Below are 72,089 nucleotides of genomic sequence, written 5' to 3' on the forward strand. Positions count from 1 at the left end.
AACCCGAAAGCATGGTGCCTCTGGCAACACTTCATGGTGGAGGCATAAAAACCTTCAAACCAAAATCCTTCAGCCATCTCCGTCTCCGACGTTTACACCACTCACACCAGAATGACTCTGTGTCTGTCAGGATTGACCAACAGTGGACATGGGAGCCAATCCCTGTAGCAGAATTACAGAGAATCCTCGGCTAAACAAACCCCTCAACAGAGCAGATCACTTTGTATCACACCAAACATGTGAATCAAGTGACCCATGGCTCTCAACACACTACAAAACAGTTTCGCTGTCAACTAAATTCTTGTGGATTGGTGACATTGGTAGATATTGTATTTCATCCTCATCTTTACTTGAAGTATTACTGAAGTACCCACTGTCTGGGCAGTAAGGGACATAGTCCGCAGAGAAAGAGAAGTCAGTCAAATTGGACTTGGTTGGTACTTGATAGTCTGCTCCAGTGCCCGCTGCACTATGTTCAAGGGAGTGTTTTCCTCCAAGACTATCATGACCCCTCCACTGGACATACCCTTCTTGCAGAGTGACTGTCTTACCCACACTACTATCTGAACCCTGCACTCTGAGTTTTCCTTCATCCAGCTTACTAATGCCAGCAACTTGGCTGCTGTCAATTTCACTGTCACTTCCCTTGATTTGCAAATCTCCCCCGAGTTTGTTACTGTGGAGGTCTTTGATAGAGTTGTCACCTCCTGTCTCCCTGGCCATCTCTGAGGGCGTGCCTCCAGTTGTATCTTCCAGGGCCCTAACCCCTGCACTGCCACTCCCTCTTTCTGAAAGCCTGTCTTCACACATTGTGACTACTCCCTCCGTCTCCGTCTCAGAGTCGTCGGAGAAGGCCAGGTTGGTGTAGTGTAAGCACTCTTCCGAGTCCGTCCCTGTCTTTATGATCTCCCTGGAAATGAGTCCAGATTCACTGATGTACCCCGAGGATGAGCTGGATGACACAATGGACTCGTTTCTGGGGCGCTTCATCTCATCAACGTCCTCCTTTGGCATGTCCTTCACCGTGTCTCCCAACGAAGGTCCGCCGTCTTCTACCAATGTGCCTTCCTTGTACACCAGAGACCCCAGCAAAGGCATGGTATCTTCACCACTGCTGAACTTGGCATCCAAGTCTGCCTTGAGGGTTGATGGATGAGGCGAGGGTAGTATGGAGAGAGAGGGTACAGATGAGTCTGGGGATTCATCTGGATTGGTTTCCTGCAGATTGTCTTTACCGTCATTGATGTTACCTTCCGTGCACCAAGGAACTGGCATTGGAAATGGCATAGGTGTCTTGGAACAAGGCACTGCACATCCTGCCCTGACGTAACTTGACACAGACTTGGAGAAATCCTGAGAGGACCCTTGAGGAGATACAGGAGATGAAGGCAAAGAGAACAGCAAATCCTGCCCAGAGACATAATCACTGATCTCCCTCGTATTTGATTCTAGCACTAAGGGTGGGATTAAGGGACGGGACAATGGTTGCTGTTCAGATTTTTCTTCACCCTCAGGATCTGCACTGCTGTTTTTGTGCAAGTCAGCGGCTCTCAAGCCCTTGGACAGGTTTGCAATGCTTGGTAAGGACTCTGTTGTTAGAGAAGCAGAGATGAAAGGTGAGGAGGATGGAGCCAGGTTTTCCATCTCTGCAGCATCATCTTTGGACAAATTATCCACAGCTTGTCTGGCTGTAAGGATGGACAGCTTGTTGGTGACAAGGCTATCCTCACTCACATATCCCAGAGAAGAGGACAGAGATGGCTCTGGTGTGGGAGCGGACTGACGACTCGCATCACATCTCGCTGCAACTTCTGCACATGCCATAGACCCTGGCACATACCCATTATCTAAAGTCACACCTACCAAGGCAGGGCCTGTCTTGGCAAGCCCTGGGCTCATGGAAGCACCCAGCACAGAGTAGGCCATCTCCGATGTTTCAAAATTACCAACAGCTGCTTGCTTTGGAGACACTATTATCAGTCTGTCATCCAGCTCTCCGTTGAAGTCGTCTGCCATTGTGAAACCTTCTTTCCCACTTCCTACGCCGTTGTGTGGATACTGAAATGAACTTTGAAGGGTGTCAGAGATGTTGGGCAACCTTTCTTTTCTCATGTCATTCTTGATACTGTCTATCCCTGATGTGGACATACCGGCATCAAAACCATCATTGTCATCATCATCATAGAGGCCATGGACAATAGCTTTAGTATTCTCTGAGCCCAGCAACCCTTTCTCAGCGATGGGTGGAAGCAGGGTGACACCATCACAGCTTGACGAAGACGAAGCCAACTGACAGCCCTGGTGGCCTCTCTTGGACCCAGCATCCCGAGGTGCACAGAGCTTGCGGTGATCTTTGTTAGTTGCGCACTGCATGGGGAACACTTCGTCCACAATCAATGGTGACAGCTCATCATTTGGTGAGGAAGGAACACCGCTGTCAACGCTGAGCGATCGTGTCAGAATATCCTTACTACTGAGCTCAGCGTCACTGGATGTCACTTTGTGAATTGTTAGGGTAGGACCCCTAGAGAAGTCCTGGAAGTCTTTAGCCACTGTTGCCACCTCAGGGTTCTGTAATTGACTATTTCCAGGGATGACATCAAATGTTTCCTTCTCTGCCTCCCTTCCCATCCAAAATGGATGCGAGCTCTGCAGAAAAAATGTGTTGGATAGAAGGGTAAATATGACATTACATAATTAGAGTCCAAACCATTAGAGTAGCATAAGAATTAAATGAGAAATTCCTCACACGAGATGTGTACATGTATTGATCAAAAGAAGATAGAGACTGAGACAAGGTCATTTAGGTTCTTGACACAAAAACATCAAGGTGCTCTCATCATCACTTGAAAAAAAGAAGCAAGATTTATGCACACATTCATGCATGGGGTACTATCGTAACATGAATCAAGAAAGACAAAGAAAAGGAAAGAAAAACAGAAAGAATTTGATTTGAACTCTGTGCTCGAATACTCACCACATTTCTGTTCTTGACAATGTCCTTGTAAGCAGGCTCGGGCCACGACTTTCCAAGCTTGGCTTGGACCTGGTAGAGGCACATCGCCAGAATGAGAAGGAGAAATACCCCAGGGAAGATCAGCCATAAGAATGGTCTCAGGTTGGCTAGAGATGTGAAAAGAAAGTCAGCATGAGTCAGAGGACGTGCTCTCAAATCCTCAAGGACTTTCACAGAGCTCTTTTATCATCAAGTCAGCATATGTGTGAGGAAACAAAGAATTCACAAGAGTTTGAGAGACAATGCATTTACGCATCTTTCAATTTAAAACGAATTAGATATATATCCACCCAACTGAGCTTTGAATCAGGAGCCAGATCTTGTTTCATGTTGCCTGGAATGACTTACATTTAAACATAGCATGTAATTATCATAATTATGGTCACTATGCACTCTTACCTATTATGGTGATAAGGAATTTTCTGTCATTTCCCGTTTCATTGAAACAAACTCCAAACAAATTCCCCTCTCATAATAAGCTAAGAGTATATAACTTCTTTTTCATTAATGCTCAAAACTCACTTATTCAATCAACAGTAACTTTTTTTTTTCTCTGCTGCATATACATATCACAATGTTTGTAATCACATTCTGTGTCGTAACTGTCAGATGGATGGGAGGATTGTAATCTTATCCATGGACATTACAAGTGGCATTGGACCCATGACCTTATGAGTGGAAGTCCAACATCGTAACCAGCATGCCATCCTATTTCCTCATGTAATAATGTTCTCTTTTTCACAGAAACTGGTTAAATCAAGTGCCAGCCACCTGTAACAGTTTGGGAAAGATCCATCTAATGATTTGCGTGATCAGATGTACAACCCTAACAGTATCAATAATCCTTGAAAATATTGGAGGCTGTTTTGTAGTACATATAGTATTATATCTCATACGTACTGTACTTCTTGCCAAGTTTTGTGTGATCAAGGACAACATGATCTACAGTTAATGTTTCATGGGGAAAAACATCCCTAACAATCACTACTAAATGTGACAATTGCAGGCCTGATATTAAAACACTCTCAAATCTGCCCAAAACTTTGCTGCTTCCCTGTAACAATCTAGTCACCAACAGCTTGCTGTACTCACTGGGTATTGGCTCACATGCTTTGTAGGAAGTAGAGGCAGGTGCACCAAGCAGCGCTTTCCCATTGTGGATGTTGACCGCTAGGACCCGGAAGTCAAAGTTGGTGCCTTGCTCTCCGGCCTGACTACAGTCCAGTGTGAGCTCAGCACTGGTCCGCGACACATTTACTGTCTTCCACTCATCAATGTCATCGCCAGACTGGGTGCCTACCAGCATTGACACCCAGTACTGCGTTACGCTGGGGTGAGTGGATGTCTCCTCAAGGGCTTGCATGCGGTGCGAAACCTGGTAGTAGGTGATTGGTCCGTTCGGATGGGATGGTGACTTCCAACTAAGCCTCACTCCGCCGTATCTAGTGCTGGAGATGGGCAGGAACTCTGGCTGTTCAGGGACTATTCGGAAGCAGCAAGAACATGGAAGGTACTTTAACAATTCTTTCCTGACCTTGATCACAACAGTAAAGACATCAGCTGTCTGAATCATTATGAACTATCAATATCCTTTGATGACTCTGGACAGTTAAATACTTGAGGAATTCAACATAACTTTGTTGCTCACTATAGAATTGGTCTGTCAATTGACACAACATATTCCTAAAAACTGTAATTAATTCCTGCAATGTATTATACTCTTCGTTGACTTCATAGCCAATACACACATCAATCTCTTGATCATTCATAAACAGCTGGTGTATACAATGTATGTCAAGATTAAAGGGTAGGTACAGTTCTGGTCTGAGGTGAGGATTTAGCTTTTAACATTTTGCGAGATATTCAGAAACCACTCTATGAGATGTCAAAGAGACTGCGATTCTAAGGGGTATCAAAAGTTTATTTGATGAAAATCGGTTTTGAAATGACTGAGATATCCAAAAACAAGGTGAAACAAAGAGATCCTGATAAAAGGCGTGGCCTGTAGTCTTTTTCTTTATTATCACCTTTTTTGGATATCTCACCCATTTGAAAACCAATTTTCATCAAATAAACGTTGAATCCTTCTTAAAATTACATGCTCTTTCATATTTCATAAGAGGCTTCTCAGTATCTCACTTAGGAATGTTCAAAACATTAATCCCCACCTAAACCAGTACTGTATAGTCTCTTTAATACCAAACCACAAATGATCTTCAGGTGTAAGTCCATATGCAAGGCAGATTGGCAAACTCTGATGTGGAATAAACTACCTTGGTATTCTGGCAGTGATGATCTTTGCCACTCAGAGCTATAAAACTATAAGTGCTATAGGAAATAGTCTATTCTACATATTATATCTAGTACAATTAAGGGCTTTTTACACTTGCAAATTTTTGCTTAGTCCCGTACCAACGGTGGGGCTAAGGGGGGGCCTTAGCCCCACCGTTGGTACCGGACTTTCCTTAGCCCACTTTCTGTTTACACTCGTTTTTGCCAAAGTGGGCTAGCCCCACTGATAGTCCCGTACTATCTGGCCCTGCAAAATAGCAGGGTTAGCACCGCAATTGCGGTGCCAAGCAAACGAGTGTAAACAGAACGAAAATAAAAATAATCCGGGGCTAAGCGACGGAAACGAAGTCCGACCCCCACCGACCAATCAGAAACGAGATAATTAAGTACTGCTGGTGTGTGCGTGTACGTGTACAGTGCACAGGTAATCATGAATAATGCATGTGGTTTGGAAAGTACCGCACTAAGAAATATGAGTGTAAAAAGGTAAATTTTCTCCTTAGCCCCGGACAAGAGCTTAGTACGGGACTTTTTGGCGAGTGTAAAAAGCTGAAAAAATTGGTACGGGACTAACGATAGTCCTGGGTCAGAGAAAGTACGGGGTTAAGAAACACAAGTGTAAAAAGGGCTTTAAAGAGATATTTTCATTGGTCAATTTTGGTCTGTGATGACTGGCAAATACATTGGTACTGCTTTCAAGTGTGTAATACAATGGTAAGACCAACCATATTCCATCTCATCAACTCCTAAAGGCCAGGTATCAATCCTCATCCCCTCCCATTTGAAAAGTCACCCGTCTTCTCACCTCCTATGTCAGTGACGTGGATGACTTTATCTGATAACTCCCCTCCTTCAGTGGTCCATGCCTGTACTTGAAGTGAGTAATTTGCATGACCGTACAGTCCCTCCACTGTATAGCTGAGGTTCTCCCCCGCCATGTATTCATGCTTGTCCAATGCCACATCCCCCTCAAGGAAGACCTTGTAGTACTGGATGACACCATTCTTGATCTGCGGGGCGGACCATGCTATTCCAATGCTTGTGGAAGTTACAGTGGTGACCCTGACGTCCACTGGCTTACTAGGCCCTAGAGATGGTAATTGACCAATTAAAACAAATACAGACATTTATGGTAAAGAAAAATCACAAAAAACTGTCACATTTTTGTCTTTTCATGTTACGTACATTCCCCACTAAGTCTAGAATTGGTATAAAACACCGTGTTCAAAAGAAGTTAAGTGTTGTTATTGTCTTTTCTAATCAATATTAAGCCTTTAAGTTAAAAAACAACAAACTTTCAGTAAATGCTCATCGACCTACATCATACAGTTTAATAATATATGCTTCATATGTACATTACCCGCAAAATTCTCATGTTGGCAAAAATTCAAATAGACTGCTTCTTTGAAACAATTTTGGGGAAAAGTTATCTCTCATTGAAGTGTTCTAAAAGATTGCATTGTAATTGGGGGTGGGGGGGGGGTGGGTAATGCACAATGGAAACGGAAAATAACCCGACATCCCTGAAATGTACCCTTTTACCTTGGAAATACCCATATAGCATTTGTCTTACCAGTGATATACGACTGATGTGTATAACTTGTTTTCATCAAAGCATTACATGCTGTACTGTAAAAGTGGATATTTTCACAAGAGTAATTTTTCGCAATCGGCCAGGTAGGATGAATATCGAATGTTTATAATTCTGCAGAATCAGGACATCAACAACTAGACCATGCAAAATATTTGTGTGCTTTTATTTTCATAGTAGCTTCTGGTTGTGCAGTGTGGTGTGGTACTTGCATACACCTTATACTTCCATTCACTGACCTCTCTGGCTGGACGTTCCACCGGATGGATGGTCACTCCTCGGTCCCTCACCCACACTGGTGTTGGCCGACACCCAGACGAGATACTGGGAAAATGGCTTTACACCGGTCAGTCTCACAGGTGTGGCTTCATGCCGTCCAAAGCTTGGCTGTTGGATTGGCTCTGGGGAAGACATGGAAACAGGCACACGTAGTATGCATCTTATTTTCAGATGCTGAATTCTAGCTCAGACAAAATTTCTGAAATACATTCAGATACAGTTAAACCTGTGTCCAGTGACCAATCAAGGAAAGCATCAATAAAGGTAGACATGGATGTCCATTACTATTGTGTTATTGATAGTAAAAATGACCATTAACTAGCATATGAACAATTATATAGCTTATTTACAGGTAGGCCATACAGTCTTTCTGCCTATGAAATAATGATGCCAATAGGGACTTTACCATTGTATGGCATTGTCATCTCAGAATAGCAAGTTCAGAGAATAAGACTCTTTTCTTTTTCCACTTTTAATCTTTTTCGACAGTTTAATTGGCAGAAGAAACAAAAATAAAAACACTTGTTGACACGTTGACATAATACAGATAAAAATAGTATTTATTCATGCACTTTGACACCCTCATACAGTTCAAAGTTTCACGATTTCTGAAATTGACCCAGGCAGCATAATGTTAAACAGTGTTTTTGACTGTAAAAATAAAAGACTCCATACCAGCGCAGCTTGTTGAATTCCATGAATCTGACCACCCTGGGACGTCCCCACTCTCTGAGAGGTCAACCAGGAGACAGTAGTAGGCCGTGTGTCCGATGATCACCCCATGGGCCTCCTCTCCTGGCACCTCGATCCAGTCCAGCTCCAGGCTGTTGGTTCCAGGAACTGCCGTCACAGTGAGGTTTGTCGGTGCTGCCCCAGGCACTGATACCAGAAAGGTCCGACAACGTGATATTAAGTGGATTTGAGACGGGTGAAGTCTTTTCATCCACAAGAAATGCTAATGCAGCATATCACGCATGTCTGCTTCAAATGGTTAAGTACATTTCTGCCTTAAGTCTGTAATGATTACTTCCTTTCCATCTATACTCAGCATAATTTCACCACAAATTTTGATGTCAAGTTCAAGTTCATTTTTTCTCCATCTCCAACATTATGACTAGCACATGCATACAGGGTGAATAAAAGGAAAATGAAAGCAATAATGAAGTCTCACATCTCTGAATCGAGATACAATTCATACAGAGAGAAAGAGAATGGTGAGAAGAGTTTCGCATGTTTTTAATTCCGCGGAATCAGACACCAAGTACAGGAACAAACAGCAAGCAAAAATATTCGTGTGCTGTTATTTTCGCGCTAGTTTGTGGTTGCGCGAATTTCAACACCGCGAAAAATTTCCACTTTTACAGTATTTGCACAAGGAAAGTATTCACTATCCCGTTGTTCTCCAAATGGTTTTAGTCATCAAAATTTGGTGGTTTGGTGACATTTCCACAACAGAACCAAATTTAACCCATTGAGGACGAGCCCCGAGTATACTCGGGCAAGTGTCTACGAAAAATTTGTGTAGTGGTAAAATCAGCCCGTCCTCAACGAGTTAAGGAGCTCCCTCACTCAATTTCAAACCTCACAGAGGACCTACATTGTACCAGTAAGCCTGTCCATTACAAATGTTCTGAATCATCAGTTTTTTTGTAACACTTTGCTGTGAAATATTTCATACGAATAACCAATAATCATAGCAATGGTTTGTGATGTCTTTTTCATATGAAAATAGATTGATGGATAAACCTTATAAACATGTATTCTGATCTCCCTGAATTCCATTTCTTAATACTTAGAATGATGATGATGATATTATTGACCATAGTACAATGTAATAATTATGATAATAATAATAATGATAGTAGCAATAAAGATAATGAAAATATGATAATAGTTGTACGAATAATACAGATGATTTTAATAGTGATGAGAATGATATATAATCATCATCATCCTAACTATAATATTGATAATAATGATAATAATATAGGTAACAATAAATCATGTAATGTTTTCAGCAAACATTGTTCAAGCCTACCCCACTCAGCTGTTTTATTCCGCACTTGAGATGATCGTGAACTCTCCCCTTTAGAGTTTGTAACGGAAACATAGAAGTAGTAGAGCACGTATCCCTTCAGCTTATCAATGACGACGGAATGTTCGTTGGGAGAAACCTCTCGGCTATTCCTGTCATTTGTGGGCAAGGGACAAAACAAACATGCTGTAAAACCACAAACATATGTGACTTGAAACTTTTAGAAAATTGGAGTCAAAGGCCTCTATTTGCGAACTTTTATAAATCGCCAATGGTATTGAATGTATTGTTTAGACGAAATGTTATCATGCATTTTACTTTCCCAAATCTTGGCTCATCGCTAAATTCGCAAACTTTTCATGAATACGGACATTTCTGGTTTATATGACAGTAATGTCATCATGCATTTAGCAGAGCTACATAGAACTATCTTTTTCACATACATGCTTATACACATGCACACACACATACACACACACACCAAAAAAAAAAAAAAAAAACCCTCCATATACTGATGTATAATGAAGAATGTCAGCAAAGGTAAGAAATGTTTAAAAATTGAGAAATTCCACATACTTGCTTGGTGTGAAAACCAAGTTATAAGAAAAACAAATTTTAGTTCAAAACTATCATTTTTGTTATGAGTGAAGGAAAAACAAGAGCAATATCCAATATGGTAAAAATAAGTAAAATACATTTACAACTCTATGTTGGCCATTTATGTCACTACCTATTAGAATCCGCAGAGATCACAGTAATGCAAAGACTGTGTATGACTCCATGTTTATACTACTCAGGGTCAAAACACACTGACTGGATCCAATAAAAAAATGAAATTATGTGAATTAACACCGTAAGATGCTAGAAATAACAAAGACATAAGAGACAGTCATGTCTTAATGGTTTTGGCTCCAACTGATATGTAAGACATACTGTAAAACGAGGAATGTTCGCGTGCATTATAATTTCGCGAATTTCGCGAGCGCCAAGATTCGCGAAATTAAAATGCACGCGAAAGTTCTTGTCTACACTATATGCATTGAATGCCAGTGGCAGTTCGCGAAAATATCATGCCGCAAAAAAGGCCGTCGGCTCCGATTCGCGAAAAATTCATGCCGCGAATATATGTGACCCTGCACCTCAAAACAAACAAAAAGTCGCCAGACATGAATTTTTAGTTAAGACCATATTCTGAAAGAGCAGACTTTAAGCTTTAAAATGATGTATAACTCAATCAAATGGACTCTCCTAACCTATCTAAATATTGGAAAGAAAGCACAAACTCAGGAAAAGTGTGAACTGAGAAAAGAGGCTCCGAAGTACAGTGTCTATTCAAGCGCTTAATCTTTACCAAACAGTGCTGGCTGTGCAATGAATGGGACAAAAAACAGGAAGTAAACCACCAGAGTAACAACAATGAAGGGATTATCAGATTAAACTCAAATTAAGCATGCCTCATAAACACATTCTGTCCATAATTAATGCCAACTTCCAAATCAGTAGCCCTATCCTTTCAAAAGTTATTAGAGTTGAAAGCGAAGAGTGTGGACAAAGTTTTTCAGAAATGAAAAAGGGATTCTAAAGACACGCCTAATCACACTATTCTACCAAAAATGTTCGAGATAAACTGCTAAGAAAACACACTTTCATGCCCGTTTTATGATACCAAATTTTATCATAATGTAAAAGAAGACCCGCTCTTTCAGAAAATATGAAAAAGTCAAGTTCGGCTAGGTTGACCCATTTCACTTATTTTCAGTCCTCACGCAAAATCAGTGTGTGCGACTTTATGTTCGTTTTGAGGTGCACGGTCACATATGTGACCCTGCACCTCAAAACAAACAAAAAGTCGCCAGACATGAATTTTTAGTTAAGACCATATTCTGAAAGAACAGACCTTAAGCTTTAAAATGATGTATAACTCAAATCAAATGGACTCTCCTAACCGATTTAAATATTGGAAAGAAAGCACAAACTCAGGAAAAGTGTGAAGTGAGAAAAGAGGCTCTGAAGTACAGTGTCTATTCAAGCGCTTAATCTTTACCAAACAGTGCTGGCTGTGCAATGAATGGGACAAAAAACAGGAAGTAAACCACCAGAGTAACAACAATGAAGGGATTATCAGATTAAACTCAAATTAAGCATGCCTCATAAACACATTCTGTCCATAATTAATGCCAACTTCCAAATCAGTAGCCCTATCCTTTCAAAAGTTATTAGAGTTGAAAGCGAAGAGTGTGGACAAAGTTTTTCAGAAATGAAAAAGGGATTCTAAAGACACGCCTAATCACACTATTCTACCAAAAATGTTCGAGATAAACTGCTAAGAAAACACACTTTCATGCCCGTTTTATGATACCAAATTTTATCATAATGTAAAAGAAGACCCGCTCTTTCAGAAAATATGAAAAAGTCAAGTTCGGCTAGGTTGACCCATTTCACTTATTTTCAGTCCTCACGCAAAATCAGTGTGTGCGACTTTATGTTCGTTTTGAGGTGCACGGTCACATATGTGACCCTGCACCTCAAAACAAACAAAAAGTCGCCAGACATGAATTTTTAGTTAAGACCATATTCTGAAAGAACAGACCTTAAGCTTTAAAATGATGTATAACTCAAATCAAATGGACTCTCCTAACCGATTTAAATATTGGAAAGAAAGCACAAACTCAGGAAAAGTGTGAAGTGAGAAAAGAGGCTCTGAAGTACAGTGTCTATTCAAGCGCTTAATCCTTTACCAAACCGTGCTGGCTGTGCGATGAATGGGACAAAAAACAGGAAGTTAACCACCAGAGTAACAACAATGAAGGGATTATCAGATTAAACTGAAATTAAGCACGCCTCAGTAACACATTCTGTCCATAATTAATGCCAACTTTCAAAGCAGTAGCACTCTCCTTTCAAAAGTTATTAGAGTTGAAAGTGAAGAATGTGGACATGGTTTTTCAGAAATGAAAAAGGGATTCTTAAGACACACCTTATCACACTATTCTACCAAAAACGTTCGAGATAAACTGCTAAAAAACACACTTTCCTGCCCGTTTTATGATACCAAATTTTAGCATAATGTAAAGAAGACCGGCTCTTTCAGAAAATATGAAAAAGTCAAGTTCAGCTAGGTTGACCCATTTCACTTATTTTCAGTCTTCACGCAAAATCAGTGTGTGCGACTTTATGTTTGTTTTGAGGTGCACGGTCACATATCATGTTTTACAGTATGGCTGAAGTAAAATCGTAAATAAAACATTTGATAGACAAATAGGAAGGGAGACATATTGACACATAACACAAAGATGACAAGGAAAAAAAGACAGTTCACATCACCATTAACTTTTACTCTGTGAACAATGTAGATAAAACATAGACTAGTAACAAAATCTGACAAAAGTAAGGTATTCATGGAAGTATTGAAATTTCAGATGTTTTCACTGTAAAGTAATATTGGCATTTACACACTTAATATGCAAATTGAATGAGGTGGTGATGTCACTGCCTCTCAAGTCTGCAACTAAATTTCTCAAAAATCTTCCTAAACTTCCTTTTCTGATATCAATTAAAATCTGGTCATTCAATCATATATACATTACATGTACATATATTTTGTATAATTACCTCCGCCAAGGGAAGAGGTTATTTTTTTGTTACCATTGGTTTGTTTGTTTGTTTGTCCGTGTGCAAAATAACTCAAAAAGTAGTTAACAGATTTGGATGAAACTTGCAGGAAAGGTTTAGAATGACACGAGTAACAAACGATTAACTTTTGGTAGTGATCTGAGAATTTTGGGGGAATTTATGAAGGATTTTTGGTATTTTGGCAGGTAGGGTCAATGAACTTGGGAGTTCAGACTGCGCGTATTTGAGGTTTGCCTGCGCGCACTAAAGCGCGTACTCTAGTTTCTGCTAGGGCAAGGCGCGCCGTGCAGCTGAGAGTTTATGACGTAACAAATGCTTCTATATTGGGAAATCAGGCGACTCTCCACACACAATGCTGAAAGTATGTATGGGTTGAAATCACTGATATCTTTATGGAAGAACAAGATCAGTGGTGGAAATGAGCTGCATACTTGGCGGAGGTCTGCACTCTCAGAGTGCTTCTCTAGTTTTTATATGTGATATGACAATTTAACTTATGGTAATATGCTTTGATAAATGTATATTTTCTGGGAAACAATTACTTTACATTGATGGATGGTTGAAAAAGTATATCAAATTGAAATGAATTTTAAAAAATGCAGGATAGCTAGATTCTGTTTCTTTAATTTCATCATTCAAAATTCTGAGTAATCTGGTAATATTTTCTTTCAATTACTTCATTCCTTATTCTATTTATTTCTATATTGTAAAAACACATAGAAAATTAGTCTTCACAGGCTGAAAATGAGAATAATGTAGAAGTTGGCAACTTAATACGAAAGTCCTTTTGTGTAATACATTGTACTTCGATACAATACCAGTGCTTGTACCAGTGCCGCATGTAATTTGCTTACACGATTGTAACTTGATTTCCTTGTCATGTTATATCTATTTTGTGAAAAATATAGAAATAAAATCAAGTAAGATAAAATCATGCATAATTGTAAAATGCATATTGTATGATTTACTTAATAAACTTAATATTCTTCAATATATTACTATCTAGACAAAATTTCTTTATAACAATCATGTTCTTATTTTGTGAAAAATGAAGCAATCAAGTCAAACAAGATAAAATTATACAGCATGGTTTGGGGAATGAGTATGGTACAGGACTGTAGCCGGGAGGACCAAATCTTCACGACTTACTCCATTAAGTCTTGATCCGTTGCCTTCATCCAGTAGACAGTGTATGCAGTGATGTAGCCCTGGACCACAGTGGGCTCATCCCAGCTCACCAGGATAGACTGGTGTGATAGTGTCTTGGCTGCAACTCCAGTGGGTCTCTCTGGTGCTGGAGGGGGAAGAAAGGTTAACATTTCAGTAGATCTTATATTATACACCCTTCACATTAGTTTTAACCCTTTCTGACGTGCCAGCGACTCTGGACAGTGTTTACAGTTGGGGGGGGGGGGGGGGGGTTCTGGTACACCTGCAAAATTGTCAAATTTCGCTCCAAAATGTATACGTATGCTTGAGAAATGTGTAGAATAACGCTGTAACAACAAGATTTTCGTTGGGTAAACCAAGAACCACTTACTCGATCAGGGTCAGGCTAACTCGGACTCGGGAACAACTCAGCCTCGCTTTGATGGCGGGGCTGAGTTGTCCCTCTGGATTGTACAGTCTTTTGCTATGGGAGCACATTGCGTTCTGGCTAATCACAGTTATGGGCTGAGCAGATACAACGCACACATCAAAGAACCTCTTTTGCATGCATTCAAAATGAACGTGCGCCTATGTATAGAATATGGCGATCATGAACTGCGTATAAATTGTCTGAAAGAGGGCCGAGTTGTCCCTGAGACCGAGTTAACCTGGATCCTTCTGGAATAAAAGTCTGTATACCGTCTTTTACTTTTGATCTCAAAATACTCCAAAACAACTCATCTTCCTGGCAAATCGCGTCAGCCAGGTAAGTTTCTTGCTAGCCTCTTTCGATATATTGCAAGCAAATATGAAATGGTGCAAGAAGGGTTCTCAAACCCTTACCAAAACTATATTTCCACTCCAAGATTGGACTGAAATAAGCATAGTACACAAACATTACAGAAAAAAAGAAATGAGCAAAAGCAGAGGCCAATCAATAAGAACTCCACTTTAATGACTTTACATGCTCCTCAAAAAAGAAAAAGAAAAGAAAAAGAAAAAAGGAATCAATACAGTAAGCATTCCATACTTTCCTCACTTTGTTAAGACAGTCTGTCATGAGACAAAGGTATGTGGTAGAGGAAGTCTGGAGTTAACTTTTAATTTACTATGATGATGACAACTTTAGTTATTCACTATTTATATACCTTGTGTCAAATCTAGATATGTTCCTTTCAATCTGAGGTTTCCATTTGATTGTTGTGTGGTTTCGCATAATACACTAACAAGCTGATGCAAGCTAATAATATATATAGACCACATGCAGGAGACAAATTCAGTTGTTTTGTGTGAAACAGCAATGACAATATCCAATTATATCACTTTGTTGACTTATCTTGTATGTTCCAATCCATGTGTACAATAGACAGCAAAAAAGGAATATTCTGTTTTTGTTTGCTACCAGACAACTGTTCAACATAATTTTCAAAGTCTCTTAATAATGCCACAGTGATAACTGATTCCAAAATTGGCGAAACACTTTTGAAAACTAAACTTCCTCTGTTTCTCCCAAACTGGCAAAACTTTATAAATCTAATTCTAATAGTGTTCAGAATATATGTGACCTGCTACAACAAAAGGGTCCTAAAGTCGCGCACGGTCGAAGCCGTGAAAATCGAGTTTGAAGTCAGAGCATCAAAATTGGTCAAAACTTACGATTTTCTGATTTTGACATATTATTGTAGTCTGACATATCTTCTATCATCTGTTGAAATTTTGAAGCAAAATGGTGAAAGAAAAGACAAAAAAATAGCGTTTTTCTGGGCCATGTTTTTTGGCGTCTCAACGAAGCAGAATTGGTTCGAAAATTTGGATTGAGCGCCACAGATAGGCTCCGCCCCTAACAACGACCAGAGTGATCTCATTGGTCAGTTTGCTGCTTGCCGCTAACCGAAGCGTGAAGCTCACACACTGCCCAGTCGACTGGTGCGTGCAGGCGAGGTGCGCTATGCCCAGCCGCTTCTCCTGGCATCCTGGTCACTGATTGGTCGGTGAGGAGACCGCCGACGCTGTGCTTGAATGAGCATTTCGGGAGTTGCTAGGGCTTGCCTTCTATTGTCCGGAGGTGAAAACTGACTTGCGTGTCCCTTGATCGCGATTGCGTCGCAAGGAATTCTTTTAGGGTGCTTTTCTCGAAACAGTGATTTCTCAGACGTCTCAACATGCTCTCTTTTAAACATCGATATCTCCGCAGCCGATTATTTTTATAAGATGTGTTATATATCAATTTAAAGCAGAAAGATTAGGAAATTATGCCATGCAATTTTCAAATAATTGACCTCACCCGACTTTAGGATCAGTTTGTTGTAGCGGGTCACATATGAGTTGTTACTATTTGGCCCTTTATCTTTTTGTTATGTAAGATATGCATAGAGAGTTGGAGATGCCATTTAAATGATGAAAAGATGACAACCCCCCCCCCCTTCGAAAGAAAAACAATAAACAATATTCCTTTTTCTCACATATTTGGGCACAGACAAAACTTATCTGCTAATGAGAACAAACAAAAACACATCACTCTTATCATATACCCAGAACAGATCTGAGGAAAAGTTTTCTCTGGAGAACACGGACAATTGGTGAATTTATTTTTACAACCAAACGGAGAGCTGCTCAATAACTAAAGTCACAGAGTTTCATACCAATTTGCCTTTCTTTCGAAACTTTAAAGATAATATAAAGTTTTGGTACCTCAAAAGTTATCCTGAGTTTCCTTGTCTTAGTTTGTGTTTCAGGTTAAAGTTGTACCTTTCATATAACTAACACCGTGAGACTTACTCGCCCCAAAGTGCTCTCATGTCTTAGTAATCATGCAATAATGGTTTCGTACAATACATGCATATTGATTGTCGCGGTACCGCGTCGAGTCAAAGTAACGGCTCGTTCGAATTTTTCAGAGCCCGCTCTGCTCTGGTACGAAACCATTATTGCATGATTACTAAGACATGAGAGCACTTTGGGGCGAGTAATTCTCACAGTGCTAGTTATATGAAAGGTACTTTAACCTGAAACACAAACTAAGACAAGGAAACTCAGGGAAATTTTTGAGGTACCAAAACTTTATATTATCTTAAAATGTTCATAACTTTCTCCCCCCCCCCCCCAACTGACCTACTTCTCAGATTTTTCTGTTTTCATACAAAGCAACACAATGTCAGGATGGGGTTTTCCTTTTAATGCAAAGTGACCCTGTACTTGAAGGCCCTTGAAAGTTCTCCAAGAGGAAAGGGATACAGGAAGGCATAAGGAGCTTCCGTTCAGACGCTCTCCACCACTTACTTGACGTCATGTCACCAAGAACCATCGACTCCAGTGGGCCCCTTCCCTGGCTGTTGTATGCTTGCACTTCCACCACATATTCACAGAACCTCTCCAGCCCTTCAGAAACAAATATACAACAGGGTGATTATCACAGAAACCATTGTGCACAATCAAGATCACACTAGTCTGATACAAATCATATCTTCATGAAATGAATACATGTTAATTAATCAGCCATGAGGTTTAACATGAGAATTTTGAGCTTTGGAGGTTCTATGCTTATCAATATTTTTTTTTGGTATAATTCTTTAAAAAAAAAAGTAACACTCTTTTTCTTTTCTTTGATAATGATTTTACAGGGGCACTTATTTGTATATTGTATACCTTCAGTAAAGCACAGCCATACCTTACCCCCAAAATAGGCATGCTATAGCATTCATTCTCTCTTGCACTGTCACCTGCACACACGACGCACTGTCTATTCTATTGTCTATTATGCCAGTAATCAATGGTGCTGTGTGCTGCCTTTTTTTTTTCTTTAAAGCGTCAAGTCACTGTTTTTCTTTTTCGTTGTTTTTTCTTCTTTCTTTAGCAAAATGTGTTTCATGTATCAAGATTAAAAGTTTTAGGAGTACATGTATAATTGGTGTTGTATTATATTCGTATTACATATAGAGATAGGGCCTCATCCACGTCTAGCTCTGCTTATGATAACGGTCCCCTGTATTGATTTCTCCTTTGTTCATAGATACAGTATGCCTTTAATATCTTATTTTGATTCATATGTCACTACAGACTGATGTTGTTACAAAAATGATATTTCTTGTATTGATCTGTATGTTAAAGGGTGTGTACAGTTCTGGTTGAGGTGAGAATTTAGCTTTTAACGTTTTGCGAGATATACATTCAGAAACCACTCTATGAGATGTCAAAGAGCATTCAATTCTAAGGGGTATCAAAAGTTTATTTGATGAAAATCGGTTTTGAAATGGCTGAGATACACAAAAACAAGATGAAACAAAGAGATCCTAATAAAAGGCGTGGCCCGTCGCCTTTTATTATTATCGCTTTGATATCTCAGCCATATGAAAACCAATTTTCATCAAATAAAAGTTGAATCCTTCTTAAAATTATATGCTCTATCATACGCTGTTCCGTGTTATATAAAAGAAGCTCCCACAGTGTTAAAGTTTAAAACTGCTCTCAAGACATTTCTGTTCAAAAAGTATTATGAATGAGTTTGGTTCTGCATTTATGGTACACATATTGTACACTGCATTTCTTCTTTCTACTTCATCCCTCTCCTTAAAGCGCATAGAGACACCACGGTAGTGATATGCGCTATATAAGCACTGTGTTATATATATATATATATTTCATAAGAGGTTTCTCATTATCTCACTTAAGAATGTTATAAACCTGAATCCCCACCTCAACCAGTACTGTACAGTCCCTTTAAACTCTCTCTCTCTCTTTTTTTTTTTTGCATACTCTGTATCACTCTGTTTCCATTTGTAATTGTATTTGGAGAAAGAAAATGCAGAAAGAAAATGCAGAAATAAACCAAACCAAACCAATATGATTTGTCACTTCTCCTGCTGTCAGGATAAGAGAAAAAATAAAATGATTTAGGGACTTCTGACAGTGTGTTTGACACTATGAGGGTTTTTTTTTTGTTGTTGTTTTGTTTTTGTTTTCTTTGCCAATTGGTACTCAGAGCACACAATGGGATGTGTTAACCCATTGAAGATGGACTGATTTTGCTATAACATGCATTTCCCACAGACATCTCCTTGTAATAACAAGACTAAAGATACTCTGGGGGTATTAGAGTTAAACATACATCAGTAATAATTTGAGGGCATATGTACTTTCTATTTTTTTTTAAATGGGAATTTTCTTATGTTTTTGTTCTGAAATTCCTTATTTTGGGGAAAATCAGGGTGATTAAAACAACAAACACTGACCTTGTCCTTGCTCCCATCACAAACTGATTTTTTACAAAGACTGAAATAATAAAAATAATTCTTCTCTCACCCTCAATGTAAACTTGAGTTACGTTGACGGTGTCAAATCTTGTCCTGTTATCTCGGCACCCATCTGGTTGGGGAACTCGCACATTATATCCCAAGATGACACCTCGCTGCTCAGCTTCCTTGACAGGCTGTATGTTGCATCCGAGTCGCCGACAAAGCAAAGAAAGTTGACAAATGTGAGAAATGAATATACTGTAAAACGAGGAATGTTCGCGTGCATTTTAATTTTGCGAATTTCGCAAGCGCCAAGATTCGCGAAATTAAAATGCACGCGAAATTTCTTGTCTACACTATGTGCATTGAATGCTAGTGGCAAATCACAAAAATTTCATGCCACGAAAAAGGCCGTCGGCTCCAATTCGCGAAAATTTCGTGCAGCGAATATATCATGTTTTACAGTAACATATGATTTTTTTCAGACATTTATTTCTTTCATAAGGACGGTTTTTCCTACTGAATAGATTTCAACCCTTTAAGGCCACTGGGCTTGCATAGTTTTTGCTAAATTGGGCAAACATGGATTAAGTCTTATGCTTGTCAGGAACAACATTAGTGACTTGGGAAAGATAAGGATTACGATTAAGATGAAGATTACCATTTTGGTAAAGTGTTATCCAAGAATGATATACTGCACACCGGTCAGAAAAATTTGACTCTTCAAAGTTTCACTTTCTTCCCAAATGATCATATGATCATTATCATATCTATGATTTGTATTTTGAATTGTTTCTTGCTACCTGAAAGGAAGGCAAATTATAGATCTTACTATATCTTTCACCTAAATTTCAAATGCATTGGAAAAAAATTGCGTAGTTATTTTCTAGTTGCTTTCTGAAACAACAAATTGGCTTTTGAACTAGCTAAAAGTTGAACCGTCACCCTCAACCCCCCACCCCGAAACCTCACCCTGCTGACTAACACCTCACCTTCCATGAAATAAGAACATTTCGCAGGTAGAGGTTGTCCTCAGAGCTGTTGAACTGTTGCTTCATTGCCAGGTTTTGGACTTTCCCACTTGGCTCTAGAAAGGCAGGGAAGAAGTGCAGGAATAAGGTGCTTGTGATGTAAAAGTGAGAAGAATTTTCCTTCTTCTGAATTGATACATCATATAACATTTGTCTACCATACTGACAATATATGAAAGATTTCACATCTTTTGAATCCATAAACTAGAACTAGAGAAGCACTCTGAGAGTGCAGATCTCTGCCAAGCAGCTCATTTCCACTACTGATCTTGTTCTGCCAGTGACTTCCACCCATATTGTATGCATGTTTAAAATAGCACTCATCTGCCAATGATGTGTGATATGCTTCCTATCCTAGAGAAAAATAACATATTTCATGAGTTTTCATTTCAAACAACATCAGTATGATACATGCATCTCATCAGAACATATACTCTCAGATTATGACATATTAGGTGAAATAAAAATGATTTTACACAAAAAAATGAGATCTAAATTCACACTGGACAGTAACATGTTGGGTATACTGCAAGCCACTGCTGCTGGGAAAAAAAAAAAAAAATATATATATATATGTATATATGTTATACTCTTCAGTCAGCTTGGAATTCAGAACAGAAAATATGAATTATTCACCCAATAAATGCTCAGCCACACTCCAAATTGTTTCACACTTATTGCATTCTACCTCTGCATGAGTTAGTGTCAAAATAAGGTTACAGAGGGTACCAGATAATTAACAGCACAATGACAATCCACAGGGAATTTAGACTTATTAAAATCATAATCTAATAAACGGTAAAAGCGACAAACAGATAATGTATACATTTCTTTTTAAAGTGACATGGCAGTATCCTTGGGGTAGGCAAAGAGAAATAACCACACGATCAGATACTCAACCTACATCAAATAAAAAAATAGAACTATCACTCAATGTGATTAATACTCCCACCTAAAACAGAGATAGTTAGCTCATTCCACAATATAAATATATATATATGTATGTATATATATATATATATATATATATATATATATATATATATATTCTTTTATTGAAAAAGAAAATGTTCCCATGACAATGCATTATTCAACATTAACTAAAGGTGTGTTTTGCTCATTTAAAAATTAGTCATATGTGCCAAACTTCAAGTCAAATGCTAGAAAGTTAAGGAAGTGACCAAAATCCACTGGTAACTTGTATAATTTCCATTTAAATAAAAATGTTGTTACCATGGCAACACATTTGACATTGACAAAAGATGAATTTTGGATATCTGAACAGTAAAGCAGTCACATGTGCCAAATTGCAAGTCAAATGCTGAAAAAGTTAGCTGAATCCACAATTTTTTCACGCTTTTTTATAAAAAAAACAGTTATTATGGCAATGCATTGTTTAACACTGACAAAAAATGTGTTTTGCACATCATAAAACAGCAGTGGTTGTATGTGCGAAATCTCACATCAAATGCGCAAAACCTAGGGGAGTTATAGCACAATTAACAATATTTTTGTGACGAGTGTGATTTTTGTTTTCAATATTGTTATCAAGGCAACACATATTGCTCAACAGGGATATAAGATGAAGTTGCATGACTTTGTATGATGTTGGTCACATATGCCAAATTTCAGGTCAAATGTTCAAAAACTGAGGGAGTTAGCTAGAATCACAATATCACTGCATGATTTTCATACAAAAAAAAATAGTAACCATGGCAACAACTTGATAAACAATGACAAAGGATAAAGTTTGCATACCTACATGCCATACTGATTTCCTGTGTCAAATTTCAAGCAAAATGCTCAAAATTTTCACATAACTGGCAAAAGATTGAAATGACAGGTTTGTCACAAATGTGTTGAATGTTCACTTTCCTTGAACTAGGTTTGCTTTATTATCTAAGAGTGCAGGTATGTATTTGTGGATTGGAGGATTTTTACTTGACTTTTGACCCTTTTATAAGTTTACGCATTCAGAAATTTTCAAGGTATGAAGAAGTGTAATTTCAGCATAAAAATTTTTTGCATTTTAGCTTTGCCTTTAACCTTTAAACTTTAACCTATATTGACCTTTTGGCAGGCAATTTCAACTGAGAATCTCCATTGGGTAATACATGTATATATACATGTAAGTTCACTTTCAAGAAAAATCCTGCAAGCATTAATAGTAAAATAGTGAAAATTTTGAGGAGTTGACCTTAACTTTCCACCCCTGACCTTTGACCCATGACCAAAAAATTCCCTGGATAATCCCTGCCAGTCATTACGTGCATATACAGCTGTATACCAAGTTCCGTGAAGATACCTTGAACTATATGCGAGATATGGAAAAAGTGAAATTTTAACATTTTCACCTGGCCTTTGACATTTTGACCTTTCATCTCATGACCTGAAACTCTCCCTGGAGAATCTTTACTCAGCAGTACATATCTACACTAAGTTTCAAGAAAACACCTTCAGGCATTGCATAGATATGGGGGAATTAGCAAACATTTTTGCATTTGACCTTGACCTTTTGACCTTTGACCTCTAGCAAATTTCACTAAAAAACTTCTTAATTAATTGCCTTGGACCAAGTTTGGTGAAAGTTGGTTCAGCCAGTCTTGAGTTATCTCATAGGCCTATACATATAAATTTTAGGATTTGACCTTGATCTTTGACCTTTGTCCTCTGGCTAATTTCACCAAAAAATCTAATCAAGTAATTGCCCCATCATACCTTATACTTGACTAAGTTTGGTAAAATTCCACTCAATATTACTCAAGTTATCGCGTAAACGAATGGGGATGGACGTACAGACGTACGGAAGTAAGGTACATAAGTACGAACGGACAACCCAAAAACATAATGCCTCCGGCACCCTTCAGGCGGAGGTACAGAGAGGTGTCTTGCACAATGACACATTACACTGATGGCATCATGCGCCAAATTTCAGCTGAATTGCTTTAAAACTGAAAGAAGTTCAATCCACATTTAGTGATTTTTTAATGAAAATTTGCCATTGCGATGGCAACACATAATGTGATCCTGACAAAAAAGGTTTTTTATGCCTCCGCCACGAAGTGGTGCCGGAGGCATTATTTACATTAACCTACTAGGAGTCACACATGCCAAACTTTGGGTCGATTGCTCAAAAACTGTGGGGGTAAGGTCAATCCTCGTATTTTTGTATGACCTGTATAAAAACTGCTGTTGCCATGGCAACATATTTTGTAACACTCATGAAAATGGTGTAATTTGCACAATTACACATTGCCGTGCCAAATTTTATTGCCACTTTCATTTGTTACATGTACTTTTAAACTGCAAGATAGTTTGATCCACAACATTTTGCATGATGGTCATTACAATTTGCAGTTACCATTCGGTGGTAATTTAATGCATTACTCTATACCAACTAACTAGGTGTCTTGAACATCTACATAGTACCTATGATAGCAGTCACATTATGCCAAATTTTTAGGGCAGTTGCTCAACAGAAAAAAGAGAAAAGTTCGAGCCCCAAGATTTTGCAATGGACAAACCAACCGACCACCGGACCTCAGAGTGATATATACCCCCATACACACTATGTGTGGGTGGGGTATAATAAACCATTGAGGTTCAACTTACCACTCTCTGCCGTTCTAGCTTGTTCAGAATCACACCAGTCTCCCCATATTGCAGTGACAGTATATCTCAACCTTGCTGACACTTGAACTTCATACATGGTGTGGGGGTTGAGGCCACTTATACGGCACATTAGACGGATTCCTGGCTGCAGACAGTGGAACAAAATAAGAAACATGAGTGTAAAGCCCGCCGCACACTAGATCTATATACGACTCACGACTACCAGTCGTACAACCTGGCAATGCACACTACATGATCAGACTATGCAACTATACAAATGAGTATATACCAAAGACGCTTAACTGAAAAGACAGGAAAGTGCTCGCTAATCCTGTACAAAACAAATGGACAGCGCGTGGTCCTCAAACGTATTACGCACATCACCTGAGATCACTCAAAGACACTTGATAAACAACAACAACAACTTCAAAGGCAGCGCGTCTGAGGTGATGTGCGTCTCTGCCTGAGACGTGCTGTCTTTGAAGTTGTTGTTGTCTATCAAGCGTCTTTGAGGGAGTGTAGCCCGAACTCTATCTTTAGATCATGTTGTTGCCAAATTTTTACCTCCACGAAATAATCCTTATTACCAGTACTTTAAAATCTTGTTCTTCAACATCATCTCCTTAATCGGAAAAAGGCTACGACTATAATTTTTAAATCTTTTTAAGATAATAAAAATACCACTACCCTTGGAAATGAATGATGTTTCTAGGTGTATTGAGTTACATACTTAGCTCTCTTTTGTATCGTCATGTAGGGTAGCCATTTTGTTTCCATTTTTATCGCACGCCTTCCTATCTTCTTAACTCTCCTATCTGTGGCATATACATAGAAGCGCATTAAAGGGGCCCTGAAATCCAAATGCATGTTGATTTGTGTTGATTTATGATACTCTCAACATCACTTTTGCGGTGAAATAAATGTCTAGAAACATTCCATATATTTTTAATGATTTTTTCTTTTATTTTTCTTCAGATTACTTGGGAACGCCCACAAAAAATCCTTCCAAACCAATATTCTTGAGATGACCTCATCTGTCAATCATTGCTAAAGTACTGAAATGTTTAACAAAAGACATTGGAATGCACCTTCCTCTCGACTCAGCATAACTCTTGCACGTTTCTGTAATATTAATGTGACTAACAATTACATGGCGAGGGAACATGCAAGTTGTGCTGAGTCGAGGGGAAGGTGCATTCCAACGTCTTTTGTTAAACATTTCAGTACCTTTCAGATTTAAATCTACAGAATATCATGTCTTAAGAGTAATGCGGGGGGTGGGGGGAGGGGGGGTGTAATTTGGAAAAAGACAGGGTTTGGAAGTGTGTGTAGACACAGAGTAGAGTGTATGAAAAGTGGTGCAAACTTACAGAACATGGCGCGTTGCTCCAGTTACTTTCCTGCGCGTTGCTCCAGTTACTTTCCTGCGAGGCAGCCCTGTACCTCACACGGAACTCAATCCAACCTCCATTGTACTGATACCAATCAGAGGGAAGCTCCCACTCGGCACGAAGAGAGGTGGGTCCCTCCGCACTCAGTCTCAGATTAGTTGGCTCGTTGGGAATCGCTATAATAGTAGTTGTAGTAGTAATAATAATCATCATCATCATCATCTCCATCATTATTATCATCATCATAACAATAATAGCATGTTTTCACATAGCACATTTCACACATGAAATAAATTTTGACAAAACAATTACATGACAGAAAATATACAAACAAAAAGGACACTACGAAATACAATATATCAACCTGCAAAGAATTTTTTACATACATATAACATGGAGAAAAAAAAATGTGTAAAAGAAAACAGAGGAAAGCCACACACTGCAGAGAGCATCTTTGTGCACGCATATTGCCCATGTCAAGATGTAAAACATACAAAAACAAAGCAATTAAATACTTCATACCAACCCTTGACCCTCACACCCCTCCCCCCTCCATTGGTCTGTAGTTTCAAAGATTTATTTTCGTCATCTACACATCCCCTTTGAAGAAACCAGGGTGTAGGTCTGTATTCATACACATCCTGTCCACGTTATGATGTACATACATCATGGCTCGACACTAACTTCTTTGTTTGGTGGCCCGATGGGGCCACCAAAATCCTAAATTTCAAATTTTTGGTGGCCCGAGAGAAAAATTTGGTGTCCCGAAAAAAACCCAATAAAAAACATAATAAGTCCTTTTTTTTTTTAATGAGTCAAATATTTAAGATTTATGATAGTAAGAATTAGAAGTTGGACATATCTACTCATAAATAAACTTCAACAACTTGCAACACTCACTCTCAGGCATTCATTCAGTCCTTTTCATCCATCCTTTGAACAAATTTAACTGCTAATTTCCGGCGCAAAAAGTTACGAATTTATTGACATACTTTTCAAAAAATTTTGGTGGCCCGAGGCGGGCCACCAAATTTGCCCTTTTTAAAAATTTGGTGGCTCGACTTTCATTTTTGGTGGCCCCGGGCCACCGGGCCACCGTTAGTGTCGAGCCCTGCATACATGTAGATCAAAACATTCCATAGTTAATGTATTTCCTACACTGTTATCAAAGGCAAAATATTAGATCAATAGTTACAACACCATTACTCTTGAAGTACCACATCTTACAACAGCAATATCAGAATGGAGGTGTTAATTGAGAGACATGAAACAAGTTCTTTGGTGGGAACATATGTGACCCGCTACAACAAAAGGATCCTAAAGTCGCTGACAGGCGAGCCAATCATGGCCCAGAAAAATGCTATTTTCAGGCCTTTCCTTTGAACATTTAGCTTCGAAATTTTGGCAGATGGTAGAAGACACATTAGACTACAAAATTATGTTAAAATTAGAAATCCAAAGGTTTTGACAGATTTTGGTGATCTGACTTCAAACTCGATTTTCTCGGCTCACCCGTCAGCGACTTTAGGATCCTTTTGTTGTAGCGGGTCACATATAATCATAGCCAGTTCAGGTTGGTACGTAGCAATGCACAATATCAAAAGAGAACTGAATACTATACGCATTGTAAATGTGAACATTTTCATGTTACATTAATTTTCGCAAATTCTTTATGCGGCCCGTTCGCACGCCTGACTCAGTTGACAGCATGCAAACTACGCATATTCTGCTCAAATGCACAAACCCGCCCAAAACAACCAATAAATTACCAAATGTTACAGTACACTGAAAGCGTTTCTCGCGATTCTGTTCCTGTAACATGTAACTGGCATTTTATGTGGTAATTGACTCGAAATGAATTTCTTGATCCCATCATACATTACGGGGAAGCACTGGCTGATGCAAGCAACAGATTACGAACTGTAACCTTCATTTTGCTTCCCTGCAAAGGCCCCGTCTACTTTCCGTAAATTGTCAATGTTGATACAATTTGCACACTAATGTACCAACAGAATGGTAGAAAATAGACCTGAAAGCTCATTACATGTATTGTGTACATGATCAAGATTGACGCAATGAACGTGAGTCGATCGAGCTTAATTGTTACTGGAGTACTATATTCTGATACCTATACTGTGCCAAAACACGTGTCCGTACCAGTCTGTTGTGCATCATACATACGGTGATACGGGAGATTTGCATAGGGAAATCAAAATCAAATTTTGGGCTTAATTTCCCCAGGCGGGCTGTTTCGAGCTGATGAGAAGCACATTTGCAATATCGGGCTATTTTCCCAGACCGCAAAATATCCCGCTAGTTTGAACTTCAGGCCGGCTGATGAAAACACACCTTCCATGTCTGGATTGAAGTACACTGTATCAGTCTCGACCTCTCCCAGAAGGTTGACAGACTTGACTTTCACACGCTGCTCACTCCCCGAGTGATCATTCCCTTTGGTCAGTGTGCACTTGTTTGGTTCCGGGTCCTCATTGGGACATTCTTCCCATGTGAAATCCCTGCAACCAATCAAAGGTCAAAGGTTACCCGATGCATCATATCAATTATTACAGCTAGCATGCCAAAACAATGGATAACAGTAAAAAAAGCAAAATGCAAGCTTGTATAAGTGTCCACTACACATACCTAGTAATTTTACCTTGTATATACTTACCATCAGATTACCACTGAACTTTCCTTGCTGCAGATACAATTTAATTTAATGGGTGAAAAACTGTCAATTTTAATCGAAGTATAGTGAACCTGGAACTTGTACGTATGATGACTGTTATCTTCATAACTGTCAATCTTTAATTTGTTTCTACCATGTCCATCAACACACATTATCACAGGGTATTCCTAGCTGATGAAAATGATTGGAAATGATACTGTAAAACATGATATATTTGCAGCATGTAAATTTCTCAAATTCAGTGTAGCAGATGGCCTTTCTCACAGCATGAAATTTTAGCAAATTGCAAATGGCATCCAATGCATACTGTGTAGGCAGGAATTTTTGTGTGTATTTCAATTTTGCAAATGTTGGCGCTCTCGAAATTTGCGAAATTAAAATGCAAGCGCATACTCCTCGTTTCACAGTATTCTTTATCTTTCTGACAAAACTAGTGATCTTTGACCCAGACTTTGAAGCAGTGTCACTTGACAAATATTGTCTGTCCACTTCACTGTATAAGCTGTTAATTACGTGAGGGTTTAAAGGGTACACAAACCCAAAGAGCAATGTGGATTGAGTGAAAGCAGTAACATTTTATTAGTAGAACACATCAGTGAAAGTTTGAGGAAAATCGGGCAATCGATGCAAAAGGTATGAATTTTTAAAGTTTTGGTGTTGGAACTGCTGGGTAAGGAGACTACTAGAGCTTATGACGTATGAGTGGACTATAATATCACGAAAATATAAAGAGAGTTCAATAAAATAAAAAGAAATCATTTTTCATGACAATTACACATTCCATCAACTTGATTCTGGCATATGTTAAGGGTAGCACTTATTCCCCCTGCTTTCTGAAAGCGGTTAGTCAAGTACCCTTTCATTTTGCTAGAAAAGTGAATTTTTGTGGAATTCTTTTTATACTTTCTTTATATTGTTGTCCACTCATATGTCATAACCTCTAGTAGTCTCCTCATCCAGCAGTTAGAACACCAAAACTTTGAATATTCATAACTTTTGCATCGATTGTCCAGTATCCATACTGACAATTACAGTCAAGACTGAACAATTCTAGATATTAGTCTGTGTTATTAAAGCCAAAACATAGTTGTGGCAAGCCTGCAAAATTGTCAGATTTTGCCCCAAAATGTACATGTTTGCCTAAGAAATGTGTGGAATAATGCTGTAATGGCAAGATATTCATTGGGTAACGATGAAAATGTGAAATATTAGCCAAAAATGTTCGCATCTCAGAACTTCCCCGGTCGGGGTCAGGCTAACTCGGACTCGGGGACAACTCAATCTCATTTTGACGGCGGGGCCATGTTGTCCCTCTGGATTATAGTACAGTGTTGTACTATGGGAGTGCTTCTCGTTCTGGCTGGTCGCAGTTATGGGCCGAGTTGAAACAACACGCGCATCAAAGAACCTCTTTGGTGTGCAAAGTCAATGTGCTCCTATCAAGTGCCTATTTATAGAATATATATCATATGGCGATCACAAACTGCACAGAAATTGTCAGAAGTAGGGCCAAGTTGTCCCTGAGACCGAGTTAACCTGGATCCTTCTGGAATAGAAGACGGTATACCGACTTTTACTTTTGATCTCAAAATACTCCAAAACAACTCATTTTCCCAGCAAATTGCATCAGCCAGGAAAGTTTGTTGGTAGAGCTCTTTCGATATATATTACAAGCAAATATGAAATGGTGCCAGACAGGTTCTCAAACCCTTGCCAGAACTGCGTTTCAATCAGCATCGCAAAAGCATCATTTTCTTCATGGTTACAGCATATCCTGCAAAGGGCTACAAAATATTCCTCCTTGCTCGTCATTCAAAAACAACAACAACAAAAAACAAACAAACAAAAAATAAAACACCAACAGCAACAACAGCTGTACCAAGCATTTTTTTTTAATTGGGGAGTGAGGGGAGGGAAGTGGACATGGGCTTCCCAGGTAGAAATTCCCATGGAAACCAGTATAGACATTCTACTGGTTTCTATGGCTTTCAGGATTTGAGTGATTTCTGTGTTATTAAGTCAATCAGCATCACAAAAGCACCATTTTCTCCTTGGTTACAATATCTCCTGCAAAGGGCTACAAAATATTCCTCCTTGCTCGTCATAAAAAAAAAACCACACCAACAGCAAGAACAACTCCAGCAAACATATATTTCTCTTTTTTTCGGGGGGGGGGGGGGGGGGGGGGCACACAAGCAGCTTGCCACAGACAAAAAAAGGCTCTTCTCTACATAATATGTATACATTTCTTCACTAGCCTACAACATACCCTGAGCCTTGGTACTTCCAGTACCAGAAGGTGTGGGCAGTTTCAATACCAGTCTCCACCGGTACCCAGGTACAGTGGTAGTCATCTACGTTGCTGCTGGCACACGTCAGATTTCTAGCTTTCTTCGGCGCATCTGCATTCAAGATGTTTAATCACACATCAGACAGTAAAATGATATACTTGATAATGTTCAAATTAATTTCTATAAATCATGTACAGTCTGTCTAAATTCCATCAAAATTAGACAAACACAAGTAACAGTATACATATACAGCTACATATTGATATATACCTATATATAACATAAATAATGTGGTACACAGGGGGTTGCCACCATTACACATAAAGAGTTAAAGGGATCATATAGTTTTGGTTGAGACCTAAGTTCCGGTTTCTTTTTAGTGAGATAATGAGAAACCTCTTGTGCAATATTTGAATGAGCATGCAATTCCACAAGGAATTCAAGGTTTATTTGATGAAAATTGGTTTTGAAATGGCTGAGATATCCAAAACAGAGCGATTCTAGTAAAAAGTGGGACCCACACTTTATTACAATTGCTTTGTTTTACTTTGTTTTTGGATGTTTCAGTCATTCCAAACCCGATATTCATCAAATAAACTTTGAATTCCTCCTAAAATGGTATGCACTGTACTATTTCGTAGGTGTTTTCTTGGTACATGTATCTTGCAAAAAGTTAAAAGCCCAATTCTCATCTCCACCAATACTGTACCATCCCTTTAATGTCTTAGAAATTAATACTTTAGAATAGGAAATCCGGAATGGTATTTGTGTGTCGAGCAATAGGAGACTTCTGAGGATGTGATCACCTCATCTCATCTCATTCGCACATTTTTGCTAGGGTGACAATTAAGACCTCGTATCTCAAATTGTAGTGAAAATCACTTTTTTATCAATGTCAGATATCCAAAGTGAAGTCCCACCCAAATCCTGGCTGCCTTACCCTAAAACTGAAGGCACCATGGCAAGTCAAAGGAAAGATAATCCAATTTGTTACAGTAGCGCTTTGGCTGCCATTCTTTTTTTTTTTTCTTCTTCTTCTTCTTCTTTTTTTCCTGAGACTTTGGCATTTTTTAGATATGACGTTTGTTGCCCCAACAGCAACATGAGATTGTTTCAACATCTATTTGTCACAAATATCATGAAACTGTACGAATCTGAAACTTTCCTTATTTACTTTATTTTGTCTGATTCAGGTACTATTGTCTTAGATTGGCTTTAAAACTTAAAGGGATTGTATAGTTTTGGTTAAGAACTAACCTAAGGTTTCTAACATTTTTTGGTGAGAAAATGAAAAACCTCTTGTGAATATGAGAGAGCATGTACTTCCAAGAGGGATTAAATGTATATTTGAAGAAAATTGGTTTTAGAATAGCTGAGATATCCAAAACAGAGCAAACCTAACTAGAAATATCACTGAAGGCGATTAATACCCCCACCCCGTGACGACAGTCTTACCCAAGGAATGATCTTTCCTTGATCTTCTGCCATTTAAATGCCGTTACCATGGCAACGCAGCTTCCGACACGTCCGAAAAATATGTCTTGCACATCTTCCCACCAAGACTATTGTGTGTGCCACATTTCATAAGCTTTTGTCAAAAACTGAGGAAGTAGTTCAATCCACAAGATCTTTCCTTGATCTTCCGCCATTAATATGCCGTTACCATGGCAACGCAGCTTCCGACACGTCCAAAAAATATGTCTTGCACATCTTCCCACCAAGACCAATGTGTGTGCCACATTTCATGAGCTTCAGTCGAATACAGAGGAAGTAGTTCAATCCGCAAGATCTTTCCTTGATCTTCTGCCATTTATATGCCGTTACCATGGCAACGCAGCTTCCGACACGTCCGAAAAATATGTCTTCCACATCTTCCCACCAAGATCAAGGTGTGTGCCACATTTCATAAGCTTTGGTAAAAAAAACTGAGGAAGTAGTTAAATCCGCAAGATCTTTCCTTGATCTTCTGCCATTAATATGCCGTTACCATGGCAACGTACTTTCGGGTACTGTCAAAAAATGCGTCTTGCACATCTACAACCAAAGGCACACATCTGTACCAAGTTTCATGGAAATTGGGCAAAAACTGAGGAAGTACACTGTAGTTTGCAACACAAAATTTTCCATCATTTTGGCTCATAATATGTGAGCTGTTACCATGGCAACATACTTTTTGTCACTGTCAAGAAATGTGTCATGCTGACCTATATCCTAAGACAAACATTCAATATGAATTCCATGAGAATTGGAAGAACACTGATGAAGCAGTTTTGCCATGAAGCATTTTGCCCTATATTTGACCAATAACATGCCGTTACCATGGCAACGTACTTTTTGCCACTGCGGAAATATGTGTCTTGCACATTAACATATTCAGATGAACAACTGTACCTAATTTCATAAAAATTGATCAAAAACTGTGGGAGGAGTTCGCGACGCAAGATTTGTACCCATTTTTGCCCATAATATGCCGTTACCATGGCAACGTACTTTTGGGTACTGTCAAAAAATACGTCTTGCACATCTACAACCCAAGGCACACATCTGTGCCAAGTTTTATGGGAATCGGTTGAAAACTGAGGAAGTAGTTCGCGACGCAAGATTTGCAACGGACCGACCGCCCGACCGTCCGCTGATTCCTATATACCCCCTTCAAACTTCGTTTGGCGGGGGTATAATAAAAGGTGGAACCCACCTGATCGCTTTGTTTTACTTTGTTTTGGGATGTCTTGCCATTCTAAAACTGATTTCCATCTAATAAACTGTGAATTCCTTTTAGGATGGTAATGCTCTGTACTAGAGTATATCATAGTGTTTTCTTGGTATCTCGCAAAAAGTTGAAAGCCCAATCCTCATCTCCACCAATACTGTACATCCCTTTAACTTTGCCTTCATTTTCAATGTGAGACCCATTTACACACACCCACACATACGTGTACTCTATCACACACAAACAACAGCCTAAGAAAAAAGGTGTAAATTTGATTCTTGCAACATGATGCACAAATGAATATCAGGTGCAAACTAAGACAAACACACATCCAAGACGCAAAAATTGTTCCTTGCAGTGTAAAGACTCAAAATAACCCATGATTCATCTCAATTTGCCCACATGTTGCTTCAGTGATGCAGGATTATTAGTATATCACCAAAAAAATTTGACTAAAATTTGTCAGTACATTAAAAAATTGTGAAATTTTAAAACTTTTGATTAAATCTTCATGCCTTTTACTGTTCCATAAAAAGACAATATCTTTTATATTACAATAGGTAAACAATTTAAAGAAAATATAATGAGAATTCAAACTATCTTAAGTTTTCTATGAAAGGACACTTGATGCATCTCTTGCAGAAGGGGTTCTTACATTACCATTTACAAGACAAGTTAGTAGCCAGCTGAATGTGTAATTCAAAATAAATGTTGTTGCAATTTATCAAAGATTCTTCACTGGCAGTCAAATGAGGCTTTTGTCTACGAGTGAATAAAATCAATTTTGCATCTCGTCAAAAACTTACAATTCTTGTACAGGTGTATGTGTATCAATTGGCCTATGTAGTGTTGTCTGCCTTGAACCCTAGTCAAGGTAATTAAGGTAAAGGACTATAGAATGATAAACAGTTTTGGTTCAGGACTTTGTGTCAAAACAGACAATTTCCTTTACATGATAAAGTTCCACGACATTTGCTCCTGGAACAATTGCTTCCATAAAATATCTGTACACTAAGCCAAACATAAATTCTACTCAGTAACATAACCCATACTCTAAATCCTAATCCTAATCCTCAAACTAACTTAAGAAACAAAACCATAAATGCGATCATAATTCTTAACGCTAACCTAAAGTCCTTGGAGAAAAAAAGGCAAGTGCCAAAATGTGTCTCGCCCATTTACATAGAAGAAATTAAGGTTTTTCAAACTCTCAGAAGTTCATTGACCCCACCTATGACCTTTGACCTTGTGGTGACCTTCAACTCCCAAAGGGATATTTACCATCCAAGTTTGGTCACAAGCGGACATATGGATCAAAAGTTATAAGCCATAATCGAAAAGTGACGTAAAACTTAACATTGGGCCCTAAAAGTTCGTTGACCCCTGTCTGTGACCTTTGACCTTGTGATGAACTTCAACTCCCCAAGGGACATCTACCATCCAAGTTTGGTCACACATGGGCACATATATCAAAAGTTAAAGTTCTTAGACCCCTGCCTTTGACCTTTGACCTTGAGGTGACCTTCATGTTTGGTAAAATGTGCAATTTTGTATAACCACTCTTCCCTTCAAGTTTGATTGAAATTGAAGTCCTCATCAGTAGAGAGTTATTCATGTTTTTGTAGCGTTACAGACGGACGGACGACTGATGGACAGACCCTGCAGGTGATCCCTTAGTCTCCCTGCACCTCCAGTGGGCTAGCTCGACAAAAATCCATGTTTGGCGACTTTTTGTTTGTTTTGTGATGCAGGGTCACATATGAAAGATATACTTGGGTGTAACCATCACTTCTGATTAGAAGTGGACCCAACACATTAATAGTACTGTCAACTGAGCCAATAGCGACCTTGCCTTTCTAAGATGCAATCTTCGCATAAAATCTTCTGATGTTAAATCCACAGCTCATAAGACGTTGGTTCGACCAACTGTGGAGTGTGCTTCCACAGTATGGGACCCATCTTCCAAGAACCTCATCCACAAAGTGGAAATGGTCCAGAGAAGAGCTTCGAGATTCACTTTGAATTGCTATCATAACACATCAAGTGTAACCAAAATGCTGCAAGAACTTGATTGGATCACTCTGGAACAGCGCAGAGAAAATGACAAGACTAATCATAATGTACTAAATACACAATAATCTTACTCCTCTTTCAGCACAGGACTTCAGTATCAAATAGGTCACTCAGTTGACGAGAGTCAGGCAACCACATTCCTACCAGGTACCATACTCGAGAACTGAATCACATCACCATTCGTTCTCTCCAAGAACTGTAAGGAGGTGAAATTCCCTGTCATCGGAAATCATTTCAGCACCATCTGTGGGATCATTCCGTAACTGACTAACAGTTGATTACAGTGGCTAGTCATTCTCTTAAAATTTGTTATGTGCTTATATAACTGTAAATAAACTGTATTATAATGTAAATAACTGTAAATAAACTGCATTATAATGTAAATAACACAATCTGCAAAGAATCTTTAGCCTAATGAAGGAGGCAGACTTAACCAGAAGAAGAAGAAGAATTCAGCCACAAGGCTTGTGACACGCAAAAGGAAATTTGATCATATAACTCCCATTCTTCGTAGTCTTCATTGGTTGCCCATAAGAGCTCGTATCAGGTTTAAGATTTTGACCCTTGTATTCAAATGTTTTCACGGAAATGCCCCTGCATATCTCAGTGAACTCATCAAGACATATCATCCTGGTCGTAATCTGTGCTCAAAATCAAAAAATCTCCTCTCTAAAATTAGTGTCAAATCTAAGACATATGGTGATAGGTCTTTTGGAAAAATGGCACCCTCATTATGGAATAATCTCCCTCTCAGTGTTAGATGCATTACAGATTTTGATAAATTCAAATCTGTGTTAAAAACTCACCTTTTTGACAATTGTTGATTATATGTATGAATAGAGAAATATGTAATAGATTTTGTTCCATTAATTTTGTACACACGCATATGGTATTATGCGTTTCTAAGAACTGACTATTATTTTAAGAGATTTCCTCCATCCCACGAAACAGGAAATGAATTTTAGGTTCAAAAGGAGTAAATGAGCTCATCTTCCTATCAAAACCACAGCCTCGATGCACTTATAAATAACAGAAAAAACAGATCTAGTATTCAATCACAGAATAGTGTTGAGGACAAAGTCTGAGACAACTTGTATTCGAGTGAAAAAGATCAATTCACCCACTTATCTCATATGACAGAAAATACTGCAGCAAATTGTTCTGATGCAAGCCAGTTTATACCAAAACTTGATAAGGAAACAACATATAAAGAATCATCGTATAGCCGACAGAAAGTTCAGACGTGGTTCAGACATTCTCAACCGTCCTGGAAAATTTCACATAGATGCGTATAGTTTTCCTCTCTGCATGTTGTTATGGTCATGAGGTGACAGCTAGATTGAGAGAGGAATTGGATCACCTTTTGTGTGAGCTCACATATAGCCCCGCCCTGCTATAATGTTCTATGGTCGCCATACGTTCAGACGCACAATGGACACGATTGAATGCTGATTCATTACCACGTTCTAGTTCGAAACGATGTTCAAACCGTTGTTTTATTATGCATTGTTTCGTTATACGTCGTTTCGTTATTCAGCGTTCAGATGAATGAATTCATCGTACAGCTATACCGTTTTGGTATAGCTATACCACTTTAGTACAGATTTTTTGTATCTGAACACCCTGAGACACTCCAACCACAGCATCTCTTGAATGGGAGATTCTTCCTCCTGGACCTCCATCAATTAACTGGAGACTCTGATCGCACAAACAATGGTACACAGCAAGCTATCGCAACCACAAAGCACTTGTCCCTTGCGGACAGTCAGGATCCAGGGCCTGATCAAGAGTTCTGGAAGCTAGCTCTCTGGTGCTACAAAACTTAGCTGTATTTTTGACATAATATGACAAAACTATATTCTGCAGGATCAAAAAAAGAAAAAAAGAAAAGACTTTTGTCGTAAAGCAGGAGACACACAGCTGAGCGGGAGAGAAATCAAATCAGTTGAGAGAGCGGGAGATTTAGGAAAAATGAGGTCAAAGTGGTAGATCTCCCACCAAAATCTCTGAGCATATATATGATTATATATACATATATATATATATATATATATATATATATATATATATTTAAGGACACATCATACTAAAAAACAATACTTACATCCAATTTGAATATAGGTACCAAGAAAATCTGACTGCATATCTCCCTGCAGAGCGCAAAAATACATGGCCGTATCACTGAGGGAGACACTGCGCAAAGTAATCCTGGATTTCTGTAACAGAGACACAAAACAAGAAATGAACACATTACAATGAGAATATTATTAATCTCCTCCCCCCCCCCCCCCACACACACTTTTTAGATGTGAACCTGTCATAATTTACTGTTTTGGAAAGACTTGAGATGGTAAAACAACATATGTCGAAAATTCATGAAAATTGACTTAGTCACATATTTCATTTTGTCATAGTGTAATATAGTGTATACTAATGTGAGACAGCAATTAAGCCTATCTCCTTCTTTCCAGTCTAGGTTTGTTATGTACACTACCTCAGCTTGGTTAGGTTCTTAGGCTGTCCCACATCTCATTAACCTGTATTCTATTTCTGTACTCTTATTTCTTGTCCCACTGCTCAAATTCCTTTCCCATCCGTGTTTACAGTTATCACCTTAGCTTGTTGTCACATCTGATCCTTTGGTTTATCATTCCATGTCTGCAGTTCTCACCCCATCTTGTTGCCACCGTCATCCGGTGTGTTTTCATTGGTTGTCTTAGTGAATTGGGTTCTTCCATTTTAGTCGGTCTCTTCCATTTCTGCTACTCCTATTGGTCCTCTTAGTTTAATTAAATATGTAAATATGTAAATACAGTTTATGCAAAGCATGTTCATTATGTTGAGTTTTGCTAAGGGCAAGTCAGCCTGAAAATGAATCAGTGTGCTCCTCAGGACTTGAAGCGTCCAGGGCTCATGTTTACAGTCTATGTCCCTGAACCTGTAGCTATCTTACGCTAACTCTGAAACAAATATGGAAATCAGAACGTGACTGAGAAATGACACCCTCTCCCTGTGGGAATTGTTATAATTTTGTTGGCAAAACAATGTAAAGCTGCATATGCTTGCCTCTCCTTAACAAGCTCTGTATGTATTTGTACTTGAACTTGGCAAAACAATATATCTCCAGGATCTGCGTGAAATATGTTGTTTTACCATTACACACAATAATAGGCTGTGTGTCGTGTGCCGCGCAGTCCACTGTGTTATATGTACACGCGCCATTGACGAGACTTTACATTGTTTTGCTGTAGGAATTACGTAGCTTGGTTTAGTTGATGAAGTTATGTAACAATGTATGTTTCCATTTATGCAAATTATTCTTAAAAATAGGGGTCTAGTGAAATCAAGTTGCAGGCAACATATTGTTCATACTGTTGCTCCTTTACGGTTAAGATATGAAGTACTAAACAAAAACAGACAAAGAGCTGCACCTTTGCAAATCTTTAAACTTGATTTACTGGATAAAAGGTACTGCAGGTAGATACACTGTTTTGCCATCTCAGGACCCCAATCTCATGACCTAATCCAATCTCCTTAGGAACCAGATGTGTGAAGTAAATCTTTAAGGGTACCGCTGCCCAGCAAAGACTTTGTTTCAATTTGTTATATGGTCAAAGGACACATCCATTTATAAACAAAGTATACCTATTATCATCTAAATCTCCACAATTCTTATATACTCCACAAAAGGATGACATTGATGCAATAATTGCTTAGTTATGCTCTGAACAATAATGCATTTGATAAATGGAAGTCACAAAACAAAAGCTGTCCACCTTACTCACATGGGGATTCACTCGGAAATCAAACCAGCAAAGTTTGAATGAAGTTCAAAAAAAAAATCCATATGTGTGATTATACATGTCCACAGAGCAACAACAACAAGCACCTAAATTTAGGAAAAGGAAAGTTTGAATGGAGTTTTAAAAAAAAATCATACAAAATGTGTGATTATACTTGTCCAGAGGGCAATAACAACCAGCTGACCATGATTCATACATTGTAGGAAAAGGAGGAAAAAAATTGCTTTCACCATTATCAATCTCATTTCTGCTCTTCAACTGTTTCACTGCTCAATTATAAGTACCACTTTCACAGACTATTCTGATGATTGAACATCTGGCATTTGCTAAGATTATTTTGGATTATGTAAACATGCTGTTGGTTTCTTTCTGGTCTGCACCAGACCACAAACAATCTAGCTGTACATGCCTTTCAAAGCACAACATTACATAAATGTTCTTGTTTTGATTACAGACTAAACCAAGCATTAAAACTCACAGGGGGATGCCAAAAATATTTCTAGTGCCAATTCCGGGTTTCAGCGGCTGACAAGCAAAAAAAAAAAAAAAAAAAAAATCCTCAGCAAGCAATTTTTCTGTTTCTTGTCCAACTTACAGGTGCCCCCATTTCATTTTTTTCTTTCTATTCGTTGCTTAAACAAAAAAAAAAGAAAGAAAAGTAAATGGGGGTGCTTGGGGCACCCCCCTCTGGATCCGCTTTTATAAGGGAGTCTTCTCTAAGCTCACCTCATTGGTGACTGTCTGGTAGGTTTGAGATGGGATGAGGTTCTCTCCCTTGTACCACTCAATGTCTTGGGCAGTTACAGAAGAGATGCTGCCCGCATCCAGGGTGCATGTCACCTCCACATCGGTCCCCACTTCATATGTGCCATTCAAGGGAAATATTTGTCCTGGTGAAATGAAAATGAAAGTGGGTGTGAGTCAAATAACTGGCACTGCTTAAATTTATAACATAGTACATATAAGTAGAAAAAAAAAAGGTTGATGAAAGAAAAGTCTAGACACTGTGTGACATTTATTTGCTGATTTACAAACATGATTTGAGGAGGAGATTAAAGTAGCCTCGCTTTCACATGTTTCACCAATGTGCTCAGTGCTTATTACCAATTTAATGCTGACTTACAAACATGACTGCAATAACGATACCAATCATCCTTTGTTCACATGACCAAGGAAGGCTTTCCAGATTCTGTGATTTGAATTTCAGAGTGAGGAAAGGTTTGGATTCTTAGTTACTGTAAAAGTGGAAATGTTTGCGCTGTTGAAATTTTCGCGCATCCAGTGTAGTATTTCTGCAGAAATGGTTAAAAGCCCCCCATATAGTTCATCACGTTCACACAACTGTTTTGCTGTGTTTTCAGCAAAGGTTAATGGCACTTTCCATCATCACGGCCGCCCAGAACACGAGTATCACATTTCTAGCAGCTTGGGAATCACTCATTTCTACAAAAACTGTGACCCTTGGAACAAGTTCCTGGATGGCAACCTTTGCCTGATATACAAGTGTATTTTCCCTGTGGATTCATTATGGTCAAGATCTAACCAAATCACGTTTCTGCTTGATCTTTCCAGCTGATGCCTTAGCCGGAAAATGACATCATATCTGAGTCATAGCCATACTCACTAACCCATGACATTTAGTCTTCCATCCCAGCTATTTCATTCACTTCACTGGGCATTCACATCTTTTCTTTTGATAATTTTTTTCTCTTTCAGAACTTTTGCACACAAGTAATAGATGCCCAGGTGCTAGGCGCCTAGGTGCCTAGATGTTATCAATGTTTTTATGAGTATGTATTTTTCTGAGACATAACTTCAGGATTGCATATTGTGTGTTGACATCAGAACCTTCTCTTCTTTGCTAGAATACCTGAACAATGATACAAGCATGGGTTCAGGTGTTTAAAGGCATAATTTACCATTTGCAGATGAAACAAAAACCAAGCATTAGTGCCTCAAAATAGTTCTAAAATGTGAGTTAGGGATAGAAATGACCAAGTAAATTTCAACCAGTATAATTGATGTTAAGTATTGTTATGTACAAACCATGAAAAATAGTTATGATAAAAAATGTTTCCAGGCTAGACCGTCTACAGTTATGGTTTAATGGGGGAAAAAATAGTGGTATCTCCTGATATTTTAGGCTTTATTGCAAAAATTTTCTATGGTATGATGTTTTGTGATACAACTGAACTGCACATATGCATCAAAAGTGATATCGTGAACATTTTATAAACCACTGATCCCAAAGGTAAACAGGACCTATAATTGTGTACGACCGTTGAGTCACAACATATGCTTTTGCATTTTGCACTGTGTACTATCAAGTGACCTAGGTCACATGATAGTCCACAGTGCAACGCACTTTTATTTCGCGCGTACTCATCTTGCGTTAGGACTGTGTGGACTGTGTGGAGATCAGCGAAACAAAAGGGACTATCAACATAGAGTGTAATGAACTTTCCTTCTCAGGTGATGTGATGGGCAAAACTACGCTTCATCACGTGATCAGCTCTGGACCAATCCTATTGCAACATTCTTAGTATGTGGAAAATAATAGACTATATACTACAGCATTCAGACAGGGGACCCGTTCGAGCTCATCGGACAAATCGAACTCTGTTCAAGGGATAATATTACCATTTCTGGGAAATGTTAACCTCATTCGAGGGAACCCACATATGGCAGATCCTTGTCATATGATCACCTGAAACCACTAGATACATGTATCTCACTGTAATTTGAATCAATGCGCCATGTACATGACAAAATAATTTGACTGCAGCATTCATCGTTGACTGGGACGTCGCCGATTTCTCATGCAGTCACTGAGAGTGCTTTCAGACACACCTAGTTATATCAAATATTCATACATTGAAGATAAATGATGTATGAGAGCATTCAGACACAACATCCTTCATGAATATTAATCATATGGCATCGTATCGCATCGGATCTCGTGCACGAGCTCTCATGCTTTCTACAGGACAAGCTCATGAATATGATTTTGTATATCTCCACTACACAATCCGAACTTTGCAAAGGTTTCGTGCACTTTGCTTGCACCATGGTTTAAACCATTGTCTAAAATTGTACCATGGTTTTTCTAAACCTTGCTGCCGTGTTGTGAATTATTCCATGGTTTAAATCATGGTCTAAGTTTGTACCAGGTTTACTTAGACCATGGTTTCAAATGTCCATGGTTTAATTTTGTACTACCTTCGTGAAATCGGGCCATTATGTTCAATTCATGATAGTTTGCACAAAAAAAGACCAAAAGAAAGAATCCAGCCTACTCATACAACGTGTAGATATGAGTGCATTCAGACACAAATACATATTGTACAACATGGCCGTTGGAACTTGGGGGGGGGGGGGGGGCAGGGCCTACTTTTTGTGCACCATAGAAAGGAATACATAAGGTGTCACCACTTTGCCCCCCCCCACATCTTTTTGACCCAGAAGTATGTAAGTGGCACTTAAAAGAAATAGATAGAGATCTTGAAGTGTGAGCGCTGTAAAGTTATTTTTTTCCCCTGAAGACAGTTTTTTTTTTCTTTTTTTTTTTTTTGCTTGTCAGCTGAAGAAACCCGGAAGTGGAAGGAGAAAGATGAGCTGAGGACGTTTTTTTTTTTTTTTTTTTTTGTGCTTCTTAGCTCATGAGATCGGAAGTGGCTCCCCCCCCCCCCCCCCACTTTTGAAAATGCTCCATCGGCTGTGTACCAATGCAGCCACTCAGACATATAAAAGTGTTCTATATCCATATTTTGTAGCTCAACATGACATTTTATACATTATTACAAAACTTTCTATTCTGAAAGGGGGTAATTGAATCTACCAAAAGGACATGACCTTTTCATTCACACTTTCAATGAGTTTATTGGTTTTCTCTCCCAACCCTGGACAGATCTCTACATTTGAAGTGAAAATATACATCAAATTCTCATGTGCCTGCAGAAGTGTCAATTTTCACTTTAATAGGTACCCTTACGTTTAAGAAATGTGTGAAAGAACATCTTGACAACACAATTTCCGATCGGTAATGACAAGCATGAGCACATAGGGACATGATCACTTTGTGTTATGCAATATAAAAGCACTGTCAATTATTATTATTATCAAACATGTGAAATATTAACTGTAAAGGGTTCGCTGGTTGTACTTGGTCTCAGAACTTATCTGATCGTGGTTGCTACATATCTGATGCTTTACATTTGATTAAATAGATTACACATCAAGCCATAGCCAAATGTCGTAATCTAAGGCCTTGTTGTCATTTTTTCTCCTTCTTCTTTTGTGTATGAAACAAGCTTATTATGGTGCTTAAATACCTTGTTTCCTGCCCTTTGCATATGTGGTGTATATCTTTGTCATACTGTATGTATAATGTTTGTATTTTTAACCTATATGTGTGGACCCCTCTGAAAACCAGCCTTTGGCTGACGAGGGTGTTCCACCCCATGAGAGGAAAATAAAAATTGAATTGAATTGAATTGAGCAGTATCCATCGTGCACGAGAATGAACTGCATGCAGCTTGTTCGGCATGCGATTCAATAATCAATAATAATCAAATACACACCCACTGGTGAACACACGGGGATCTTCCCGAATAAAAAGTTGGTGTGTGGACTTTTATCATTTCACTTTCAATCGTAACGTACTATAAAACAAATCGTTATGCTAGCAAATTGTGCCAGCCCGACAAGATAATATTGTAAGCAATTAAAATCTAAGTGGTGAAAGATGAATTTGAGTTCTTGCCGATCAAGTAACATGTTTTAGATTTAATTCTTTTTCTGTCAAGGAAATATTTTTCAAATTCGTTTCTATCCATACCAGGAAATAATATCTTTGTCCTCCCTCATTGACTTTCCTGTTGAAAGCAAATTAAAGGCTGGAATTAAACTAAGTTTCCTAATTCAGGTGTCCTACCACTGGCACTGTATGTATAAGGGTCATTCTTTGCTAAGTGTATATTCTGGTGTCCCTCTATTTTTAAAGGTAATATGTACAAAAACAAAAGTTAATTTCATTACTTTCTGTTCTGTTTATAATGACTTACATTCATGAAATTAGGATAACATACAAAAAAGGGGATGAATTGTTTATCCTGACCTATTATCTTAATTTTCCAATAGCCGTATTACTGAAAGCCCAATGTCCAGGTGATACTACATATAAATATCCTAATGTCCCATTTTAAGATGGAACCACGTTGAAACGTTTTTAAATGTTTTTTTAATTCATTTCATAGCGTACTATCAAATTATTAGCATAAGATATACCAATATCAAATGATTAAAGAAAAAATGGAAATAAATAATTCAAAATCGTGTGTCGAAAACGGGAGAGTTGGAGTCTCTATAAAATGGAGGTCCCGTGTGTGAGAGAGTCACAACTCATGCACGTAAAAGATCCCACTTCATTCATTCATCGAAAAGAGCAGGGTGTTTAAACTGAAGTGGTCCCACCTCAAATCCAACTGGACCCCATGGAACACCAGTTAAGTGTAGCTGAATATGGGCTATCCAGCCATCTTCACAGATGGAAAATGAACAATCGCAATCACTCCTGCAATATTCCCTGGTGTCCCATTCATAGCCATCCAATATAAAGGCCCGGTCTCTGGATACATTATTTCCAACCAGCACTGACAGCTAGTGCTCACTCTCCACTCCCTGGGGAGCATTTCAGCCAGTGACAACCTACAGGTGTGCAAATTACGCTGATCAACTGACATAAACATTCTTATCCTACCTACCTGGTAAGGCCTACCCATTTTTTATACTCCTTGGTGGCGTTGGTGGATAGCAACAATGTGGATAAAGTGCCTTGCTGAAAGGGCAGATATGTCCGCCTTCATTGGACTCGAACCCACGAACTCAAACACACTCATGTGATTCAGAAACATGAGCTCTTATCCACTCGGCCACAACACCTTCTGGCAATGTGAATGGTACATAAAATACTCAGTTTTATCCCATTTTATTTTTCCACTTTTTTTCAGAGAGTACACATGTAAATGCTCCTAAGTTAATATTGTTACAATCTATGATCTTACCTTCAATTCCAGCCACCAGCTGGATAGAGGTAATCAATAGGAGTAGCAGGATCATCCCCAGGCCAGGAGCTACACCAGTCTCACCCATCTTGTCTGAGAGTTTTCATCCAGTGGACCAGTCCTTCTCCTGGAGACGTCCAGACGCAGAATGGCACACAGGGCTCCGCCCCCTTCAAGCAGGACTCCACTTCCAGTCGCTAAGCTTTAGTCCAGACCTCTGCTCCTTCCAATGACAATGAATGCAGAATTGGAATGACTATAATAAATCACATGAGCACATGTCTGAGTTATGTGTGCGTGTGTGCATTTTGTGTGTGTGTGTGTGTGTGTGTGTGTGTGTGTGTGGGTGTGTGTGTGTGTGGGTGTGTGCAGGTGTCAGAGTTTGTGTATCATGCTCTACCACTCATTCTCCCTGGCACTAGTGGCAGCACTCTGAGCTCTTTCCAGCACCATCAACTGCATGGACCAGGAGGATGTCTGGCAGCGAGTCAATGCCCAAGAATCTGCCTTTTTTTTCTCAGTTCAATTCAATTCAAATTGATTTCTTGGGAATTTTCTGCATTAAAAAAAAAAAAATTATATATATATACATTTATATATATATATATATATATATATATATATATATATATATATATACATATATTACAAATAAAATACAGTCATTTCTTTTTTCTTTCAAAACAATAAAACATGTACAGTGTGTATACATACATATACATGTACATAATGATAAATATACATAACTGGTCAAAAATTAAGGCAGGAAACATCTTTTTAAAGTGAGTCCCTAACTTCCCACTTTCAGAATCTTTAAAGTGTTCTGTTTTGTATTTCAAATGAATGAAAGAAATGAGGTAATCAAAGCAAGGTTTGACATTTTGAAATATATATCAAAATAGGTAAAATCATGAACACACAATGAAGAAATCGCTACATATGTAATACAAGTAGCTTCGCTGCTTTGTTTTCACAGCCAAAAGGCCTTTCAAATAATGAGAATGTAATATCTTTCTTCAATTTTATTGATATGAGATTTTTCAGAAAGGAGTAACATATATCCTTTGCATGAATGAGTGTGGAGTTGAATATTAAAGCAAGATGACTTTCAAAGTAAGGTGGGTTACATAGTTGCTACACCATTAGCGGTATACAAAACAACAATAACAACATGATTTCTGCAATATTTTTCTCTACAAAGTGATATATGAAAAATGTGAGGAGATGGCATCATTAACTCATCAAATCTGTTAATGCAAAACTATCAGAGACATTAAAAGCACATGACTTTGTCATTCTACATCCAAATCTTACTCTCATTTCTACTGCTCTACTGGATTACTCAGTCGTGTAAAGTCTACATTCATAAGGATTAGCTTTTCACTTCAAATCATATCATACTGGGCATTACTGCAGACTACTACTACTACTATTAAAAAATACAGATAAAAGATCTTAAAGGACAAGTTCACCTTCATAAACATAAGGATTGAGAGAATGCAACAATATTAGTAGAACACATCAGTGAAAGTTTGAGGAAAATTGGACAATCGATGCAAAAGTTATGAATTTTTAAAATTTCTGTTTTGGAACCGCTGGATGAGGAGACTACTACAGCTTGTGAGTCATATGCGTACAACAGTATAAAGAAAATATAAAGAAAATTCAACATATTTTCACTTTTTTCGCATAATAAAAGAGCACTTGACTTGCCTCTTTCTAAAGGCAGGGGGAATAATATTACCCATAACATTTGTCGGTAACGAGTCGGGGGAATGTGTACTTTTTTCATAAGATGAAATTTTGTGAAATTCTCTTTATATTTTCCTTATATTGTTGTACGCATGTGACATCTAAGTTTTTCACACACTGCAGTAGTCTTCTCATCCAGCGATTACTGCACAAAAACTTCAAAAATTCATAACTTTTGAACGGATTGTCCGATTTTCCTCAAACTTTCAATGATGTCTTCTACTAATATTGCTACATTCTCTCAATCCTTATGTTTATGAAGGTGAACTTGTCCTTTAACAACACATGAGAATACTCAGCAGAGAGAGAAACCAATAACAAGAATATCTCCCATTTCTGTTATGATTTCTCCCTGGCTAAAAACTGCATCATGTTCCAAATGCCATTCCTCTTCAAAGTCTCATTGAAATAAACATTAATGTCAAATCAACTTGGGGTTCATATCACATCTAATGGCAGTAATAAATAACTTATATAGGGTTAAAGTGGGAGTGGTATACAAACCCAATATATATGATAAAGTTTAGCAATTGTGAACTAATGAGGAGTTTTAGCACAAAATGGGTTAACTCCATTTTTCTTAATTTTAGATATTTGAGATTAAAGCTACTAAAAGGCAAAGAAATTCATGAGAAAATATGTGATATTCTTAATCATAACTTTTAAGAATGTTACTTGTTATTCATCTAGTGTGGTATCACTGGTAAGGTTTTGATTGACTCTATCTGATGATGGACTCAAATTAAAAAGTTAAAAAATGGTACTTAACCCATTTCTTACTCCTACTCTTACAATTTTCATTAACCCAATCTGGTGGTATGGTGTTTTACCTTTCAATTTAGGGTGTTAACATTCACTATCAGTGTTTCATATGATAGACTAAAATATTCTGTTCTTGTTTGAGTTCTTTTGTTTTCATATATTGTACGAATGTTTTTTTTCTACGGCAGAATTCAAAAACTACCAAAACACTTTCAAACACTTTACAATTGAATCTTGAATTACAACACATTGTCGAATATCACAGCTCCTGTTTCCATCAAATAAACAGGGATTGTTTGCGTTTTGTTTTTGTAAAGTTTTGCTCATTTTTTTCAGATGTAATTCAGAGAAGGCAATTAAATATTAAGGAGATGGTTTCTGTAGCAGAATGCCCCCACCCCATACACACACTTGATGGGGTAAAGGTCCTGTTTACCTTTGGCAGCAGTGATTTAAAAAATGTTCAAGATATCATTTTCTTTGCATATGTGTAGGTCAGTTGTATCACAAAACAACCTAGCACATAACATTTTTGCAGTTAAGCCTAAAATATATGGAGATATCACTATTTTTCTCAGTAAATCATAACTGTAGATGGTTTAGTCTTCAAACATTTCTATTATATTATTATTGTTCACATTTTGTATATTGAACAATACTTTAACATCGATTATACTGATTAGAATTTTTACATTGGTTGTTTCCATCCCTAACTCACATTTTAGAGCTATTTTGAAGCACTAATGCTGGGTTTTTGTTTCATCTGCAAATGGTACATTATGCCTTTAAAACCGTGACCATGATTAGTGCACAATGATTTCTGGAATAGGCCAGTGAGTTCATGACATAAGGCGCATCCTCTCTCCCACTCGCATTACAGTGTCATCATAACTTTTTTCTGTGACCTACAACTGAACAAGCTTGCTTTCATGTAGTCCCTGTCATATTTCTCCTAATTTGTAAGATCATAGTCTACATGATTACTAAGTTTTGTTTAATCATAACTCCTAATTATTCCAATAATCTTCTAGTTCAGCTGAGGGGGTAATTGTACTTAACTTGAACTGCTAAGTTTCAATGGATTAGATGAACAGGTCTGAAATCTACTTGGCTCACTATAGAGCTGCTATCAATCCTAAAATAGGTAAGTCATATTGGATGCATGGGGTGCTGTTCGTTATTCCGAAGGTTCGCTAATCCAAAAATGAAATAGGATTTGCTATTCCAAAAACTCGTTTATCCGAAAATGAAATGGGGTTCTTTATTCCGAAGGTTCGTTAATCCGAAAATGAAATAGGGTTCATTATTCTGAAGGTTCGTTGATTCGAAATGATATAGGGTCTGTAACGAACCTTCGGAATAAAGAGCTTTGTTTCGTTTTCGGATAAACGAACCTTCGGAATAACGAACCTTATTTCATTTTCGGATTAATGAACCATCGGAATAACAAATCTCATTACATTTTCGGAATAACGAATCTTAGGAATAACGTACCTTCGGAATAACGAACCTTCGGAATAACGAGCTGTAACCGGATGCATGTATATCATCAACTCACTTCTGGCATAGAATTAAGGTTTCCCAACAACGTTCAGGGAGATTTGGGCAGATGATAAACCCAATGATGTTATATTGTGGGGTTAAAATGCCTTTCTGAAATGCAAAAAAAAATAAAAATAAAAAAAGTGTGATCGTGTGTCTGTGAAGATTAGTAACACAAAGTCACTTTGAATGAAATGTGTTTAATATAGCTCAGACCTGCCCATGCCAACCATCACTGCCAAATATGCATCTCTGCTCCTTGGGGCAAACTGTGCATGCAGTACGGTCTCCCTCTCAACTAAAAGATAGCAACAGAGATAATAATGCAACAACTGGAGAAATGTGATCTGAAAGGCCTTTGCAAATTGTTTGGAAAGTGGGAAACATAGGAAGGATGATAATCGCAGCCATAGAATTCACATGTTCCTGGGTTTAAGTCTCCTTTCTAAGAACACGGGGGGGGGGGGGGGGGGGGGGGGGGGGGGGCAACTTCAGACCAGAAAGAAAGAAACATCCTGGACTTGATGAAACTACTCCTCAGGGAGCTGGTAGCTGAGCAAACAGATAGATCTCAAATGGCATTCCGAACCTGTGCCACAGAGTAAAACCAGTGGCAGATCCAGAGAGTGGCGCACCGGGTGCACCCCCTCTTTATTTTTTTGTTAAAACAAAAGAAATAAATAGAAAAAATTGGGGGCACATCGCGCCCTCCCCTTTACCGAATCATTGGATCCACCCCTGGTAAAAGGAGCCCCTCCCCCCCCCCCCCCCACCCCTTACCCCAGAACTTATGATCTTTACAATCAGGACAAAGGATGGTCTCACACCAAACCATAGCAAACTTGTCAGATTTGGCAGGATTCTGAGTTTGACTTTGTACAAGAATAACAGATACAGAGCTCAACATCATTGGTGGCCTCGGGCCACTAAAGATTCATGTCAGGCCACCAAATTTAAAAAAATGTTATTTGTTGGTGGCCTGATCAGGTAACTAAATTTCAAAATGGAATGTTATATTTCTGTTTCTTTCCGGCCACCAAAACTTCAAATTTAAAGGGATTGTATAGTTTTGGTTGAAACCATATTTCAGGTCTCTAACATTTTTTGGTGAGATAATGAGAAACCTCTTAAGAAATATGAAAGAGCATGTAATTCTATGAGGAATTCAATGTTTATTTGATGAAAATTGGTTTTGAAATGGCTGAGATATCCAAAAAAGGGTGATTCTAATAAAGTGTGGGACCCACATTTTATTACGATCGCTTTGTTTTACTTTGTTTTTGGATGTTTCAGTAATTCCAAACCCGATTTTCATCAAAAAACTTTGAATTCCTCTTAAAATGGTATGCTCTGTACTATATCACTAGTGTTTTCTTGGTATCTTGCAAAAAGTTAAAAGCCCATTTCTCATCTCCACCAATACTGTACCATCCCTTTAAAGATTTTAATAACCAACAGGGAAAGGCGTTAGTGTCAAGCCCTGATATAATATGTTTATAAATATACACAATAAGGATTTTAGTCCATGTGTAATTGGATCCAGTAGACATAAAATGAAAGAAAAAAAAAACTCTGATGGAGAAATGTGACACTTTGAAAATGTGATGCAACCATTAGAAGTTGTTAAATGCTTAAAGGTACAGCTTACCATTGGCAGCAGTGATTTTAACAATTTTCGAGTTGTCACATTAGATGCATATGTGTAGGTCAGTTGTATCACAAAACATCCTATCTTATAAACATTTTGCAATAAAACCTAAGATATAGGGAGATATCACTGTTTTTCTCATTAAACCATAACTGTAGATGGTTTAGTCTAAAAACAATTTTATTCTAACTATTGCTCACATTTTGTATATCTGACAATATCTAACATTGATTATCCTGATCAACATTTTTACAATGATTGTTTTGATGCCTAACTCACATTTTAGAACTATTTTGAAGCACTAAAGCTGGGTTTTTTTTTTCATCTGCAAATGGTAAATAATGCCTTTAATAATGCATTACAGTCTATCTATAACTGATACAATAGGGGGAGGCATACAATGTGGATGCATTACCATTGCCTTTCATTCTAAAAATTATGTATGGTATCAATGGAAATGCATATATGCAAATGGGCATGGTGTGTGTGTGTATGTGTGTGACAGTGCTTGACTCACTTCAAAAAGTAGACAGTTTCATTGAAGGAAATGATGCAACTTCCCCTCCCCCCATCATTTCTTAGAACATTTAAAGGGAACCCAAACCCCAAAAGCAATAAGGATTGAGTGAAAGCAGCAATACTAGTAGCATATGTCAGTGAAAGTTTCAGGAAAATCAGACAATCAATGCAAAAGTTACAAATTTTTAAGTTCTAGCATAATGAAAAGGCACTTGACTAAATGCTTTCAGAAAGAAGGGGGAATAATTGCTATTCTTGTCAGTATAAAGTTGATGAAATATGTAGTTTTCATGAAAAATGAATTTTTGTGGAATTCCCTTTATATTTTCTTTACATTGTTGTCCACACATGACATCATAACCTCTCATAGTCTCCTCATCTAGCTGTTCCAACACCAACACTTTAAAAATTGATAACTTCTGCATCAGATTTTCCTCAAATTTTCACCTGACGTGTACGTTCTACTAATGTTGCTGCTTTCACTCAATTTACATTGTTCTTTGGGTTTGGGTTCCCTTGAACTGGAACTTGACACATCATTGCACCTGACAAATGTCATTTCCTGTGCACTTTTCCATGTAGAGTCCTTGGAATGTGGCTGGATATGTATTCTGGGGGAAAAAAAAGTTAACAAAAACACTGATTTCCAGTGGATAAATACCAGCTGGCTGTGATTCCTTTTAATAGATTGATTTCACTTTCACTCTCCAAAGACGTCAGAGAAAAATGCTTATTAGTGGAAAATTGAGCAAAGAAAATGGGATTCCAACGGGATTCGAACGCGAGACCTCCGGATTGCTAGCCCGTTGCTCTACCAACTGAGCTACAGTTGTACAGAAAGCCCTAGTTCAGTGTTCGTCCAAGAAACCCTAAATTTTCAATGCTCGAATGGTCAGAAGCTATAGCAGTGTGTATGTGTGTGACACACACATACACACTTGAACCTGGCATAAACCCGAAGGAAAAATCAACTTAGGGATAAATGCGAGGGATCATGATGCAGCTTTTTTGAGTATGTAACAAACACAAACAGAAAAACTGACCAGAAATGAATATCATTTATTAGTGGAAAATTGAGCAAAGAAAATGGGATTCCATCGGGATTCGAACCCGAGATCACCGGAGTGCTAGCCCGATGCTCTACCGACTGAGCTATAGAAAGCCCTACAAATGTAGTTCAGTGTTCGTCCCAGAAACCCTAAATTCTCAATGCTCGAATGGTCAGAAGCTATAACAGTGTGTGAAACACACGTACACACTTGAACCTGGCAAAAATATGAAGGAAAAATCAACTTAGTTTTAACTTAAAACTTTAACTATGAGAAAACGGGTGAATGCGAGACCGAGTGGCGCAATTTCTTATCTTGAGCATTGCATCTCGCCGATTAACTCCTGCCAAAAAGGGTAGCAGCCAATCAGTGACCGCATTGCTCACCACGCTGTCGCATGTAATGAATACTCATAAGTATGCATGTCGGCGGCTCGCTCATCCGTATCCAGCCTGCGTTGCCTGCTGCCTGGCATGCCTACAGTACATTGCCAGCGTTGACACGTCCTCATTAGCATACCAACAGTGATCTGACTCATGAATATAATGAATAATTCATATTCGCCTTCGTTGGGAGGCGGTAGGGAAAAAACCCCAGGTTTCAAAAGGCCTCGTGGCTGCACCACTCGGTCTCGCGTTCACCCGTTTCTCCCAGTGCTCGGTGTGGCAAGTTAGTCTCAATCTGCGGCCACAAGGCCTTGTCAAAAGGCTAGAGGCAGGCACGCTATCGACTCAGCCAAACAACAGCTAGAAAACTGATGTTTACCTTGACAATACCTTTTAAATAGTGGGAATTCTAAGTGCTGTATCATTGCGACATGAAGATGAGTTATAGGCATGCTATCACATGTTCATACCAGAGAGGTGGGAAGACCCCCTCCCTGTTCAAACCTACAGAAGAATTGTATGGTTAAAACATCACCTCATAATGATAATTAATTTTTGAATGTGAGTGTGATCAACAATACTGATTGTTGAAAATGTATAAAAACTTAAAATCCCACAACCTCTTTTATGACACTCTTTTGTTCAGCTATATTCTTTTCAGTGGCAACAACTTTAAACCCCAGCAGCTCTCCTAAACAAAGAGGAAAACCCAGTATGTATGTACAGTCAACTTTTATATCAAATGAAATATAAACAAAAGTGTAGAGGTTTCAACAAAATCAAACAAACACTAAAAGAATTACAGAATTTTAAAGTTTGATATGTTTTTCAGAAAGGAGAGCTATTGGTTATGATATACTATGAACGATGTCATCACCTCACAAGACTGAACATTGATACATGATTTAAAGGGTTTGTATAGTTTTGGTTGAGACCTAATTTCAGGTTTCAAACATTTCTTGGTGAGATAATGAGAAACCTCTTACGGAATATGAAAGAGCATGTAATTCTATGAGGAATTCACCGTTTATTTGATGAAAATTGGTTTTGAAATGGCTGAGATATCCAAAAAGAGCGATTTTAATAAAATGTGGGACCCACACTTTATTACGATCGCTTTGTTTTACTTTGTTTTTGGATGTTTCAGTAATTCCAAACCCGATTTTCATCAAAAAACTTTGAATTCCTCTTAAAATGGTATGTTCTGTACTATATCAAAAAGTGTTTTCTTGGTATCTCGCAAAAAGTTAAAAGCTCAATTCTCATCTCTACCAATACTGTACTATCCCTTTAAGCATAAATCTTTCATCTTATCTTTTTCTGTTATCATGACAATATCCATGTATAGTAAACCATCATGTCTGAATCATGTTTCAGTAAAAAACAACCCCCACCCATTCCCATTAATATGCTATCAATAGCAGATAGAAACAAAACTAGAAATGTTGCTATGGCGACTGATGCCTCTGCCATAATGCATGATTCTCCCAATAGGTGTATAGTACAATGTCTTCACAATGTGCGATGACAATTTCACATAACTGGCAAAATATTGAAATGACAGGTTTGTCAGAAATATCTTGAATGTTCACTTTCCTTGAACTACATTTGCTATAATTGTCTTTCACTAGTACATGTATTTGGGGAATTGAGGATTTTTACTTGACTTCTGACTGACCCTTTTATAAGTTTATGCATTGAGTAATTTTCAAGGTATGAAGAAAGAGTATGATTACAGTATAAAATAGATTTTTTTTTTTGCACTTAAACCTGGCCTTGACCCTTAACCTTTGACCTTCTGGTAGGAAATTTCCAAGAGAATCTCCATTAGGTAATAGATGTAGAAGTTGTAAAAATAATAATGCAAGCATTACATACATACTAGTATAAGAGGGAAATAGTAAAATGTTGACGATTTGACCTTGACCTTTGACCCCCTGACTATTGACCCATGACCCCTAAAATCCCTAGATAATCCCTGCCAGTCAGTACATGCATATGTACCAAGTTCCATGAAGATATATCAAACCATTTGCGAGAAAAGTGAAATTTTAACATACTGTTCACCTAACCTTTGACCTTTTGACCTTTGACCTTACGACATGAAACTCTCTCTGGAGAATCTTTATGCAGTAGTACATGTCTACACTAAGTTTCAAGAAAATACCTTCGGGCATTGCATGGATATGGGGGAAAGCAATACTTTTAGCATTTGACCTTGAACTTTTGACCTTTGACCTCCTGCCAATGTCACTAAAATCTACTCAACTAATTGCCCTATCATACATCATCCTTGGACCAAGATTGGTGAAAGTTGCTTCATCCAGTTTTGAGTTATCACGTAAACAGATAAATTTTAGGATTTGACCTTGATCTTTGACCTTTGACCCCTGTCTGATTTCACTAAAAAATTAGTCAAGTAATTGTCCCACCATACATCATCCTCGGACAAAGTTTGGTGAAATTTGCTTGATCCAGTCTTGAGTTATCGCATAAAGAGATACAATTTCATGATTTGACCTTGACCTTTGACCTTTGGCCTTTGGCCGATTTCACCCAAAATCTAATCAAGTAATTGCCCTATCATACTTTATACTTGGACCAAGTTTGGTAAAATTCCAGTCAATATTACCCAAGTTATCGCATAAATGAATGCGGACGGACGTACAGACGTGTGGACGGACGTACAGACGTGTGGACGGACGTACAGACGTACGGACGGATGAACAGACAACCTGAAAACATAATGCCTCCGGCACCACTTCGTGGTGGAGGCATAAAAAGAATGAGATGCATAGTCTTATTATCTTGTAGCATGAATTCAAAATGAAAGTTTCCAAATCTCGCATAACTTTAGAATGGCATCCAAGCCATTCACAAATCATATACAAGTCATCCACACTTCATCTAATTTCTAACTACTAGAATGTGTACTTTGAATACATGTAGCTTCCATAAAAATAAATGACATATCTTGACTTGCTATGCAGGCCCATTTTCAGACCTTTGCAAAATTGTCATTTTGCAAGATTTCATTTTAGAAGTTATACTTGTACAGCTGTAGTTACAACAAGATCTATTTCACATTCAAGCACTTTTATTAAATATGTTTTGTAGAATGCAACAAATAAATGAATGAATAAATCAATAAATCAAAAAATAAGATACACATAAATACATCCATATAGTCATTCTAATAAAGACAACAAAAAAAATCTTTCCACCTTCACGGACACATTAGCCGCTTGAAAAAAAAAATACACAGCTATTCAAAGCATATTCAGTTTAGACAGTTATCACTGCTTAGTGAAAGTACTAAAAATTACTTTCTATTCTGATGTGATGTGTAACAAAATCAACAAGACTGGTGGGTGAAAACAGGAAAGAAAAAGAGAGAAACTTTGCTTAAGATCGATTTCCAGTAGAAACTTCTATATACGGTTAGAGTAAACAATTGCATCAGGAATTTATACAACTTCAAAAAATAAGAGTTTCATCTTGCACTCGACTCTCCAATCTAAACATTTACTTTCACAACATTATACCATTTCTCTTTTCACTGGGTAAACCAAGGAGAAAATAAGAAATAAAAATGAAAAAGATCAGAGAGCCATGATCACAACCTGATCACAGAGTTCCAGAGTGTGTGATTTGCAGACCTATTCAAAACAGCAGAAGTCAACAGAATTAGATGTGACTAATTGTGAGCAGATCTTTTGTGGTGGTGGAAAAAAATCAGTTCAGAGTCTGAAATGTCAAGACTAACTGTACAGCGATACAATTTGACCTTGGCACTAAGCACCTACAGGAGTACCGGCCACACACCCTAACACTGCGTTCACATTGTCCCCCGCGCCGCGGGGAAAGTCCCGAGCTGTGGGACTTTCTCCTCCAAAACCATAATGTGAACGCTCGCTGGGACTTGTCCCCTCGTCCCCGCGAATCAAGTCGGGTACGGGGACAAAATTTGGAGGGGAGAGTGACCTTGGGGCGAAATTGATAGCGTCCAGCTGTGGTCATCAAATGTGCGCATGCGCTATGCCTGGCAGAGCTCGCCCCAAGCCCCAATTGCCCCCACAGCTCGGGGACAGATGAGATACCAATGTGAACGGTCAGTCGTAAAAAAGATAAGATCTCTTGAGGCTGTCCCCGCGGCGCGGGGGACAATGTGAACGCGGGGATAGTTGTTACCAAAATGCTTGAATGGTTTGATGTCCCGTTCCATGTCAAGGGTCAGGCCTGAAGAAAATGATAAGGATCCAAGAGAGCACGAGGGAATAAAAAGAAAAAAAAGAAACTGGCAGGTTTCCTCCATAACAATTGTTTGTTGCTCTCTCTCTCTCTCTCTCTCTTCTTTCCCCCTCCCCCTCCCCCCTCCCCCCCCCCCTTTCAGACGCAAGCCAGTTTATTCCAAAACTCAATAAAGAAATGACGTAGGCCTATAAAGAATCTTTGTATAGTCGACAAACTGTTCAGACGCTAATCTTGGAATGTCGAAATATATGTATTGAGTCACAAGGAGCAAACTGATTCAGAGATTATGAAAGACACATAAAGCACTTTATAAACACTTTCAGAAATCCAAAATGGTGTCCAAAATGGTCACCATTTCCTGTTTTATATTTTCCTGTTTTAATATTTTACTTGACCTTTTGACCTTTGACCTCATGACCCCAAACTTTCACCAGTATTGGGCAATATTGGGTAATACATGTATACACTAAGTTTCAAGAAAATATCTTCAGGCATTGCATAGATATGGTGGAAATAGTAAAAATTTACGTATTTGACCTTCACCTTTGACCTTGAGAATGTGCACCCAAAAGTTGATAGGCACAACTTCACCCCCTAATACACATACATGCCAAGTTTCATTAGGATACCTCAAAAGGCTTTTTAGTTACGCTGTCCACAAAATTCATTACGGACGGACGGAAGGACAGACGGACGGATGGACAGACAACCCGAAAACATAATGCCTCCAGCACCACTTCGTGGCAGAGGCATAAAAACTTAAGAATTTCCCTCATGTGGGAGCTGGCAACCCTATGACCACACACTTCCATGAATATTATATCTTTTTGTTCCTTTTTTCATTGGAAACAAAAATCTAATATTTTACCAATAGGGCATCAGATGTCTGAATATCAAGTCTGAAATGCAAAATCTCCCTCATGTTGGGAGTGGGGAATCCCTCTTCCACACCCTCCCGTTGCTTGTTTCCCTGAATACTACTTTACTATTTTTCTTACTCTTTGATGGAAACAATTCAATATCTTACCAAACGTTTGCACGATATGTTTCACTTTCAAAAAAAAAAAAATACTCCTCCCGTGGGGGGGGGGGGGAATATCCATCCTCCATGTTCCAATAATTATACGAGTGTCACATTCTCTGATTTCTATCTATTATCAAACGTAATTTTATCTTATCTACATGAATTGAATAAGATAATTCAGACACTATGCTGTAAGGTGGAGCAATATACTGCACCGAAGAAATTCACTGTCATGTGATAAATTACACATTATTTTGTAGCACATGTAGACACTAATTTTGAATATGTATGTAGCACAGACACCAAAAAGAACTATTATCTCTTCCTTAGTGATAACTGACAGTTTCAAATGGAACTCACCTCATGGCAGACATCAAATACGTTGGTAATAAAAAAAAAAATACTAGTACTAAATGTTCATCTAATATTGTGCTTGTGGTGACGAAAATAAACCATGTGGTAAAAATATTGCCTTTTAGTTGGCTGTCTGTTGAGCAACAAATCTAATGGCGAAATATTTCTCTCGTAACAAGGACACACTCCTTGACTTTAACATTCAAATGTTCTTATTTGCATACTTTACACATAGGAATTATCTTTTATAAAAAGTTCCTTATATGCTGTACTGATATTCATTTACATAATTGTGAGATAAATTGTTACTGACGGCCATTTTGCACGCCATTTTGTATTTTGGGAAGAGCTAAAGCCAGTTTTATCGCCACTTGTGTGCGTCAACATCTCTTAGAATGTATTTTATTGAGTTCTTCATCCTTAAAAGCAGTTATTTAGACATAAATTTTGTATTTGGATTACCTGGTTGAAAAGTTATAAGAATTACAGGAAATGGTGGCCATTTTGGACGGCATCTTGGATTACAGTACTTGTGCGCGTTAACATCTCTTGATATGTATTTTAATGAGTTCTTAATTCTGAAAAATAAAATATATATATATCTATACATTTGATTTTTTTATTTGGGTTCCCTTTTTGAAAAGTTATAAGAATTTCAGGAAATGGCCGCCATTTTGGACGCCATCTAGGATTACAGTACTTGCATGCTTAACAACTCTTAATATGTATTTTATTGAGTTCGTCACCCTTAAAAAACATATATTTAGACATTTACATTTTGTATTTGGGTTACCTGGTTGAAAAGATATATTAAAGCATTTCCGGAAATGGCGGCCATTTTGGACGCCATCTTGGATTTCGGTACTTGTGTGAATCTTTATATCTTAATATGTATTTTATTGAGTTCCTCATGCTTAAAAACATATATTTAGACCTTGAAATTTTGTATTTGGGTTCTGTGGTTAAAAGTTATAAGAATTTCAGGAAATGACGGCCATTTTGGATGCCATCTTGGATTGCAGAAACCGCTCAAGGAGGATTTATGAGGACTTTTAGTATGTTATTCTAGACATATTTCTGGACCTATCCTGCAAAAATCAGCTTGTTACCAAAAATGTCCAGGTTTGAGCCTATTTTGACCTAATGCTCTTGGACTATGGTTTATTTATGGTATTTGGGGGGGGGGGGGGTAAGTGGAGTAATTTTCAAATCCCATATCGTAAAACAAAACTAGTGAATGTACTTTGTTGGAATCAGTTTTTTTTTTTTTTTCATTACCATTCTCTACGACGGTTCACACAGAAACAGATCTCTCACCACAGAAACAGAATTTGCCATCTAATAGGAGAACTACCCATCCCATTCCAAGAAGAAACATTGAAGAAGTGCAGTGACCCTTTATTGGCCTCAGTTACAAGGAAAGTCATAGGAGTAGTCACATGATGCAGTGTGGTGTGGCGTACCATGCAGTAACGGAAGAGCAGAAATCAGGAGCAAGTTAAAGGTCCATTTTACCTTTGGGAGCAGTGATTTTAAAAATATTCAAGATATCACCTTAGATGCGTATGTGTAGATCTGTTGTATCACAAAACATATCCTACCATATAAAATTTTTGCAATTAAGGCCTAAAATATAAGGAGATATCAGTACTTATCTCAATAAAATATAACTGTAGACAGTTTAGTGTGGAAACATTCTTATTCTAACTACTGTTCACAATTTGTGTGTTTAACAATACTTAACATTGATTATATAGATTCAAATTTTTACAGTGGTTGTTTCTATCCCTAACTCACATTTTAGAACTATTTTAAAGTACTAAAGCTGGGTTTTTGTTTCATCTGCAAATGGTATATTATGCCTTTAATCTCTTTGTCTTTGTATTCAAAGCATAATTCCGGATTTGTTCGATGTTGTGGCTGAAATTTTGATGAATGTAGCTTTACCTCCACAAGGTCCATCTTCGCATAATATTATTCTCTTTTGTTTATTCATGAAGCTACAAACCAAAGGAGAAACAGCTCAATAAAATACCCCAAGTGGGCAAACGATCATAACAAAACAAACTGACCTCTTACGCAAGAAGGTCAATCCGGTCGTAAACTCGCAAGGCTGGGGCCATTTGAAGACCGATGATCTGCACCGCTTTGATTGACACATTCATGACACTATACCATTGGTCTTTGTACAGCTGTTCACGAAAGAGATACAAAATCTACAACTTACGGCTAGATCGCATTGTTTACCATAAAGCTACACTATTCGCATGCGATAGCCAGTGAGATTCCCTTCAACTTGATACCAAAAACATCTCGAATCGACCTCAACTATAAGTTGCTGCTTGGATCATTGATTCTTTGTATTCTTATTATAACTTTAATGAGATATCAGTCATATTTCCGGTTATGTCCTGATGATGTGACATATTTGAGATGAAAATACAGTTTGACCTCGATTATCCGGCCTCCTTTTTATCCGGAAATCTCTACTATCCGGACGCGTTCATGCAGTGAAGGACTTTTATTTTAATCCAAAATTGTGAAAAAAACAGTGACTTTACAGTTTTGAAACATCTTTTCATGGATCTATTTCACTAATTTCATAAGATGTGCATGATAGGTTTCTCAATATCTAATGAGGTAAAACATGTATGATTTTCACATAAAGATATACTTTATTTTTGTGAAGAAGGGACTACAATTTTGCGCAGGCTAGCATAGATTACACCACCGTTGCGGGATACAGTACCTAATAGCTGCCAGTGTACTGGGACAGCAGCTTGGACAGCAGCTACAGTGTATATACATTAACATTGTGTCTCCCATATCCGGCTAATTCGCTAAATCCGGATGAGCACCGATCCTGACATGGCCGGATAATCGAGGTCAAACTGTACAAGTCATTTCCTTTCGTTTGGTATATGACTTGGCCGCGTGCAATGGTGTGCATTTTCTGCAGAACCCGAAGAAAGTGCCAGGTTTCTAGAAAAGTATCTTTCACGATTTCAGAGAGGTTCGCTTGCAGATTGATTTTTCTCATGAAGCTACAAAAAATGTGTCAAATTTGTGAAATTTTGTTGTTAAAAATTAGCTGTTTTGTACATATTTGCTTGCAAGATGAAGCGGAGTCATACCGTGCTAGTCCCCCAGCTCATCAGCATAGCTTGCTTACTGTGACCGTAGCATAGTTTGCCATGTGATGTGCTTTGCGCTACCAAGCCTAACTCAATGCTCAATCTAATCGGCATAAGAAATTTCGTCAATTGTGTTTTTAATTTTATTCATGCCTGCATATGCCTCTAGTGTGTAAATCAGCTAAACTTTGTCATCCATGTTTGTAAAATAAGCTTGTATTCGCTTCCCTCCAAGCTGGAGTTTGGCCGGGTTGCCTGCTGCTAACGCAGGACACATCTGACAGGGCTGCGGGGCACGCCCCGGTGCTATACGGTGCGGCTGCTGCTGATACTCTGTCAGAGTCATACACAAATTTTTAAAAATAAATTCTATAATGACCAGACTTTGATTCAATTGTAATATGATAACAACTTAATCCCTTCGCATCATGAAGCTTTGTTGCTTCATGTTCGCATCATGACATTTAATATAAAAAACGTCAGTGTCAATTAATATCAGAGTCTAATCTCTAATAATAATACATGCATCTATCAACATAATCAAACTCTTAATTTTCGTTATTCATATGTTGCCCTAATCTAGAAAACTAGTCTGTAACAAAATTTAACATACGGTTGGCCGTTTTGGCTCAATTTCATATTAAAAGAGTATCCATAACATAACATGAGGATTCTCTTCAGGTACATATCTCTTATTCATGAATGTTCTCACCTTTTCAGTAAATTTAGCCTAATTTGAACAAAAAAAAAAAATATTGATTATACAAAATGAAATTGAATATAGCGTAGGCTCAAAAACTACCCCCCCCCCAAAAAAAAAAAAAAAAAAAAAAAAAGAAAATGAACCAGACTTTCGGGATCGTGAGCGATGGGTACCGGCTCGTGGCCGCCGAAACTGGTGCTCGCGTCCGCTGCTCCGTGACCGGTATCCCCATGCCCCTAGCGGATACTTTCTCGATGATAATACTCAATAGCCGATTGGGCAGTTTGGTCCATTACAAACCACAAGGAACCCCACAATAACAGAAACCATTGCATATCCCAATCTCTGACTCTTGTGGTTCAAACTTCAAATGGTCGCTTTCCGCCATAGAATTCTCAATTTTCTAGAGATTGAGCTGAACATTAACAAGGGAAATTAAAAGTCGCGATCGTAAACAAAACAGCTAAGCTAGCTCAATCTGCACAATAATGCGCATGCGCAACAGTAGCACCACCAGCAGAATATTACCCACGATGCACCGCGCCTCTCACTCGGCGAACTGAATTTACGAGCGCCCCCTGCTGAGACGGAGTAATCCAAGGGATCAGTATGAAGAGGCCGTTTAGAGCATCCTATACAAAGGGTTTTATTGAGCTGTTGCTCCTTTGGTTTGTAGCTTCATGGTTTATTGGTACTTTGCTTCACTTTGCTTTCTAGGAAGGGGCCAGGGAAAGCTAAAGCTCACAAACTTGTTTATTTCCAATCCATCACCTTTCCACAAACTCGTCAATTTCCCTATCTTAGAGTCAATCTTTTTTTTTTCAACTCTTTACTTTGGATTGTGCTGTAAATCATCTTTTAAACACAGTTGTTTTTACCACACAAACAAAATTGGGCCATTTGAGAATGCTGTGTATGCCTTATTCCAAGAAAACAATTTGAAATGTTAGAGAAAAATTGCATTTGGCCTCAGCTTGGAAGAAAGTCCTAGAGGATCACAGCCCTAGGTCAAATTAATCAACGGCCATCCACAGTTACAGCTGTCAAAGCCTCCTTAATTGGTGATGCTGCCCCCTTGAGAAATTATATTCCCAAGGCCATAAATTTATCTGCCGTTTTTCGTTTGGCCGATGTGCCCGTGCGGTCAAAGGTGTGCTCTTTTTCTTTTGGCCATCATGCCCCTCTCTTTTGGGGGTTCTGTGGTGACAGGTCGAGTTTTTAAGGCCGTAAAAGTAGGAGTAGGAGAAGAAACTGCCTGCCCGTTTTCAGCTTGTGGTAAGCTACCTGCAGGTGAATAGTGCATTCTCCATGTGTTGAGTATAGTAAGAATTCAGAAAAAATAACTAATAAAATGTGCAGTTATATTAGAAGATGTTTGACTCAGTGTGAACACCATCTTGACAAAGAAAAGAAAAGAAAAGAAAGAAGAAAAATCCCAAAATGGCAAGGTGCCAGATTTGGGGAAGGTGGAGGGGGTAGAGCAGAGACCAGAACCCTCATATTCCTGGAGGTCATAAACACTCTGGGGCCCCTGGGGAATGAACAGGGAAAGACCGCATTTCCAAGCTCGCTCAAGTTGAAGACCCCGACTAAGACCACTGGCAGGATTTTAAACATTATGATTCTATATATTTCTTACATTTAATTGGCCTCAAATAAGGTTATTTCTCCTCTTTTCTTTATTTCTTTTCTGAATTATCTTCCACTGCCATATACAAAATGAAGGAAACAATGTCAAACTAAGAATGACCTATTTTCCTGCATTAACTATCTCTCCTCCATTCTATATCAATTCTTTTTCTGAATCCCCCCCCCCCCATCAGTGACTGTTCCATTAAAAAAAAAAAGGAAACATATTACTATTCGTTAGTCCAAAATTTTCTCATTCCATAGGTTGTTTAATCAAAAAATGAAAGAAAAAAATGTTTTATCACAATTGTGGTACCAAAGTGCCTTACATTGCACTTCTTGTCAATTTGTTAATAACAAATAGCCTTGGTGCTCTTTTGACCAGAATTAGCAGCCCTTTAAAAGTGGCCTTAATGACCTTTTGAATGGCTGTTGTGCCTCTGAAGTTTTGGGGTATCCAAGACCACTTTGTCCTCAGCTAAAAGTGTCCTTAAAAAAAGGCCCTGACCTTCAAAAATCTTATATCGAGCCATGGGATCAGTCGTTGTAGTCTGGTGTATCAATGGCTGTATTTATCATCTTTCCAACATTTGAAACATGTTTCAATACCCACTATCAACACTTGCAAAGGTCTTTTGGATAGCGTTTCTCAAGTTGTTGCATTCATCAATGCTAATTATTGTGGGTTATTCAAAGAGGAAGGCCTTGTCATTGTGCAGGTCCATTGCTCTGTTTGACCTGAGGAGCCGATCGTGTCTTTTGCGTGGGTACAGGTCTTCATTATAAAGAAGTTTCAAAATGGCTTTGCATTTATCATCTGCACATATATGTGTTTCTTGCTCCAACACATTTGAGATCTATCACACTTTTTGGCATTTCAGAAAGGCATTTCTAACCCCACAATAAGAAATAGGTGTGCACTTATAATCTGCCCAAATCTCCCTGCAAGTCGTTTGAAAACCTGAATTCTATGAGGAAAGTCAAGAAATCATGGCAAGTATGTTTCTGTGTGTTTGCCTGAATGATGACCAGAATGAGATACCGGTACCACTTTTTTTTGTATGACATGGTGGCAAAACTCTTTTTAAATCTGTTTATATCTGGACTGAGTGAATGTCCGGCCTCATGAGGCAATATATCAAGTAGAGAAGAAACAACCATCAACAGTATGACAAGGAATTATCAATTACAGCCTCTTACGATAAATCAACTGGTCTGATTACAGGGTGTCAGCCCTTAGACCCTGCATCACAAAACCAACAAAAAGTCACCAGACACAGATTTACAGTTAACGGGACTGTACAGTACTGGTTGAGGTGGGGGACTCATGTTTTGAACATTCCTAAGTGAGATAATGAGAAACCTCTTATGAAATATGAAAGGCACATAATTTAAAGAAGGATTCAACGTTTATTTGATGAAAATTGGTTTTCAAATGGCTGAGATATCCAAAAAAGTGATAAAAGGCGACAGGCTACAACTTTATTTATAGGATCTCTTTGTTTCACCTTGTTTTTGGATATCTCAGCCATTTCAAAACCGATTTTCATCAAATAAACTTTTGATACCCCTTAGAATGACATTCTCTTTGACATCTCATAGAGTGGTTTCTGAATATCTCGCAAAACGCTAAAAGCTAGATCCTCGCCTTGACCAGAACTGTACACACCCTTTAAGAACTAATTCTGAAAGAGCAGATTTTAAGTCAATTCAAAAGGATTCTCATAACCTATCTAAATATTGGAAAGAAAGCACACACTCCGGAAAATTGTGAACTGAGGAAAGAGGCTCTGAAGTACCTGGGGCCCGTTGCATAAAAGTTACAATTATGGTAACTTTGCCATCCAATGGTAACTTCCATGGAATTCTTGATTTTGATTGGCTGGTGAGTATTGTTGCCATGCTAGTTACCACTGGATGGCAAAGTTACCATAATTGTAACTTTTATGCAACAGACCCCAGGTCTATTCAAGCGCTTAGTAAAGCTTTTTACCAAGCAGCGCTAGCTGTGCGATGAATGGGACAAAAAACAAAAGAAGACATTATCAGATTAAGCTGAAATTAAGCATGCTCTATTAACACATTCTGTGTGATTGATGCTGACTTTCAAAACGGTAGCACTATCCTCCTAAAGTTATTACAGTTGAAAATGAAGAGTGTGTACAGGGTTTAAAAAAATGAAAGGGGGACTCACATAATCACACTATTCCACACAAAAAATGTTCATGGAAAAACTGCTAAAGACACAATTTCCTGTTATTTTTTTAATTCAAAACTTCAGCATAATGTAGAAGAAGACTTGCTCTTTCATAAAATATGAAAAACCTAAGATTGGCTAGGTTGACCCATTTCACCTCTTTTGAGTCCTCACACAAAATCAGTGCTTGCGACTTTTTGTTGGTTTTGTGATGCATCGTCACATTCTAAACATGAGCAGTGTCTGTGTTCCCTAAGGACTCACACAAAAAAACATTAGTCCTTTTTATCACAATTTTTTACCAGCCAAATTCATCCATTTCAGACAAGATTCTATGTAAAGCAGGCAGACAAAGGATGACTACTGTTGGCATTGGTGGAACACAATGTCCAATATCATGGAAAGAAAGAAATTGATCGTTGTTTTACAATGATGATTTGTCAAACACAAAACGGGACCAAATAGAAATCAAATTCATAACTTTCTTATTTCAAGTCAAACTTAATGACATTTATACCATTTTGTTCATCTGATTTTACTCCACTGAAGTCAATGTTAACGTATTGTGCATGACTCTGTGTGATAAAAACACCAAAAACACAACACACATGCTTCTGGTTGCATGCAGATTCTGGGAAGAAATAAGAAAAGAAAAGAAAATTAACCCGTTGAGGACGGTTTGATTTTGCTACACAACACGCATTTCCCATAGATGCTTGCCCGAGTCTACTCGGTACTCATCCTAAACAGGTTAAAATGACATTATTACTTTTTTAACTCAGTATGAGTTAATTTTTCTTATCCATCAAAAAAAAACTGATAGAAAGTGCATCCTCTTGAAAAGTGTTTACTGTGAAAAGAGACTTTGAAGTCTAGAGTCTATTCAAGTACCTAATCTGATCTAAGCAGTGCTCTGGGCAATAGCTGGGACAAAAAAAAAAGAGAAAGATATAAAACTTAATAACAATTGCTATGAAGAGACTATTAGATTAATCTAAAATGTTATAAGATTATCAAGTCCATTCTATCCATGATTATTGGCATTTTGGTAATTACTTTCAATGCAATTGAATTATTCTTTCTTGAAATTTATCAGAATCAAGAGTGAAGAGTGTGTGAAGAGTTTTTATGAAATGATCTGAATATAAAACCAATGGCAAAAAAAAAAAAATCTAATACATTGCTTGGAACTTTGACGATATATGGGGTGAAGTTATCTCTCATTAAAGTGTTCTAAAAGATGGCATTGTATTGGGGGAGATGCAAATTACAAAAAAAAATGAAGCCTTTTACTATAGAAATGCCCATTTACAGTCAAGTTTTCAGGGAACCTTTTTCAGATCTGGAGATACTTGGCAGCTCTGGTACATGAATATATTATGAAAAAAGCTTACATTACTCCATTGTTAGGGTGTTTGCCACTTTAACTCGGCTTTCTTTATTAAAAGTAATTCAGTGCAGAGAAAGTGGGGAGCAGTGGAAGTAGAGAAACAATAGTTATGGAAGCACAAGTCACAAAATGCAATAGAATATCAAAATATTGGTTGCTCAATTACTAAACACTGCAAGGGTAGCCACAAATATGTCAAAACAAAGAAAACAAACAAACAAACAAACAAGCTGTTGGCCCACATCATACGAATTGAGAAAAGCACAATTAAAGGCAGCCGATCGCCATCCCTAATGGTACGTAAACTCCGAACGACCGAAGTTTGTGCATGCAATTGCGCAATGCCAGACTCGGTGCTATATCCATAAACGTGTGAAACAATGCTGCCACTGAGACACGTGTGTGTGTGCGTGTGTGTGTACGCATCATACACAAACATTGTCACCGCGAGCTGTGGTGATTGGAGGAGAGAGGCCAGAAGACAGTTGCGTTCGTCTCCGTGCCGCACAAACCACTCGTCACGACTGAGTGTCTTTAAGCACAATTTCTCAGAAATGGTTGTATTCTACACCAGATACATCAATTTTCAAAAATCCCAGAGTTAAAGGAACTTATATTGTTTCACTTTGTCAATGGTAGAAAAAATGAAACAAGTACATGGATCATTTGTTTGCTTTGTCATTTTGGTTTTTTTTTTTTTTTTTTTTATTGGTTGGGAGACTCTCCTGTTGATTGAAAAGACAGCTGTTCCTGTACTGAGCATTCTTCCTTTTTCCTCATCATGTATAGGCCTACAATTCATATCATTTTACCTACTCTGGTTGCAAACTAGTTAAGCATTTCCTTCTTTTCAAAAGGTAATAAATGCTAAAATCAGAGGGGGAAAATCCCTTTTTTTTTATATTTTAAAACCAAGTCTATTGGAGGGAGTAGGCCTATACTGTACATTTCACCACCCCACCCCCCCCCCCCAAAAAAAAAAAATGGTATCAATAATTTACTGACAGTGCAATATGCTAACTTCTGCAAAATAGAGCTACACATCATTAAAGAAGAGATCATAATGCAAGCTGACCTCATGTTTTTTCCTGGTTCTTTATTTGCCCCCTTTTTTTCTCAAATATACCCAGCTAAGTGGAAAGCATAGAACACAATCCAGTTACACAGTTTGAACTTGTTGTAGTTTATGAAGCATGATATTCTTGAATGGTGGATCGTGTATTATATAGGCCTATTGAATTAACACGTTCCTAACAGGAACCTAGTGTATTAAAGGTATAGCACAGTACTGGCGGAGATGAGAATTGGACTTTTAATTTTTTTCATGATACCAAGACAAGGCAAAGTAGAAATTATGCGGTGCGTAATATATGTCCCCGCCGGAAGTAGCATTTTGTAGCAAAATGTACAACACAGGTCAAAAATCAGGGTCAAAGGTCAAAGAAGTCAAAGGTCAAAATTCTGTGCAGAAGTTTTGAAGCCCTCACCTAGTGCCATCACATAAAGCAAACGGAATCGAAATCGGGTTAGAAATGGCGAAGGAGTAGCATTTTGTAGCCAATGTACAATATATGTCAAAAATCAAGGACAAAGGTCAAAGAAGTCAAAGGTCAATATTCTGTGTAGAAGTTTTGAAACCCTCACCTAGTGCCATCACATTAAAGCAAACGGAAGTGAAATCGAGTTAGAAATGGCATAGGAGTAGCATTTTGTAGCAAAATGTACAATAGGTCAAAAATCAAGGTCAAAGGTCAAAGACGTCAAAGGTCAAAATTCTGTGTACAAGTTTCGAAGCCCTCACCTAGTAGTAGTGCCATCACATAAAGCAAACGGAATCGAAATCGGGTTAGAAATGGCGAAGGAGTAGCATTTTGTAGCAAAATGTACGATATAGGTAAAAAAATCAAGGTCAAAGGTCAAAGAAGTCAAAGGTCAAAGTTCTGTGTAAAAGTTCTGAAGCCCTCACCTAGTGCCATCACATAAAGCAAACGGAATCAAAATCGAGTTAGAAATGGCGAAGGAGTAGCATTTTGTAGCCAATATACAATACAGGTCAAAAATCAAGGTCAAAGGTCAAAGAAGTCAAAGGTCAAAATTCTGTGTAGAAGTTTTGAAGCCCTCACCTAGTGCCATCACATAAAGCAAACGGAATCGAAATCGGGTTAGAAATGGCGAAGGAGTAGCATTTTGAAGCAAACTGTACAATATAGGTCAAAGGTCAAGGTCAAAGGTCACATCTGAAATTCTGTGTTGAAGTTTCAAAGCTCCGATGTAGTGCTATCATACAAAGCAAACAGAATCAAAATTGGCTCATAAATGACAGAGAAGTAGCAAATTGAACATTTTGATCACACAAGGACGCATGTACACGGATGGACGGACACACACACGGACACACACACGTACGGAGCCCGTTTCATAGTCCCCTGCTCGAACTCGTTCGGCGGGGACAATTACCTTCGAAAAAATTGTACACTATTCAGCTATTGCTCATATCAATGTTAGTGTTATAAATCTGTCATACAGTTTTTGAACTGCAAAGGATCAAAAGTGGGAAATGTATTTTGTAACACCTAGTACATACAATTTGAAAATGAATAGAAATCAATTCTATTTGAAATTGTGTACAATCAAATGTTAATAACCCACCTGGCCAGAGTAATTTGGCACATATGACATTGAAAATACTGAATTATACTCTGCTTACAATTTAGATCCAATACATATGAAAAAAATAGAGTACCAATAACTCAGGGAATAATTTTCAACTTCATATTTGATTAGCAATTTCAACTGATAATATTTCAAGTGGTATCCTGTACACTTCTATGGAAGAAAATTGCCACACAAAAGTTTGTATAGCAGTGACGTAAAAATGCATAGCAAATTGCGATGCGATACCAGGAAAATTATTCCCTGGTAACTAATTGTATAGAAGTTAATTTCCTCCTCAAACACATGCTGCATCACTCCTTTTGGGTCGATGGATTTTAAAGGGATCGTACAGTTTTGGTTGAGACCTAATTTCAGGTTTCTAACATTTTTGGTGAGATAATGAGAAACCTCCTATGAAATATGAAAGAGCATGTAATTCTATGAGGAATTCAACGTTTATTTGATGAAAATTGGTTTTGAAATGGCTGAGATATCCAAAAAGGAGCTTTGTTTTACTTTGTTTTTGGATGTTTCAGTCATTCCAAACCCGATTTTCATCAAATAAACTTTGAATTCCTATTTAATTGGTATGCTCTGTACTATATCATAAGTGTTTTCTTTATATCTCGCAAAAAGTTAAAAGCCCAATTCTCATCTCCACCAATACTGTACCATCCCTTTAACATTTGTTTATGAAAATGTATGTCCACTGAGAGGTTGTAAATTACAAGGTCTCTGACTGAAATATCAGGAAATCCCTGATGGCATGAATCATGGTGTATTTAAATACCTTTGATGACCCCTGCTTTTCTCATATAAACAGCGTACACACATTCTTGGACATAAATGACTGCTTTCCTGTAGCAATGGCATGAGAAAATTGTTGTACTTTACTAGCAAGAGTAGATTTTATTCTCACAAAGTCTATGATGTGTGTTATAATAATCTTATGTTTCTTACAATTGCCTGCAGTTTTTATTCACGGCTCATGCATTTAACACAGAGGTTGATGCAAAGCACAAGCTTTCTGAAAAAGGAAAATATGTGTTTGTTGATGGTACAAAAAACTTACATTGACATTTCTTACATACCAATTGGTATGTTTGTAAAATAATGGCGCCTTCCTACTTTAAAAAAAAAAAAATCAGGTTGCAGTTCGTTGAGTGGCCTGTTTTAACTTTCATAAAAGTGATTATTCCATCTAAGACATTGGAAGGTGATGAGTGAAGAAGTCCCATTGCAAAATATCATGAAAGCTAAACTTCACTGTAATAAAACAGTGATTCTTATGAGGGGTGTTGATAAAGGGCACATAGTGTTTGAACTTCTTAAATTTCAAGATGTTCCTCATCCTATAGATACTTGAATGTACAATAAAACAAATTTTATTAGCTAAGATTTTATTTCTGGCCACTCGCAAGCCATCTTCTTTTTAATTCATCTGGATCTGTTCACATCATGGTTCAACTCTCCAACAATTAAGTCAAAGTGGCACAATATATCTTCCAAAGCTGGCTCAACCCTCCTCACACTGCATATGGTGTGTTAACTCTTTATGTGCCACATTCGCATGTCTGACTCAGTGGACGGCGTGCCCAGGGGCGGATCTAGCTTTTTTCCAAGGGGGGGGGGGTTTGAGGGGGTGAGCTGGGTATTGCGAGGGAGCGTAGCGACCAAGCCCGAGCGCGCGAAGCGAGCGAGGGGGGGAGGGTGTGGGAGGGGGGTATCCCCCCTCCCACAGTAGGGAGATTTTTGATTTTTAGGGTTGCCAGCTTGCGATTTTAAGCATACTTGCATGCTCTATTTTTTATCTTTTTTGCCGACCCTGGCTCCGCGGTCCCTGGGTTTGTGATGTCCCAATGGCGATGCAGAGCATCGTCCACAAGGCGATGTCTGTGAGCCACGTGGAGCCGCGTGGCGTCGTGCCGATTTTTTTTTTTTTTTTTTAACATTAGGAGAATGGCATAACGATTCAATGCGAGCGAGCAAAGCGAGCGAGCTTGAGAATTTTGACATTTTACAGTCCCAAAACTCCCGTTTGTAGCTATATCTTTCGCTTTGGAAATTAAGGGGGGGGGGCATCGGGCAAAACTGCTGGCAATTACTGGCAGTAACATTAGGAGAGTGGCATAACGATTCAATGCGAGCGAGCGAAGCGAGCGAGCTTGAAAATTTTGACATGTTACAGTCCCAAAACTCCCGT

General features: G+C 38.2%; 2 protein-coding genes across 2 annotated transcripts; both read right to left on the bottom strand.

The window, feature by feature from the left end:
• Positions 1-270: 270 nt before the first annotated feature.
• Positions 271-8,125, bottom strand: LOC139741519 (uncharacterized). Its single transcript, XM_071652101.1, has 6 exons — positions 7,854-8,125; positions 7,139-7,300; positions 6,114-6,395; positions 4,109-4,498; positions 2,978-3,123; positions 271-2,649 (listed from the first exon to the last, which is right to left on the bottom strand). The coding sequence occupies exons 1-6, from the start codon at positions 8,119-8,121 to the stop codon at positions 271-273; spliced, it is 3,627 nt and encodes a 1,208-aa protein (XP_071508202.1). The 5' UTR covers positions 8,122-8,125.
• Positions 8,126-8,345: 220 nt separating this feature from the next.
• LOC139741520 (contactin-2-like) lies at positions 8,346-31,513 on the bottom strand. Its single transcript, XM_071652102.1, has 11 exons — positions 31,498-31,513; positions 30,219-30,351; positions 27,610-27,776; positions 25,240-25,436; positions 23,905-24,014; positions 20,219-20,348; positions 19,294-19,420; positions 17,275-17,373; positions 13,996-14,140; positions 9,217-9,365; positions 8,346-8,353 (listed from the first exon to the last, which is right to left on the bottom strand). Exons 1-11 carry the CDS (start codon positions 31,511-31,513, stop codon positions 8,346-8,348), a joined length of 1,281 nt encoding a protein of 426 aa, XP_071508203.1.
• Positions 31,514-72,089: the final 40,576 nt, after the last annotated feature.

The sequence above is a fragment of the Diadema antillarum genome, unplaced genomic scaffold, assembly GCF_040938485.1.
Source record: "Diadema antillarum isolate AM-2024a unplaced genomic scaffold, OU_Dant_1.0 seq00000932_RagTag, whole genome shotgun sequence".
NCBI classification, from domain to species: domain Eukaryota; kingdom Metazoa; phylum Echinodermata; class Echinoidea; order Diadematoida; family Diadematidae; genus Diadema; species Diadema antillarum.

Coding starts and splice junctions, on each gene's coding strand:
- LOC139741520 (XM_071652102.1), bottom strand. Junction 14,141..17,274: donor TCTTGGTGACATGACGTCAA/GTAAGTGGTGGA, acceptor TTCCCCCTCCAG/CACCAGAGAGACCCACTGGA. Junction 9,366..13,995: donor ACGGATCAAGACTTAATGGA/GTAAGTCGTGAA, acceptor CACAAATGACAG/GAATAGCCGAGAGGTTTCTC.
- LOC139741519 (XM_071652101.1), bottom strand. CDS start 8,121: ATGAAAAGACTTCACCCGTCTCAAATCCACTTAATATCACGTTGTCGG. Junction 4,499..6,113: donor CCACGTCACTGACATAGGAG/GTGAGAAGACGG, acceptor GCTTCCGAATAG/TCCCTGAACAGCCAGAGTTC. Junction 2,650..2,977: donor TTGTCAAGAACAGAAATGTG/GTGAGTATTCGA, acceptor TTTTTTCTGCAG/AGCTCGCATCCATTTTGGAT.